This window comes from Vigna unguiculata, chromosome 1 (assembly GCF_004118075.2).
Source record: "Vigna unguiculata cultivar IT97K-499-35 chromosome 1, ASM411807v1, whole genome shotgun sequence".
Taxonomy (NCBI): Eukaryota; Viridiplantae; Streptophyta; class Magnoliopsida; order Fabales; family Fabaceae; genus Vigna; species Vigna unguiculata.
In genome coordinates, this window is record NC_040279.1 from 21595508 (window position 1) to 21667596 (window position 72089).

General features: G+C 34.8%; 4 protein-coding genes across 4 annotated transcripts in view; 3 read left to right on the forward strand and 1 right to left on the reverse strand.

Moving 5' to 3' along the window:
• The first annotated feature begins 7065 nt into the window (after nucleotides 1–7065).
• LOC114189636 lies at nucleotides 7066–8301 on the forward strand. The gene has a single exon (XM_028078263.1). The coding sequence runs from the start codon at nucleotides 7066–7068 to the stop codon at nucleotides 8299–8301; it is 1236 nt and encodes a 411-aa protein (XP_027934064.1).
• Nucleotides 8302–21283: 12982 nt separating this feature from the next.
• On the forward strand, nucleotides 21284–26907 carry LOC114163616 (B3 domain-containing transcription factor FUS3-like). The gene is made up of 6 exons (XM_028047922.1): nucleotides 21284–21979; nucleotides 25407–25496; nucleotides 25619–25719; nucleotides 25884–25930; nucleotides 26045–26121; nucleotides 26407–26907. Exons 1-6 carry the CDS (start codon nucleotides 21530–21532, stop codon nucleotides 26689–26691), a joined length of 1050 nt encoding a protein of 349 aa, XP_027903723.1. The 5' UTR covers nucleotides 21284–21529; the 3' UTR covers nucleotides 26692–26907.
• A 39634-nt stretch (nucleotides 26908–66541) lies between these two features.
• Nucleotides 66542–67834, forward strand: LOC114165294. The gene is made up of 2 exons (XM_028049947.1): nucleotides 66542–66691; nucleotides 66783–67834. Exon 2 carries the CDS (start codon nucleotides 67282–67284, stop codon nucleotides 67636–67638), a length of 357 nt encoding a protein of 118 aa, XP_027905748.1. The 5' UTR covers nucleotides 66542–66691; nucleotides 66783–67281; the 3' UTR covers nucleotides 67639–67834.
• Nucleotides 67835–69032: 1198 nt separating this feature from the next.
• LOC114189644 overlaps nucleotides 69033–72089 on the reverse strand; it is a 4621-nt gene continuing 1564 nt past the window's right edge. Inside the window, exons 2-3 of the mRNA XM_028078275.1 lie at nucleotides 69651–72089; nucleotides 69033–69587 (exon numbers count right to left, since the gene is read on the reverse strand). The exon at nucleotides 69651–72089 is cut by the window's right edge and continues 1360 nt beyond it. Of these exons, the coding sequence (XP_027934076.1) occupies nucleotides 69033–69587; nucleotides 69651–72089 (2994 nt within the window). The remainder of the gene's footprint in view (nucleotides 69588–69650) is intronic.

Sequence of the window (72089 nt, forward strand, 5' to 3'; positions counted from 1 at the left end):
ATACTTTTCGTTTAAATATTGTGTATATTATTAGTCTTTAATACATTATATATTTGACTTGATTGTTGTTTAGTATAATTAAATGTTTAAATATTGTGTATAAGCAGGTAAATTTATGTATTCAAATGTAGCCATAAAAGATATTGTTGCTGATTTTTTTTTTTTTGTCATTGATTTAGCCACTGATTTAGTCACCAAAATATATTCGTAGCTATACATTTCTAGTTTTTGCCACCGATTTAGCGACCAAAAAGAAATTTCATTAGAAAAAACACCGTTCATTATTAGTGATCGAAAAAAAAATGGTCGTTATTTTATCACATTTGTGACCGAATTAGCGACCAAACTAGTTTAAAATCATAGATATTTTTTTGTCATTAGCAACCAAAAAAAGGGTTGCTAAATTTTTAATAATAGCCACCGAATCAGCTACGAAATTTTTGGTTACTAAATTGGTCTCCAAAAGTTAAACGCGACCAATCCTTTTAGTGACCAATTAGCGACTATAATTTTAGTAGTTATTTAGCGACCAAATATCTATTTGATCGCTAAATGATTTGCGACTAGGGTTTTTGCCACTAGTTCTTTTTAGTCTCTATTTCGATCACTAAATGATTTACGAACGATTTTTTGTCATTTAACGACCAAAATAGATGGTCAATAAAACACATTTTTTTTTTGCAGTGTTTGTTGTTAGGATAATGTAATTTAGGTGTCAAAATAACCATGAGAAATGAGAACCAAAAATAAGATATCCCCTAAAGTAATGGTCCCTCTGAGCTTAACACTTCATCATTGAATTCATTAGATTGCTCATTATTTTTCTATTTTCTGCACTTTTAGTCTATTTCCTTTCACTTACCCTTTGGTTGTAATTATCCACATTAGAGTTGGTGAAGTTTTCAAGCATAGGAGGTGGCTTTAAAATCAAAGACATGCTTTAAAGGAATATTTACAAGGTATTCTACAACCTTGAACAACATGAATGTGAAAAATAGGTTAAGAAATGGAGATTGGAGTAGAGCTTTGAAGCATTTGGAAAGCTTCTCATAGAATATCCCAAAAGATGTTATATTGGGTTCATCAAATAATTTTGCAAAATACATTCACTGTAAAACTTTTTTTTTTTCTTACAAAGATAGCCAAAAATATATGCAATATGTAATAAAAGATAATAACAATACCATTTTTCTTTGCAAACTACGAAAGGTTATATTAATCAACAAATATTACAGATATTATCATTTTTATTTTTAGCTTATAACAACTGTTTGGGTTTATATTTTTTATAGGGTTGGATTATAATCATTTAAAAATTGTGGTTATATATATATATATATATATATATATATATATATATATATATATATATATATTACATCTTTTTACTTCAAAATTTTAAGGTAATAGGATTATGTACTTTTTATCTTATCTAATGTTTAACTTTGTCTTTTCTTTTTAATGTGAGACTTTGACTCATACTTACATTATTTTTGACACAATAGCATAAAGTCATTCCTAACTATTTGAGTGTACAACATCTCTCTAGGTTAAGTGCAGTATCCAAAATTAGCCTTTTTATACTTAGCTTTAAAATGTCTTTGTTGGCGAAATTTGCTCAACGCATTTGCTTTCAATAAGCGAAATTATGAAAAAATGAATTGGGAAGTTTTTCTACACAATTTGCTCAACCCTTTGAAGTTTTCTTAGCCATGTACCATATGCTAAGCCTTGTTTTCAAATTGGCTTAACCCTTTTAGTCTTATAAAAAAAAAAATCAAGTTTTTTTGTCTCCAGAACTAATCCTCTCAACCCTGTGTATTACTCTTAGCAAATATGGTTTGTTAAATATCCTAATTTCCAACCTTTCTCTTTGGGGTGAATCAATTCAGTAATTTGGGAATCGCTAAGTGAAATTAAGGTAGTGATAAGGTAACTTTTAGTAATACACTTTGTGAGTTGATATATATAAATATTTGTAAGTTGATTTCTTATAATTTAGCTAATAACTGGGAGATAGAAAAAGTTTATTTACCACACAAAGCATTATAAAGCATAACCAAGGTCGATTATCAGAGGATTGTATTTGATCTTTAATATTCTTTCCATACTACTTATTTTGGAAGTCTAAGGATTTAAAATGAATTGAAAATGAAAATAAATATTGAAATCATCAAACAAGAAGATGAAAGATCAATTCACATATTAAAGAATCAAACCATTCCTTTATCATAGTTCTTTAAAAATCTAGATCCAAATTTGAACAATTAATCTATTCAATTAGTAATATGAATCACTGTCAAAATATCATACGATATAATTTGTATTTAATTATCAAATCATTATTCAATTGATTCCCAATTAATTGAAAAATAAATAGTTTATTTTTTTCCCTTTTAGAACACATTTAGGCTATATTTACATGCATTGTAATATAAATTAATCATGAACCTAAATGTGAGCTCTAATTATATCCATAAGCTCAATTACAAAAATCTAAATCAAAAAAGAAAAAATGAATTCACATGAATTCTTTTACAAAACTTCAACAAATTTGTTTTAACTTAAAAAATAATAATAGAAGACTCCAAATCTATCAAATCCTATGTCTATTTTAAAGTCCCACAAATGTAGAATATGTAGAATATGATGCAGCTAATAAACAAAAAATAACATCTACATAAAAAGTTATGGCAAAAATAATCAATAAATGTCAAACTAGTTTAAAATACAAAATTAAAGTAAATATGTACATTGAATCTAATTATTACTTCTAAAAGAATTTTAAAACTAAAAATAAAGCATATTAGAAGTGTTTTTAATGTACAATAAAACTATAAATATATGTCATCTAATTTTTCCACACTTAAGTAGGGACGTCAACGAAGCGGGTAGAGTACAGGTAGTATCTCCTCTGTACCCTATTCGCTAGGTAAATATCCACCTATACCCATCTTCATATCCATGCGGATATCCGTTATACGGCTACTCACATATTTTTTTAATATCCACGGGTACCTGCGGGTATTTAAAAAAAATAATTTAAAATATTTAACAACATATTTTAATCGTAAATTCAAATAAAATACAATACATAACATTCATAAATCTCAAACAAAGTCCAAATAATTCATTTAAATAGTGTTGAATGACTTTACAAAGAAATGAATTTTTTTTAAAACCAATTGATAAAAAATAATCCATTCAAAATCAATGTATTAATATTTTAATCATGTTTCTTTAATTTATTTTTAATTTAAATTAGAGTATAACATGTACAAATATTCACGGGTACGGATACTATGATACACGTACCCGTCCCGTTAATATGCAGGTATAAAAAATATTCGTACATGTTACCCACGAATATCCATATGCAATATTCATTTTCTACCCGTTGCAGTTTTTATCTGCAAATACTTGCGGATATGGATTTTTTCGACATTCCTACATCTAGATGGAGTTCCAAGTAAAAGAAAAATATGGAAAGAAAATATGAACACTAAAGATAACACAAGAAAGTCAACTTTCCAATAGATCCTAATAGAAAAATTATATGAGAAAAATATAAAATGAATCATACATTTAAAATATTAAAGAATCAGGACGATAAAAAATCTATTCCAAAACATAAAAGTAAACAAGAATTACTATCAAATTAAGACATGTATCGTATATGATAAAATTCTCAAAGAATGTGTATCATTATTTTCTCTCGTTTATGATTGTGTATACACTCAAGTTCACAACATAAAAATTAAGCATTATCATAAGCTTAACAAGCTTTTCATTTGCTCTACGTGAAATATATGCAAATAAAATACTATTTCATCTTCCATACTTGAAATCTAGAAAATGCTCAATGAAAAGGTATTGGTAATATAAATAGCTACAAGGGAAGAAGATTAAAAGAAAAAAGATATTAATAAGTGCAAATTTATGATCTTAACCTTTAAGCTTGGATTATTAATTTATTTTTGTGCTTAAAATATTGTTTTAATGAGGTTTATTGAGCTTGTGATATAAAACATGTTAAAAATATTTTCTTTTGTTGCATAAATGATCTTTGAATGTTTTGATGTGTATTGATACATTTGTAACTAAATTAAGCTTATGAGAGGCGTGAAAATAAATTGATCATAACTTCATGAAACCTTCAAGATAATGTAAAAAATGAAAAATAATCAAAGTAACAAGAAATCATGTCAAAGTATCACATGAAAATGGCAAAAAAGAGCATGAAAAAGTGAAGAAAAGAGGACAGTAAAAAAATCTAACTCACCCAACGAACATTCTGGGCGCCTATAATACTTATTGAATGGTGAAGTGGCACCCAACACCATCCAACACAAGGAAGAAATTGGCTTAGCAAAATTGGAAGTATCCCCAACAAAAATCGAACTGTGAGATTTCTCCATATTTTCCACTACAAGAACTTTGATGATGCAATAATCTTTACGATAAGATATGATTTGGGCCAAATCTATCTTTTCAAATCTTTTCAAATGTGTCAAAATCTTTTCAAATCTTACAACAATAAAAAATATCATGGATATATTAGATTTATGAAAAGAATATTTGGTGGAGATTATATTAATAGAAAGAAGATTTAATCAACAAAAATTACAGAAAAGTGGTACGATTCATTTCTATACAAGGACGTCTTTGAACTATTTTTGGGGCCCAATTTCGGCCATGTCTTTTACCCTCCCCTCTCTATTCTTCTATTTTTTATGTTATTTTTATCCTTTATGGAGTGTTAAGCCATAAGGATTAACTTTGTTGTGATTTCTTAACTAGATTCTGAGGTTAAATAGAATAAATTGTTTGTTCTTTTGTTTATTATTGTGATTTATTGTTATCTATGTCTTTTATCTCCTAATCATGTATAAGTAATGATTTTAAATTGTAGTAAGTTAGCATGTTGTTAAATCTAGATAACATAACAACATATGAGTCAAAGGATTTTTAATTTTAATTGAGAAGTCACTTTGATTAAAGTTATAAACTTTCATGTGATTGAATGTGTTTTTGTCAATAATTGAGAAGTTACTTCGATTAAAGGTAAAGACTTTAATTGAAATTAACCAATAAATTACTTTGATTAATTTGTGCTTTACTTGATAAAAGAGGTAAAAAGAATATACATGATTATGTATATAAATATTTAATTGAGAAGTTACTTAGTTAAATTTCATATTGTTAATCTAAAAAAAATCAATTGAATAATAATCTTAGAAAACTAATGATGAATCCTTTTAGAAAAAGTAGTAGGAATCAACATATTTCATTGTCATTGTTTAAGTCTTTTATCTATTGTTTATCGGTTTGATTGCTATTTGATTTTATTTAATTCATTTGTAAAAAATTCATTCTTTTTATCTAATATAGCCTCACAATCATCTTGGCATATCATAAACATTTGCATTTTAATTCTTTTGGGCACATCTTTGTAGATTTGTAGGCATATAATCTTTTGCATTTTTTTACATCTCATTAACATTTGTTCATTTTGTAATTGCATTAGACATGTAGTTTTATATTTTATATTTTTATTTTTGCATGTTAATTTTAGTATAACTATTTATCTTGTTATAGGTGTGTGCTTGGCTTTAGTTTCAGACTAGTTCTTTATTTTATTTACCTTTCTCTTTTAATTGTATTTTATTTTCCTAAATCTTTAGGTAGGTTTATAAGAACTAATTTATTAACTTCGTTTTTTGCCACTTTATAAGTCATTAAGTTTTTATAGTTTAGTGGTGTTAACTTATAGTCTCAACAACAATGTTATCAAACATCTCATTTTAATTTGGCCATTTGTAAAAAAAAAAAAAATCTTTAATATGTTGCAAATAGGTATATGGCTTCAAAGATATAAAAAAAGATAGTTGTTTAATGTATGGTAATGGAAGTGTTGGGGAATCAACAAGATCATTAGTAGGGACATCACTAATTGTATCAACTCCCATGGAAACAAAACTTGCACATGTAAGTGAAATAGAAATTAGATGTATAATAAAATTAATCTCAGTATATATATAGATTAATCCCATGGAGCACTTTTTTGATATTTTGTTGAATTTGGGGCAAGCTTAATTGGAAATCAATATTTTTAAAAGAAATTTCTTCTTTTAAAAAATTGATTTGATTTGATTTTTGTTGAATAAGATTGATTTGTTTGGTGATGGGTTTTCTAATAAATCTAAATATTATAAATCTAAATATTTGTATTTGCCCCTTTGCTCCTTTACATTCCAAAGAAATTGGTTTTTTAAAAATTACCAAAATTCTAAAAGAGTTATTATTCAAGAAATCTATTACAATTTTCTTGAAAAGGTAAAACTAAATATCCCATTTTTTGATTGGTTTCATGCTTATACCATCAAAAACAATATAAAATATCCTTTCCAAGAAGAAATCATAGATTTCAAAACCACTAATATCATCACGATATGGCATCTCAAGGATGGAGAAAAGGTTCAAACCGAACTACCTCCAAAAATACAATACCAACTCCCTAACCTTAGGGATGATAAGGGAAATCCAGTAATAGCTGCACCCTTTAAAACCAAAGACTTAAATGAAGAACTTTCTTCAAAGGATATCAAAAGCCTTATGGAACAGGCCAATTATACAAACAAATATCTCCAAGTATTAGGAGAAAAAATAATCTCTCCAAAACTTGAACTTCTAAAAATAGGTAGTTCTTCAGGGCAAGCATCTACCTCAAAATAATTAGAAAAACCTTTGTTCAAACCTTTCAAAATAAGTCAGAAGGCTAAACAAAACCTATTAAAAGCTAAAGCCACTTCTGATCAAAATCATGGTGAATTATTAAATAAAATTAATAATTTACTAACGACAGTTGTTCTAGATACTCCTCAACCCACCGAAGAAACTTCTTCAAAACTCAAAATTAGACAACCTACAAAAACCATAGCCGTCCTAGAATAAAGCTCATATAATGAATCTGAACCTAATACTCCTTCACAAATCAATCCAATCTTAGTCATTGCAAACAAGCAATGGAAAAGTTTAACTAAACCAACAACCTTGGATCTTACTATGGAAGATACAAGCACAAAAACAAATGGATTCAACACCAACAATGTTTATGAATGGAACATTGATGGCAAATCTGAGTACAATATCATGCAAATGTTACAACACATGACCATGGTTTGTACGGCCTACCAAACAGCCCATGATTCCACAGAAGAAGCCATAGCCAGTATTATAGTATCTAGTTTTACCGGCCAATTAAAGGGTTGGTGGGATCAATATCTCACGGAAGCCCAAAAGTCTGATATCTTTTTAGCTGTCAAAATAGATGATAATGGTGATCCAATTTATAATAATGGTGAAACCATCCCAGATGCTGTCAACACTCTAGTGTTTACAATAGCCCAACACTTCATAGGAGATCCATCTTTATGGAAAGATAGGTCTGCTGAATTATTATCAAATCTCAGGTGTAAAACCTTAGGAGATTTCAAATGGTACAAAGGCACTTTCCTTATAAGAATTTACACTAGGGAAGATAGTCAACAACCTTTCTGGAAAGAAAAATTCTTAGCAGGACTTCCTAGATCATTAGGAGATAAGGTCAGGGAAAAAATCAGAAGTTTAACCCCTGATAATATCATTCCTTACGACCATTTGACTTATGGTCAACTTATCTCTTATGTGCAAAAAACAGCCTTAGAAATTTGTCAAAACGATAAACTCCAAAGACAACTTGCTAAGGAAAAATCTCAAAGTAGAAAAGAACTAGGAACGTTTTGTGAGCAATTTGGTATACCAGGATGCTCTACAAAGAAAACTAGGAAAGTTGTCAAACAAGAACAATTTCCAAGTACCAGACCTAAGAATAGTAGACCAAAATTTCGTAGGTCTAGAAAACCATTTCAATCTAAAAAAAGCAAAACACAAACTAGACCACCAACAACAAAAAGCATTATTTGCTACAATTATAGGAAACCAGGTCATACTAGTAAATACTGCAGACTCAAAAGAAAATTAAGCAACCTCAATCTAGAACCAGAATTGGAAGAAAAGATCAACAATTTTCTAGTTGAAACTTCCGAAGAAGAATCTGATCCAGAACTCTCTGAAGAAAATCTCAATGAAATTCAAGAGGATGAACAAGAATCATCCTCTGACAATGAAAACATTCCAACCGTGAATGTTTTAACAAAAGAGCAAGATCTTTTATTTGAAGTAATTAATTCCATTCCGGACCCCAATGAAAAAAGAACTTATTTGAATAAGCTCAAACAAACCCTAGAACAGACTTCCTAGGAAAAACTTACTAGTCACAAATAGATATGATCTTAAACCTATTTTCAAAAGGTTAGAAAAATCTGCCTCTAAACCAGTAACCATTCAGGATCTCCAGACGAAAATCCACAATATCAAAAAGGAGATCAAAGAAATAAAAGAACAACAAACAATTTGCAATGCAATATTATCCAATTTAGAGGAGAATTCTGATCAAGAAGAAATTCTTGAAACAGAAATACAAAACAAAGAAGAATTTGGAGACTTTCTGGGTCTTATTAGTCGTTTGACGATACAAAAATTCTTCATCAATATTAAGATAATAGTTGAAGACTTTGTCCTAGAAACTATTGCCCTATTTGACACAGGTGTAGATTCAAATTTTATCCTAGAAGGATTAATCCTAGGGATGTCAACGGGGCGGGTAGGGTACGGGTAATAGTTCCCCCGTACCCTACCTGCTGGAAAAATATTTGCCCCGTATCCGTACCCATATCCGTCGGGTATCCGTTATGCGGGTACCCGTCTATTTTTTTCATATCCGCGGGTATCCACGGGTATTCACGGGTATTTACAAAAATATTTTAAAAAATAAATATTTAACCATAATTAGTGCTTAGATCAACAAGTCTCCTTTCTCCGATTGATTCTTGAAAAACAAACAAATAAAAAATCACTACCAATTTATATTGTAGTTTATTTTTGAATAAAATATTAAAGAAATTACTAACTTCATCAATGTCCACCTCTTGCAACATTGTATAAAGTTTCATGCTGTCCAATTTTAATCTACAAAAGCCTTAAAACATAAGAAGTTCAGTAAAAATTTCTAACAATCACTTAATTAAAATATCTAAGTAAAAGTGTTAATTTCATTACCTTCCATGTTGGTCCATAACCAGTCTTAGAGACACATCAATACCTCCACAGTATATGGAAGTAATTTACTCATTTGTGGGGTAAGAATCTGACCACCATTATTGGATTAAGACTCATAATGTTGTTTACTAATATATATATATATATATATATATATGTATATATATATATGTATGTATATATATATATATATGTATATATATATATATATGTATGTATATATATATATATATATATATATATATATGTATATATACATACATATATATATATATATGTATGTATATATATATATACATACATATATATATATATATATATGTATATATACATATATATATATATATATGTATACATACATATATATATATAAGGTAAAGTTTAGCGGGTACGGGTATCCACGGGTACGGATACTATGATACCCGTACCCGTCCCGTTAACATGCGGATATCAAAAATACCCATACCGCGGGTAGCGGGTATCCATTTTTAATATCCATTTCCTACCCGTTGCGGGTTTTATCCGCGGATACCCGCGGGTACGGATTTTTTTGACATCCCTAATTAATCCCCACTAGGTACTTTGAAAAAACATCTGAAAGACTTAGCACATCTAATGGTTCTAAATTACAAATCAAGTACAAACTATCTAGTGCAATTATAGAAAACCAAGATTATCGGATAGGAACCCCATTTTTGTTAGTCAAAGACCTAAAAAATGAAGTTATTTTAGGGACACCCTTTTATTTACTCAAACATTAGAGAGAGAAGTTAGAGAGAAGGCCTCTGAGTTTGTAAGCTTTTTCTTTCTTCCTTTCTCCAAAATATGTTTGTACTTTTCAGAACAATAAAGGTTTCCAATGTTTTCCCTATTTTTCTCTCTCTCTCCCTCTAGCCAGTTCAGTGTGGACTACCGCCGTTCTGGTTTTCTTTTATTTTCATTAATCTGTTTTGATTTTATTTATATGCTTTTCTTCTCTCCCTCCGACTAGTATTGTGCGGTCTACCGTCGTGTAAATCTGGTCTTCTTTTACATTTCCGCATTATTTATTTTGCATCATTATCTTGCGTTACTATTCTGAATAGTACCTTACTTATCTTTGTGATCCTTTACATTTTTTCCCCTTTGCTCCTTTACATCCCCTCTGTTATCAGAGCCTGATGGGGAAGTAGGGTGATATTTATTAATCTTAGGTTAACATATATTACGATAAATCTGGTAATATGGATTTATTAATGTTTATTTTAATTTTGTATAAATCAAACTGGAGATCTAGTTCCTTTAGTCTAGATCTTGAGATGAATTATAGCAGTAAGTCCCGAGTCATGGGCAGTAAGCCTATCTTACCCATATTCGTCCTAAGATTTAGATCTAGCAACCAAGACTAAAAAAAAAGAGTTTTTGTAAAACCAGATTTATTGGATATATGGAAACTTGACATTGATAAATGATGCCTTATGAAACCAAATGACGGTGAGATACCAGATATCATACAAAATGAGTAGCCTCCTTTGATCTCTTTCCCGTCGTTTTTCTATTAAAAGTTTTGCCTCTTCCTCTTCTACCTCAAATAGGTCAAACCAAAACTTGCTCACTGAGCATAATCAAACACAGGAGGAAATCCCTCCAAGAAATAATATCTTGAAGAAGAAGTTTGCTTTGAAGATATTAACCAAGCAATAGATAACTGGGAAATACCGAAGATTCCACATGATGAGCTGTATATCCCAGAAGAAAACAAACATGTCCGAAATTCGGATTATATAATCAAAACAACAGAAAACAATATTCCGCTCGACCTTGAAGCCGGAGATGAATTTCATCTTCTCACAAAACAATCAGTGGTTGAACATGCCAGAAAATACAAATATTTACACATAGGATGTGTTCAAGTAGCAGTTAAACCTTTAGTTAGAGAAGGTCTTAACGCCTCAATCCTCATGTGCCTTAGAGATACTAGGCACAATGATTTTCATGATTCCTTAATAGGAACCATAGAAACAAGTCTTGGACATGGTCCTGTATATTTCAATTGTTTTCCCAACAAAGCAGTGAGTCTTTTGGATAGAAATATTCTAAACTCATTATTTCTAAACATTAGGCTTCATGGATTAAACATGAAGGAGGGATCTATTCCTGCAGCATTGCTATATAGAATTCAGTACAAGGTTATGAATACTTGTAACTCTAGAGTTCTGCTGAAAACAACCGATAGGGAAACTACCTTATTTGTCACTAACATGGCCAAAGCTAATGTCACAATTCCTAGACTCATCAAATGGGATGAAGTCGATTTACCCACTTCTTGGTTGTTAGATAGGGCTACTCCTAGTGCTCCAAGGCATACTCCTGAACTACAGGGAATAAGACAAACTGAGACAGGAAAAGTAGAAATCATATTTGACAGAAGAAATTCCTTTTTAATATTGGTAGTCTGTTTGGATGTTCTTTCTTTCCGAACTTATATTGCCATGAGAATACCCATTCTAAGGAAAATTCGGAATAGAACTTCAAATCTGCAGGAGTCATTGAATCCTAGTCGTATTTGGTTTTAAACAATTTAAATCCTTCTTTTGCTGGAGATGGAAGGATTTCTTCGATTGGTCCACAAAAGTCCCACCATTGGAGGAACCAATTTGGAAAATTATACTTGTTATTTCTTTTGAAATAAATTAACCATGAATGGCGATAGGTTTTATTTTGATACCAGAACACCCTGGTCCAGGCATTAATATAATCCCAATAGTTATACCCAATGGGGTCAAAATTTTCAGAAAATTTTTTAAAAACATTTGGGTTTTTGCCATATTGGCTAGGAGTTAAAACCTTTAAAATTTGAAATGTTGAATGAGTAAAATTTGAGGAATCTTTTGGATCCCTATAATGTTTGATTGCTACAGAATCTGTATCAACCAAAACAAACTCATAAAATTGTCTGGTTTTATTGCAAGCTGATGGTCTGAAATGAAAACCTTTAGGAAAAATTTTGGCAGTTATTTTGTTTGGGTTGTTATCCCAATACTCTGGTTCCAATTGGACAATTGACGAAAACTTGTTTTTTGCTATATAATGATTTTAATCTTTTGAAACAGGTTTTTGGGTTGATTGGGTTTGGAGTTCTTGACTCATTCTTGGGTTGCAGATTGTTTTGTGGTTTTTTAGGTTTTTAATAAGGAGAGCTAGGTCAAGATTCTCTCCTTCTTGTTCTTCATTTGAGACAATGTCTGCCCAAGTTTTCTTGGGAAGTGTAGTTAGTCCTTGATCTTGAAGAGCTAACAACGTTTGGATTGGGATGGCATAATCTAGTTTGGTTTGTTTGGCTGTTTGGTTTGAAGAGGTTGGTTGGGTTGATGACCCAATGACTTCTTTTGATTTTTTTTGGATTGATGACCCAGATTGGGTTGATGACCCAGTTTGTTTTGGGGTCTGTGACCCTGATGATTTATTTGGGCCAGATATGGCTAGTTTTATACCTCGGCTTCTTGCCGAAGCTAATACTGCCTTTTTAGGCATGTTCGTCAGCTACTTTTTCCCTGCAAGTATTCACGAGTGAGGTAATCAGGGAGAGAATTCGAGGTGCCTCTGAGATATTCTATTTCAAAATCAAAAACACTTAAAATTGCTTGCCATCTTGCAAAAATTTGTTTTGATGCTAAGTTTTTAACATCTTTTTGTAAAATGTCTTTTGCAAATTTACAATCAACACGAATTAAAAAAATTTGGTTAAGCAAATCAGATTAAAATTTTGAAACACAAAGAACAATTGCTAAAATTTCTTTCTTAACAGTCGAATAATTCTGCTGTGCAGGATTCCAATGTTTAGAAGTATAAGCAATTACTTGTTCTTTTTTATCAATCCTTTGTTTAAGAATACCTCCATATCCTAAATCAGAAGCATCTGTTTCAACAATTTTGAAAGCTTGGGGGATTGGTAAATAAAGACAAGGTAGTTCTTTAACCAAGGTTTTGACTTTTCGGACAGCTTGAGTATGTTCAACTGTCCAAGAGGGAGGAGTTTTCTTAAGACGATCATGCAAAGGTTTGATTATGTTATTGAGATTTGGAATAAAATCTCCTACATAATTAAGACAACCCAAGAACCTTTGGAGTTGGGTTTTATCAATTATCTGATCTGGAAATTTATCTGCAAATTCTATTGCCCTATCAATAGGAATAATTTTTCCTTGGAAAATCATGTGACCAAGAAAACGAATTTTTGTTTGGAAAAGGTTGATCTTTGATTTAGATACAGCTAAGCCATTATGTTGAATAATGTTAATAAAGATATTAACATGCTTAAAATGGTGATCTATGGATTGAGAAAATATTAACACATCATCAATGTAAACAATTGTGAAATTGGAGTACGAATTGAAGATATCATTCATTATTTTTTGAAATTCAGATGGTGCATTTTTAAGTCCAAATGGCATAACGTTCCACTCTATTGCCCAAAAGGAACAGTAAATGCAGTTTTGTCTCGATCTTTTTCTTGGATTTGTATTTGCCAAAATCCAGACTTCACGTCAAATTTAGAAAAGATTTTAGCATAATGGAGCCTATTAAGAAGATCTTTTTTGTTTGGAATAGGATATCTAATCCATTTTAGGGCTTGATTTAGGGGTTTATAGTTAATAACTAACCTTGGAGTACCCCTTTCTTGTTCAGCTTGTTTGTTGACATAAAAAGCTGCACAGGACCAAGGGCTCTTGCTTGGTCTTATGAGTTTTTTATTTAAAAGATCTTTGATCTCTGTTTGACAATGGAGAAGAAGTTCTTCATTCATTTGGATTGGTCTAGCTTTAGTTGGTATTTGAGTGTCTCTGAAATCTTGTTCATAGGATAAGTCAACTATATATTTTTTCCTAGACCAAAAGTTATTTGGTAGGTCAGAACAAATGGTTGACTCAATTGAATGGAGCACTCTTTTGATTTTTTGTTGAATTTGGGGCAAGCTTAATTGGGAATCAATATTTTTAAAAGAAATTTCTTCTTTTAAAAAATTGATTTGATTTGATTTTTGTTGAATAAGATTGATTTGTTTGATGATGGGTTTTCTAATAAATCTAAATATTATAGATTTACCATTATGCTTGGTCGAGATTCCTTCTTCAGATATCTCTAAAGGGAACAATGCTTTAATAAAGGGTGTCTCACAACATGGTCGAGCACTCCTTTTATAACCATAAATTTTACTGTTTCAACAGTACCGGTATCATGACTGTAATTGTGGTTACAGTGTCGGTTATTAATCTTCTGCCAGATTGATTTTGAAACAGTCATCTTCATTCTGAAATATGTCATCTGAAGAGGCTGCCGAAGCTGAAGAGCTTGGTAATGATTTCTTCGAGGAAGTTCCTTCATCCTCTTTCAATAGCTTGAGAATATTCTGCAGATTTTCTACAAAACTTTCTTTAGATTTTGAAACTGCTAAGGCAACAGTGATTTGTACTTTCTGGTTGAGGAATTGGGAAGTTTCTGGATCTACTAATTTCAGAAATTCTAAATTTGTTACAAACCATTTACGAACTTCTTCCGGACTTGCCTTGAAAGCATCAAATTGAGCCCACCACTTTACATAGGAATATATATATATATATGCTAGAATCACAAGTGCAAATTCTTACAATCCTTTAATGTGTACCATACCAAATGACGTGATACTTACATTGTTTGGAGAAGGAGCAACTCTTGTACAATTTCGTGCATATGCCTAGCTAATTGGCCAATTTGATTTTCTATTATTATATGACTAGCCTATATACTCTGTTGAAATGTCATTCACAGTCATTTGCCTCAGAAATTCTTTTAAAGATGATTGTTCAAAACAAAAACAAAGACGAGTAATATTTGCATCATTTTAGACAAGATGTTGTGACCCGTGAAAATATGTGTCATATAATAATGATTGAAAATATAAATCACTTTGCTTTGAACATTATTTTGTTGAACATATCTTCATATGCAATGCTTATTTAGAGACCAAAATTTTCTTGTATAGTTCCACTTTTATTTCATTTCCTTGCGTTTCTTTCTAATTGTATGAGTTTATTACATTTTTTTTTTGTATTTTTTGTCATTCTCTTCTCTTGAATCTGGGTGCAAGTTGTATAAAAAATTGTTTTTCTTGTCAATGAAAATATATATGATTTTGACGTGAAAATAAAAATTATTAATGGGGTGAAATTTTTCTTATTGTTGTTTTTATTTCTTAAAGATTATTGAGTTAGATTTTAATAACTACTTAGGTGAGTTGGGTGATATGATCGAAACTTTTAAGGATTCAAGTGATGTATTAATTTAAAATAAGGTACTAGGGTTTTGGTGAATCTATAAACTCATAAGAGGCTAGAGAATTTGTATTCCATTCATTCAATTTATATTCCATTCATTCAATTACACAAGAATTTGATCTTATTTATTAGTATAGAATTTTAGTCAAAAAAGAATTAAATAAGTTTTAATTAATAGAATACAAGAGAATGACAATACAAAAGTAATTATTACATGCATTGTCAACATAAGAACAACACTAATATCTAAATTAAGTTAATGAATACACTTAATTAATGTATAAATAACCTATGATTAACATAAAATTAACTCTTCAATCTTAGTTTAGTATACCAAAAATGTACGCCATTATGTTCTTCTTCTTTTTTTATCCCTCATGGTTTTAAGTTTTGTTTCTATCCCTACATGTGCTGACTAGTTTTGCAATATGTATATAAAAAACTTTATGTTTATTTCTTTCATATACAAAAACTCATAAGGTTAGTAATTATTCATGCATGATGAGTAAAGGAAAATAAATTATGGAAATAATATTATTATAGTAAATAAATTATTTAGTTACATTTCCATTTTTTCTATGACTATACAACCATTCAATGACCACTATTTGCTTCAAGTTTCCGCGTAGAATAGTTGACATTAATTGGATAGTAATTACTGCATTAAATAGTTTTTGGAAATTTCTTCACACATCATAGGAAGCCAGCCCAGCAAGCAAAGTCATTCAAATTATAAAGTTTGGAGAATACACTTTAAATCATTAAATAATTAGTAATTACAATTTTCAACTTAAAAGAGAATCACCCTGTGACCCTGACACCCTGTGTTCAATCTTACGCGTTATCCAATATTCTCCAATAATCTTTGTTTATATAGTTACCTTCCAATATTCTAATAACCTTCATTTTCATGTACATCGGTGACTTATCATAAAATAAAATCTGAAAAGACCAAAATAATATATACTCAAAATTTATAAATTTATATATGTTACAAAAAGTTATTATGAAACTTCTTCTTTACTTCTAATTGTTTGAATCTTTCCTATATGTAGTATCATGATTCAAAATATGTGAAAAAATAAAATTTGTCTTATTTTTATTTTCACAGATATCTATTTTTATATTCTTTATCTATATACCTGTCTAAAAAAGTTGAAGAATAAAATAATTTATCAAAATCTAATAAAAAATTAGGAGATGTAATTATTAAAAGAAAATTTTATGATAATCATATCATAATTAAAAAACAGGCATGAAAAAACATATAGTATATAAATTTTCTTTCTATATTCATAAAATAATAAATATACAACAAAAAAAATTCATGAGATAAAAATACTATTTATTAAACTAATATAGTTTTATTTAAATTTCAAGAGACAAAAGAATACCCTTTTATCTTTAATAATAGAATAAAACATATGAAAAAAATGTAGAGAGAATGAGTTTGTGTCTAACTTCCTAATTTCTTCATAACGAAAGAAAACTGAGAATCCGTGAGAAATTCAAAAGATGATGAGAAAGAACAAACATCATCTCAATAAATTTATTTATCTTTTATTGTATTTAATTTTATATTTTATTATTTATTAACGTGTTATAGTTTATTAAAAATAAATAAAAATCTATCTAATTTAATTTTTATAATACAATATAATTTTAAATTTTTTTAAAGATTTAGGAGGACCATGATTTGGAACAAGAAGGGTGTGCTTGTGTTTGCTTTCAAGAATGGATTTGAAGGAGAGTGAGTAAATGAATTGAATTTGAGGGGATAAAAAAAGAAAAATGAGATTGTTTGTTTCAATGGACGAAGGGAGGAGAGTAAGGAAATTTGAAGGTAAAGTTTCTGAAAGTTTGTCAAAATAATTGGATGGATGTGATAGATATAAAATAATATTTTAATAGATAAAATTATTAAATAACAGTTTTACTCCTATGATTAAAATTAGTACAAAATAAAATATAATAATTATTATTAGTTTTAGTATTATTATTATTACTATTAATATTATTAGTTTTAATATTAGTATTATGTTAGTAATGTTATTATTATTAATATAATTACTATTATTATTATTATTATTAATTATCCACAAAGTTTAGTAATAATAATAATTATTTTTGTAAATAATTTTAATTATTAATTTGTAGGTGTCATATTTAAGTAACAACTTTTTTATAACTATTTTGGTTTTTTTGCATAAGTACATAAGGTGAGAAAAAAAATTAATTCAAACAACATTAATTGAAAGTACTTTAATAGAATATAGGCATGCAATGCTGCAAAATCAAAAATTCCCTTAAATGAAGGTTAGTTTCAATTTAAAAATTCTAGACATTTAAGTAAAAGTATAAAATTTGTTAAGTTGGAATTGTAAAAAATAGATGGACATTTAAGTAGATGTGTATGCGTTGAGGAGTTTTTTCCTTCTCAAATCTATCTGCATAAATAATGTCTAATTTCGAGAAATAAACAAGTTTCATCCATCATAGTTCATCCTCTTGAATAATAAATTCTTATAAACAAATACGGTTTAAGATCCTCTCTAATAATTACGATGCACGTATTTTAGAGAATAAGGTTCGGAAATAATCATTAAATCACTTTTCAACTATTAGTTGACAATAAAAAAATATTTGTTTTTATCTATTATTTTTAAATTTTAAAATAACTTTCATTTTATTAATGATTTCCTGAATTTAATAAATCTAAAGAGAAAATATCATTTATGATAATGGAGAAAGAAAATATAATAGCACACAAATGTACATTGAATAAAAGACTGAAAAAAAATATAATAAATCACTTAAAACAAATTAAATGATTTTCCTTATTTGGAATAGAAAATTTAGTTATAAATAAAACACAGGGAGATTGTATGTGTAAAAAATTGAAATCTTTTAGAATCTAGCATTAATTTATCTTCACTAGTTTAAAGTTGGTGTAAGAAGAACTCATCTAACAGTTATAATATCTTACTTTAGAAAATATTGGAATGAATCTTGAGAGACAATTAGGAATATTTAGTTCGTTACTTTTTGCGTAAATTTTATAACTACAAGAGACATTAAATTTTAAAGAGAAAAACTAATACATTTTAAATAATTAAATAGTTAATAATTACAATTCTCAACTTAAACAATCACTTGTTCAATGTTAGGTGTCATCCAATATTCTTATAACTTTCATTTGCATAATTATTAGTGACAGATTGAGATCAAAATAATATACTCAAACTTTATATACGTTTCAAAGAGTTAATATCAAACTCCTTACTTACACCACCTGTAATTATTTGAATTTTAAAAATGTCAATGTCTCTCTAATTCAACAATTGAATCTTTAGCATTATATTTTATATGAAAAAATATAATCTGTGTTGTTATGAATATTTTTTTCTTTTATCATTTTTAACAAGTAAATTTATTCTTTTATTCTTTATCTATATACTTATTTAAAAAAAGTTTAAAAATAAAATTAATTTATCAAAATCTAATAAAAAATTAAGAGACGTAATTATTAAAATAAAAATTTTTGAAAATCAAATCACAATAAGGATTATGGAAGAAGTAAATAGTACATCACTTTTCTTCCTATATTCATCAAATAATAAATACACAAAAAACTCAATGAGATAAAAAAATATTATTTATTAAACTAATATTTCACTTAAACAAAAAGAGGGTTACCCATCTTATTTTCAATAATGAGATAAAATATATGAGAAATACAAAAAAATTGAGTTTGTGTCTAACTTTCTATTTCTTCACTAACAAAAGAAACCATGTGAGAATGAGAATTTGTGAAAAATTCAAAACATAATTATAGAGAACATAAAAATATTTCAATAAATTTATTAATCTTTTATTATACTTAATTTTATGTTTTATTACTTATTAATATTAAATATTATATTTTATTAAAGAAATACAAATTTACCTAATATTTTTTTTTCACTACAGTAATTAATGTCCTACATATATTTGTATAATTTTAAATAAATTTTTTAAAAGATTTAGGAAGCATGATCTCATTGGAAGACTAAGATCCCCTCTAATAATTGGGATGCACGCATTTGAGAGAATAGAGTTGAAAAATAATAATTGAGTCGAGTCAGTTTTCAACTATTAGTTGTCAATAAAAAATATTTGTTTTTATCTGTTATTTTTAAATTTTAATGATATCCTGAATGTAATAGACTTGAAGAGAAAAATATTATTTACAATGGCACACAAATGTACATTGAATAAACAACTGAAAAAAAAGAGTATAGTAAATAAATTGAAACAAATTAAATGATTTTCCTTACTTATATTTGGAAGAGGAAATTTAGTTAGAAGCAAACATAGGGAGAATATATGTGTTAAAACTTGAAATCATTAAAATCTAGCATTAATTTTTCGTAACTAATTTAAAATTGGTGCAAGAAGAAGTCATCTAACGGTCATAATTTATTACTTTACTTTAAAAAAATATGGGAATCTTGAGAGAGTTTTAGTTCACGATGTTGTGGATAGTGTGTATTCACAGGTATCCAAAATAAGTTTGTTTGTCACAGTGAGAAATTTTGTTGATAGCGGAAATGGTAGTAGGTATGTGGCGAAGGAAAAGTCAAACGAATGAGCGTTGCTGTTTCTTCTGCAGAATTGATGAGTGAAAATGGCCTTAAAAGAAGTTTGGGAAGGGATTTGGGGCAAGTGGGAAGAGATAAAAGCAGAAGGGTATTAATAAGAAAGCTTAGTCGGAGTTAATATTATCATTAATTGGTTTCTCAAAGAACCTTTGCATGGTGTCCAAGTGGAGTGCTGAGCGAGTTTGGGAATCCACATATGACCTCAGAAGTGAAGCAACTGTACAAGTAAAGGAACAGCAAAATCCGCAATTATACTCTGCTGCGCGCCCCACAGGCGCAAAAAATAAAAAACAATCACGTGGTTCATATCCCTTCCATCAGGCCATCTTCCATTCAAATCAAATCACCATGTGCTCACCTCGTCACACTCGCTGCCACTTGGCGCATTCTCAGTGAACCACTGCACGGTGCATTATATAAACGCACCCCACAGTATACCGTATACGACACTCGCTTCTGGTTTCATGCAATGCACCCTAGTTTTGAAGAAGGTGCTGCTACAGTGCTACTCTTCCTCCTTCCGAATAGAGTGAATGAATGAATGCGTGTGAGTGTGTATGTGATAATGCAATGGTGGTGGTGGGTGTGGTTGGTTTTATTGTATGATGAAAGAAAGAGAAAGAGATTTGAAGAAAGAGAAAGAGAAAGAGAAAATGAAAAACGCCATTGATTTCTGTTGTAAGTTTTCAGAACTTTTGCAACAGGTGGAGGGTGTTATCGAGCCCCATGTTTCCTGTGTCTTCACCATCCATCCGTCACTACATGCTTGGCCACTATCTAACCACCACCATCACCACCACAAGAGCACCAAACCCTAGGCGCAAACCAAACCCATCACCCTTAACCCTGGTTTGCACCACCCCCTATTCACACGCAGCCACATTGCCCTCATTAACTCTCCTCTCTCCCTCCACATTATTGTAAAACACCACAAAGCGCCAAAACCAAAACCATCCATGAATCCGCTCCTCACATTTGGTCACCACTCTGATTAACCCATCTACTCTACTCTACTCAAGAAAGAGAGTGTGAGAGTGTGAGAGAGAGTTCATTATATTATGGTAAAAGTAAAAGGAAGCAAGGGGAGAGGATGGGGTGAGGCGTGAATGCAGGATAAACAAATGTCATAAAAACCAGACCCTGTAATCACAAAAATCCTTGCTAAAAATAGAAAAACTCCAAAGAAAAAAAAATATAGAGAGAGGGGGAAGAGAAGAGTGAAAGAGAGTCCACCATTGATCTCTTTAACACCAAACCCCACACCCATTTCGTGATTGCCCAGCGTCGTCCATACCCGACCCTATCTATCTATATCTGCCTGCACACACTCAGACTGAGAGAAAGAGAGCCAACAACTACAGTCACAGAAAACCAAAAGCACTGTGTGTGTCTCTCTAAATCAACCAAAAAAAGAAAAAAAAAAAAAACCCTAAGCTAATGATGATGGATCAGCGACAGCGAGAGAAACTGCTTCACAAAACCGAGGCCTGTGCCTTCGTGGCAGGTGTTGCTGCCGAGCTTCGACTTGTCGCCGCCCAAGGAGACATCGCCAACACCAACAACGTTAACTCCACCACCACCATCGTATCTCAATCTCACGCCTCGCCTCGGATCCACGACGCCAACCACCTTGGCCTCGTCGCTGCGGTTACCAATCTTGGAACTGTTCACAGGAAGAAGAGGATGCCCAGGCAGCGAAGATCCACCGTCGCCACCTCCTCCACCACCCCCACCTTGTTTCTCCAGATGCACCACTCCGACAACGCTCTCCCCTCCAAGCACCACCACCCTAATTTACCATCTTCAACTCCTTCCGCCTCCTCGCACGTGCCACCCTCCTCTCTCCAGTCCGTTAAACACCCCACTCCTCCCCGGCTCGCCGCACGTGTGAGTCACCCCTTTTCTCCTTTTTCTTTTCTTTTTTTTCTCCAATTCTTCATTCTCAAGATCTCATCTTATCTTATATACATACCCCCATTCTCAATTGGGTCCTTGCTATGTCCTCGCGATATTGTCTTGCTCCTAATTTTTTTACCCCATTTTTGGATCTCATAAATTAAGTGTTTTTTTCTTTCGATTAAAATTGGAACTTCGTTTTAAGCTTTTTTTTCCCCCGATTTTTTCACCAATTATCTTCACTGAACTCCGATTCTAACTCTAAAACATTGAAAAACAATTGCATCGGAGTTTTATTCAACTTCTTGCTGATTTGTTTAGATCTTGGGTTTGTTTGTCTCGTGATTCCCTTTTGCCTATTTAAATGATATTTTTTGTGATAATCTTTTCCAATGCTAAATGCAAAGTTTGTGATAATCTTATATAAAATATTATATTATATTATTATGATTATTATTATGTATTATATTATATAATTATATATAGTTGAGATTGGTACTATTTCTTTGTTTGAAGAGAGCACAAATCATTTGTTTGATCTTCAATTTGGTAACTGAGACATGGGAAGGGAAGAGTGAGAATGAAGGGCAAAAGTGACACTGCAGTCAAGAAATGAACTGAGTTTTTTATATTAAAAAATCCCCACCCAAAAAGAGACCAAAAGGAAACAGAATATATTAGAATATATTAAGAATGAAGTTTAGAAAAGAATGTCTCAGAAGACAAGATAAAGAATAAAATGAGAGTGAAGACATATTTTTTGTTTTTTTTTTTTACTAAATTGAGTGGTGAAATGGAGTCTATAAACATAAGTGAAACTAGGGATTTTAATGGGTGGGTAGGGTCCCGTACCCTACTTTCTGGATAAATATTTGTCTCATATTTGTCCCGTACATGTCCTCATATCCGTACATGTATCCATTATGTGGGTATCTGGCTTGGATCAACAAATTCATTTTCTCTGATTGATTCCTAAAAAATAAAAAAATCACTAACAATTTATATTGTAGTTTATTTTGAATGAATTATTAAAAAAATTACTAACTTCAATGTTCACATTGAAGTTTCATATTGTCCAGTTTTAATCTAGAAGAGCATGAAAACATAAGAAGTTCATTCAGAATTTGTAACAATCACTTAACTAAAATATCTAAGTAAAACTGTTAATTTCATTACCTTCCATGTTGGTCCATAACTAGTCTTGGAGACATATCAATGCCTCCATAATATTTAGAAGTAATCTACTGCGATATGGAGTAAGAATCCGACCACCACTACTTGAATGAAGACTCATAAACAACAGTTGAGATGAGGATTGCTAGAATGTCTCTCTCCAGCATTTGCAAGGTTGGGTATTTTAACCCATTACTTTTCCACCATGCTAAGATATCAAATTGTGCATCTGGAAGTTTTGCCTCTTCTAAATAACGATCTAAATCTTGTAAAATTTGACCTTCAACTTTCTTTTCTTCCAAGAACACCTATGTTCACTACATTTAGGTTTGAACTTTGAGATGAAGCAGCCAATTCTTTACCATTGACTTTAATTACATACTCTTTTACCAAATCTTGACAAATAGATTTTACCCTCTCAATTTCATAATGAAAATTTTCTCCATAAATTTGAGGGAAAAAATAATCTAACTAGTCAATTTTATACCTGGGATCTAATACAATTCCTACACCCATCACCCTGACATTCCAATACTTATTGAATTTAGTAATCCTGGTTGCAGCCATTCTAAGAATAATGGAAATAGGACACGAAAGTCATTCAATTAAAGCCAATTTAATTTCACATATATTTGTGAAAACGACATTCATAATTGGATACAAAGTACCAAAGAATAAGTCTTCATAATGTCAATCCTTATCGTGTTTCGAGAAATCCCCTTGAATCAAGATTGCAAAGCAAGACAATATTCCTTAAAGCCCATGTGATCAATCATTGACATTGGATACTCATGTAGAACTATCATCTTAACAAGTGCATACCTTGTTTCTTGACTAAATACATAGTTGCCAACAACTATGGTTTCACTTACTATTTTTTCCTGTTTTAAGAAATGCTTGCTTGATGTCTGGAGTTGTTCAAAGTTTGCAACACCTAAAGTGGACCATTAAGTTGTTCTGGTATAAAAAATTCTATCAAAAGGTTATAAAAACAATTTATAAAGTGAGTATACATAAATTATACCTATAATTCATATTGACGAACCAAAATTGTGTTCCTTACTATTAAAATGATAAAAGTCATACATTAGGAATTTTTGATGCATACGAAACTCATGAAATAATAAAATAATAAACCAAAATGCTATTAAAATGATAAAAGAAATACGATAATCATTTTTAATTCATACAAAACTCATGAAATATTAAAATAATAAACAAGAAACTCAGTTAAATAAGACAACTCGTATGAAACCATATTTTTCAATTCTTAGAAGTTAATAAGCCTCAACTATCCTATGCCAAGTATTCTTATTTTGTTAACTCCATCTGGCAACACATATCATATCACATGTACAGATACTATGATACCTGTACCTGTCATGTTAATATGCGAGTATAAAAAATATTCATACCCATTATCTGTGGATATCTATTTTTAATATCACTTTCTATCCGTTACGAGTTTTATCTGCGAATATTCGTAAGTACAAATTTTTTTTATCTCCCAAGGTGAAATATTGGGCTAATAGCTATCTGAACATTTGCGTCAGATTATGTTACCAAAAAGATACAAACACACATAAAAAAGGAACACACTTTTATCACAAAGACGATGATGGATATATATATAAGTGCGGAATGAATAAGTTTCATAACCGGGAAGGGACCAAAATAAATAAATTTCATTCGTCTTATATGTTTATTTGACAAACATGTGTTGTATTATAAAAAATATTTATTGGACTATGTTTCTGTTTTTAGAAATTTTTGATATACATGTTGCAATGCTAGCTACAGTATATCCGTCTTCAACCTTCATCCCTTATTAATTGCAAGATTGCCAACAGAACAGTACATTGTTATTTGTCTCAATATTAATTAATACCCTTACTTGGAATACCAAATTCTTACTTTACATTGTGTACACAATTTTAAAAGTAAAGAAAGAAAAACTTATGATTAGTGGATATTGACGGCTCCATATTTGGGAAATTGTGTAGTTCAAGATATCCATATTAGGCATGCTGGACAATGTTTTGGGTACTCTGCCTTTCAGACTGTTAGCATATGGACTTGATGTACTTATACAGGACATGGTGTCTATGATGTCTTACTTACACAAGAATTGCATGTTCTTTCACAATTAATTATAGTTTTTTCCATCTTTTAGTGGCTTTTAGGTGAATGTCTATAGCTTTAACCTGAGATTAACAATGGTCTAATTTGGTTTGTGTGTTTCTAGGGAATCGATCAAAGAAACTTGAGGTTCCTTTTCAAAAAGGAGTTAAAGAACAGTGATGTTAGCTCCCTAAGGAGAATGGTGTTGCCCAAGGTTTGGTCTATGTTCATTAATATTGTCTTTACTTCATTATTGTCTCAACTTCTCTTCTAATTCCACCATGACCTTAGAATATTAATGACTAAAATAATTGGGAAAGAAATTGTCACTTGCAGAAAGCAGCAGAGACTTTCCTCCCACCACTGGAATCAAAAGAAGGAATTTTTATGGACATGGAAGACAAAGATGGTACTCGTGTGTGGAATTTCAAGTACAGGTCTGCAACATATACATATATAGAAATGTCAGAAAATAAACTAAAGACATTATTTTACGACATTGGTTCTAGTTGTTGAATATGTAATTTAAGGTTTTTTTTTAATTAATTGTTACTAACCATTCAAATTCATATTTCATTTTATTTGTATTTGAACAATGCAGGTTTTGGCCTAACAACAATAGCAGGATGTACGTGCTTGAAAATACCGGTAAAGTCTATTCATAGTAATTATTGTCTGACAAGTCCCAGAACAGATAAATTTTTGAATTTTATAGTAATGAAATAATAATAACAATAATATTTTTGTGTCTAATACTTTCAGGAGATTTTGTCCGCACACATGGCCTTCGATCCGGCGATACCATTATGATTTACCAACAGATTGAAAACAATAACTATGTACGTGCCGCCAAAAATATTTCTATATTATTCATTCTGCCACAGCATAAAATATACATATAAGGAACGAGAATCAAGTTCGTACTTAAAAGTACACACTGAAATACTTTAAATAGTATATTATGATATCTTTGACTCATTCGAAAAAAGTTATAATACTATTTTATTTATGCCATTAATTTTATTTAAATCTCTTTCCGAAGTTGATTCGTATGAAATTTTATAACTTTGTAATATTACCTATATTTCTTTTTCTTCTTAACCATATGCATTATATATATTCAGGTTATTGAGACGAGAAAAGCTTGGGAAGAAGATGAATCTGTGGGACAAAGTAATGAGACAGTGAACAAGATGTTCCCGAGTGACTTGGAGGTCAACAAACCAGGATGTTTCAACATAAGCTACCCTGCAGGGAATGATGCTGGCATGTCGTACATATATGAGACTACTATCTCAAATGACTCTCCACTTGACTTTCTGGGAGGATCAATGACGAACTTTTCAAGGATTGGACCGGTTGAAACCTTCGGTTCTGTTGAAAATTTGTCCCTTGATGACTTTTATTAAAGCACGGCACAACCACACAAAACAAACTAATTAACATGGTATTACTAAGACCAGTTAGAATATGTAAGGTACTAAAATGTTTTTTTTTTGTTGTTCATGAGTGAATATGGGAGGATTTTAGTTGAATAAAAGGGAGTCAGTGAGCATGTTTTGTGTTCCTCTCTCACGAACAAGTGAGATTGTATGTGATGTATTAATTTTTTATATTTATTTTTGTTCTGGTAAAAAAAGGTGTAAAATAATCTTTAACCGAAAACAAAAAAAGAAGTATTTTAATCTCAGCTAATGACTCACTTAGGCCAAAATATTTCGTCCCTTGTCACGTGTTCCACATCTAACAGATCTTTTCAAACCCACGACCAACACAATCATCTTCCCACTCTTCTTAGTTTGCTTTTTACCCAATACGAACCATAGTTCATAATTGTCCCAAGACTACCCAACTCGTCGGCTAACGTCGAGGAAGGCAATCTTTCAGAACACAATCGTACGAGCCACGATCTCGTACACTCCACTGGACTTTCAAAACCACCAGACTACATCCTCAAGTGGCTACGTATTACCACAATACAAGATGCAGCAGTAACTAGGCCCCCAATAAAGCATCGCATCAAGACCTCCATCCAAAACTGTGTAAAATCCTCCACGTAATCCAGCTAAACACCTGAAGCCTCTTGGCGCATCACATGCGTCGCTTGGCGTTGTCTGGTTCCAAATCGCCTGGCGATCTCCTTACGTCACTAGGCGCTACGCGCCTTCTAGTGCCTTTGCTAGTCTACTTTCACCTAGCAAGACCATCCCTTTTGCCAGGCGCCATGCAATTCTACTTGCCACTTCCACTATTTGGAGTCTCTATCGTCTAACGGCTCGTCCCGCATTGCCAGGCGCCATACTAGTATTTTGGCATTTTTGACAAGTTCTAAAGGACCTCAAGCACTGAACATTCAATTATAGCACCATAACAAGTATGCAATCATAATCACATGACTAGATCACAATTCACACATTCATGGTTTCATAACTGAGGGCATGTCTCTATTCAAATATGATGCAGTCCATCATACAATCATTATTTTACCATACAAACATACCACCTTTAACTTAAACCAATAGCGAAATTTGCACATAATGACAATCTCAAAACATGCACCAAACAATATCATAATCAAGGCGAAACTTTACTCTTACACGCATTTAATCTCAAACATCACATAATTATGTAATTATCTTACATGTTTTACTTTACCAAATAAGCATGCCAATACATTTTAAAGACTTCTAAACCAGCAATCATGAGTACAATATATCTCTAGCTGTAAACCTCCAAATCAAATATCCACCGTTCAAAGTAAAGAAAAACAAGTTATGAATCACCTGTCAAAATTTCAGTTAAATCGGACGGTTAACAAACTGGAAAATGCAGTTTTACAAAAACTGCGTAGACTAGGAAAATCGGTGGCGCCTAGTGCCCAACGCCCAGAAATCAAGGACCTAGCGCCTGGCGGTTCCTACTACGCCAACAAAAAAACATAAAACATTGTTTTCCATGAAAAGCACACTAGAATACATCGCCTGGCTGTAGCTCTTCACCGCCAGGCGGTTCTTAATAAAAACCTAGAAACTGGGTTGTTTTAACATGAGTCGTTTGACGACTTTGAAGGTCCACCAGGTGGTTTTTGGAAAATTTCCAGAAACGCGGTATAACTCAGAAAAATGCACAACTAGTCATCTAGGCTTACTATACAATGAACACTTATGTAAATAAATATTAAGCACGAGGTACAACTCCCCTAACTTGGATTTTGTACTTCCAATTGAAAAACTTGTAATCCTTGGTGATAGCAAAAAGCCCATTTCTTGACTCCTTCTCCTTTTCCACATATCCATAAGCTTTCAAAACCCCCCTTTGTAAGACCCTAGAAATGTAAATAATTAAATAAACAATTATTTAATAATACAGGTATTTGGAGCCTTTATGACATTAAATGCGAATTATTATGATCTGGAAGGGTATTATATCAAATGGTTGAGAGTACTTGATTGTGTGAGAGGACTTAGGTTCGAGTCGTATGTATGCCAATTGTATGTTATTTTAATATGTATACTATTTTAATGATATGATTGAATGTGAGTAGTGGTAATGTAATCCTAAAATTATAGGAATTATCATGAAAAATGAATTGGTTGAATTAGTTGTGCATTGACTTTGTGATTGAGTGGTTGTGGGTTCAAACCTTGTTAAGAACAAATTTAACTTCCTTTTTACCAAAATTTCTTTTGGCATGGAGATGAAAAGGCAGAGCAACCCTAGCTACCAAGAGTGACAACCTAGGGGGCTGAGAAAACACCTTGTTAATGACTAATGAATAGTCATTAAGCCTCCTTTATACAAATTTTCGTTTTAAAGAGTAAATAGGATTTATTACTCTAATAATTGGGTGAGAAGAGTGTGGATATTGTTGTTGTGAGTGCATCAGGAAAGGAAGTGATCAAAGCAACCAATAGCAGTATCAGTTCAAATGTTTCGGGGCATTTTTGTGGTGAAACAAAGGAGCACTTGCGGGGAGCACAAAATAAGCTTGGAGTCTTCAAATTTAGCAAGGATTAACAAGTAAGGGGAGCTTTTTTGGTGTGTTTCTATTGTATATAATATACACTGCATTGTGTGATCCCAATTGTATGAAAATTCCCACAGTCTGTGCCATTTTTCGCAAGTTTCTGGCTTTTCGCCCAGAAATCGCCTGGCAGGTATGAGTATACCGCCAGGCGACGCATCAGCTTTAACCCAGTTTTGGGTTCTATGTCATGAGCTACCTTGTGGCGAGACAAAACCGCCAGGCGATGTGCGTTGTCTATCACTGGTCCGCTGTGTTCTGTGAATTTTATGATTTGTTGAACTTCCAGTTGGTTTCCTATGTTTGTGTGATTGCATAATACCATGATACCTCTATTGTTTGGGGTGCTTGTAATTATAATTGGAATGTAGACATGGAGGGTTCGTATTAAGACCAAGAGGTTATTCAGAATCCTAGATTTAAGGGCGATTAAGATGTGATTGGAAGTGTATGATGCGTAAAGTATAATACTATTGAGAGTGAGTCTAGGAATCTGGATTGAAGAACAAACCAATTTGGGTGCCAAAATCAGCAGGTTTCGCTATTGATATAGCGCCTGGCAGCACGAATAGGTGCGCCAGGTGATAGGACCATTATGGGAGTCCCTACACTACGTGGCGCCTGGCGGCAAGGTATGCTTCGCTAGGTGATAGACTTTAAAACTGTAGGTCTGTCTAAAGCATGGCACCTAGAGGCGAGGAGGTTCCGCCAGGTGGTCTGCACAGGTTTCGCCTGGCGACGCTTAGGCTGCACCAAGCGATAGTGCTGCGGGTTTTAACTTATATGTGTTGTTTATACGCGTTGATGCGGACTTGGACTAGGAGATGTTGTGCCATGAACGGGTAGGTTCATGGATGGTCGTGAACACGTAATGATATGAGCGGGGAGGTTTATATCTTGTTATTCTCATGTGGGGATACGAGCGAGGTAGGTTCGTATGTTTCGTGCTCACACTTGAGAGATGCTGCATGCAGGGAGGTACGTAGCTGGTGGATCACGTGTGTTGGACTACGGGCGGGTAGGTTCGTAGAGCAGGTTTACGAGCAGGAAGGTTCGTAAGCAGTACTACAAGTGGGCAGGTTTGTGTGAGCATCATAAATCCCGAGTCCAAGGCTAACTATTTGTGTGAAATGAAGGTTGAAAAGCCTTGGGGATAAGGTCTTGGCTAAGAACTAACTAGGGTGAATCAGAAGGGTGTATTGCTTTTATTCTGTTACATTATATGTTACTTTTATTTATAAGCTCACCCTTTCTGTTTGTGATTGTCGATGATCGTATGATTCATTACACAGGAGTAGATGATGCTATAGGTGATGCTGCTGACGTATAACGACAGAGAGATGGCTAGCTTAGGGACTTGAGCTAGGGATTTTTTTACTATGTTTTCGTTGTTTTATCAGATTTTGGACTTGTAATAATATTATTATTTTACTTATGTTTAAATTATGGCGCATTGCAAAATATTTCAAATTTTCTCGTGTTTGGGAATAATAAAATTGCGACGTTTGAATTTCAATTCTTATTTATATAATTTAATTAAGTAATTTCTAGTAGGGATGTTACATTTGGTATCCGAGCAAACATTTTATGATTTTTGGGGAACTTTGGAAGTGAGCTTGCCGCCTTTTGTGTGTGAATCTATGTTGTGTTATTGATTGTTAGGAATTGATTGTTTTTATTATAATTTGAGTTGTTTAATGTTAACAGCCGAAAATGTGGTGTGTACAGGCAATGGCTAATCAGAGACGTAGAAACAATGCTGGGGCTGATGAGATTGCGAATGCAATCCATAGGATGGTGGACGTGGTGTAGCCTGTGGCAACACAGTCGAGGGCGATGATTCCACTAGTCAAACCGATGACGATAGAAGATTTCATGCGTCATAAGCCAGCAAAATTCACTAACAAGGCCACCCCGGATAAGGCAGACGCGTGGCTGCGAGAATGTGAGAAGATTTTTAGAGTGATCGAATGCACAAAGGCGTAGAAACTCACATTTGCCACCTTTTCGTTGGTGGCCGATGCAGAATACTGGTGGATGGGGATGCAACAACAGGTGCAGACCTGTGAAGAGGAGGTGAATTAGGTCAATTTCAGGAAGAGGTTCCTGGAGAAGTACTTTCCAGATAATGTTAGACATGAGCGTGAAATTGAGTTCCTCACTCTACAATAGGGGAACTTGTCAGTGCAGGCATATGTGGAGCGTTTTGAATATCTGGCGAGGTTTTACTCGTAAGAAGTCACAGAAGAATGGCGTTGTAGGAAGTTTGAAGGCGGCCAAAAGCATGAATTGAAACACTTCATTGTACCATTGAGGGTCTGGGAGTTTCCTGTCTTGATCGAGTAGGCCAAAAGTGTCGAGCAGCTGGAGATGGGGCCCAATAGGGTTAGTCGACCCCAAAAGACCAACACTCATGGCATACAACAGAAGAGGCCCTACAGTAGACCTTCGTAATCCTCGCAGAAATTACAATGCTATAATTGTGGAGGAGAGCACCTGAGGAGAGATTGTACGAAGTCGGCAAGCAGTGGTGGAGGTAGTGCTAGCACTCTCAAGTGCTATGCCTGTGATCAGCCGAGACACTTTGCTAACAGGTGTCCTAATAAGAAGACCACCCCTAGATCATGACATCAGCCATCTACGATAGAGAGACCGAGAGCAATGGGCCAGATATTCGTTATGACTAGTACTGAGGCCACCCGGTCAGGTAATCTTATTCTAGACTACTGCTTATTGTTTGGTAACTGTGTGCTAGTGTTGTTTGACTCAAGAGCTTCACACTCCTTCATATCCCACGATTGTGTGAAGAAGCTGGGATTGTTGACTCGTGACTTGGGATGCGAGTTAATAGTCTCGACTCAGCATCTGGATATGTTTAAACCAATTTTGCATGTGTTAGATGCTCGTTGGAAGTAGAGGGCCGAAGATTCAAGGTGAATCTTGTATGCTTGTCTCTGGAGGGATTTGATGTAATTTTGGGAATGGACAAACTGTCTATCAACCATGTGGTAATTGATTATGGACATCGTAGAGTCGTATTTCCAGAAATAGAAGGCATAGGGTTGATATCGACACAAGAGGCCATAAGTGAAGTAAATGAGCGGGCTACTTATTTCATGATAGTAGCTCATACTGAGAAGAAAAGCACGGAAGAGTAGATAGAAAGAATACCAATGGTGGACGAATATGCCGACGTGTTTCCAAATAAGATACCCGAGTTACTACCCAGCAGGGACATAGATTTCTACATTGATCTAATCCTTGGAGCAAGTCTAGTGTCGGCAGCACCTTACAGAATGACACCGACAGAACTAGCAGAGTTGAAAAAGCAGATCGAGGATTTGCTAGAGAAGAAATTTATCAGACCAAGTGCATCGCCATTAGGAGCTCCTGTGTTACTGGTGAAGAAGAAGGATGGGAGTTCTCGATTATGTGTAGACACCGACAGCTGAACAAACTTACGATAAAGAATAAGTATGCACTGTCGAGGATTGATGATTTGCTATACTAGTTGAGAGGAACATGTGTATTTTTACAAAATTGACTTGAGGTCTGGATACCATCAGATCTTGGTCAAGCCAGAGGATGTCTAGAAGACAACATTCCGATCAAGATATGGACATTACGAGTATGTAGTAATGCCATTTAGAGTAACTAATGCTTCAACAGTCTTCATGGATTACATGAACCGAATTTTCTGCCCCTATTTGGACAAGTTTGTGGTGGTGTTCATAGATGACATTCTCATCTACTCCAAGAATAGGGAGGAGCATACAAATCGTTTGAGAATGGTATTGGAAGTACTCCGAGAACATCAGCTCTATGGCAAACTCTCGAAGTGCAAGTTCTGGATAGAAGAGGTACAATTTCTGGGGCATGTTATATCTGCACAAGGGATTGCAGTAGACCCTAGCAAAATTGAGATAGTGTTAAAATGGGAAAGACCTCAGACTGTGACTGAAGTAAGAAGTTTCCTAGGGTTGGTAGGGTACTACAGGAGGTTTGTAGAGGGATTCTCTAAAATGGTGAGTCATTTGATTCAACTCACTAGAAAAGACCAACCCTTTTCCTGGACAGATAAATGTGAAGAGTGTTTTGAGGATATGAAGAGGAGATTGACTACAACTCCAGTACTAGTTATTCCAAACACCAGTATGAAATTTGAGGTGTACTACGATGCATCCTATTAGGGTTTGGGGTGTGTATTGATGCAAGAAAAGAGACCGGTAGCATATGCTTCACGTCAGGTGAAGATTCACGAAAAGAAATACCCCAACCATGATCTAGAGTTGGCTACGGTAGTGTTTGCTCTTAAGACATGGAGACACTACTTGTATGGCTCCCAATTCAAGGTTTTCAATGATCATAAAAGCCTAAAATACCTGTTTGATAAAAAGGAGTTGAATATGCGATAGCGACAATGGATGAAGTATCTCAAGGACTATGATTTCGAGTTACTTTACCATCCTAGTAAAGCAAACATAGTGGCAGATGCCTTGAGTCGAAAGAGGATGCATATGTCAGCATTGATGGTGAATGAGTTGGAGTTGATTGAGAAGCTCAGGGATATGAATCTGGGTATACAGCTAGGAGAGGATTCCATTAGATGTAGTGTACTGACGCTGATCAACAACATCTTGGGGGTGATCCGAGATGAGCAGAAGAATGATGCTGAGTTACAACAGTTTGTGAGTTGGTTGGTGTAAGACCCGTGGAATTTAATTAATTAATTAAATAATTAATTAATAAATGCGGGTGGGAAGATCATTTATGACATTAATTTCTGATTGGTATGACGTGAAAAAGTACTAGCTCAAGTGGTTGAGAGTACTTTATTTGTGTGAAAGGACTTGGGTTCAAGTCCTATGTATGCCAAATTATGTGTTATTTAATTATTATTCTTTTTAATAATATGATTGATCATGTTTCATATGATATAATATCTGAATAATATGAATGATCATGTTTGACATTAATTTGGCAATTGCATAGTTATGGGTTCAACCCGTGGAGAACCCAAATTAAACATTTTTTTTGCTATTTGTGGCTTTGGCTTGAATGTGAAGGGTTAACGTAAACCCTAGAGGAATTAGCAGCCAAGAGTGGCTGTAAAACAGTCCATAATGGGACAATGAATGGCCATTAACACTCAAATTAAGTTGCAGTTTCGTTTTTGATCTTCTCCCTAGCTTTAAGTCACCCTTTAAAAGGCAAAAGTGAGGTTTTGGAAAGGTTTTGCAAGGCTAAAATTGGTTTCAGAAACAGAGCACGAAAATTGTTGAGATTAGTGAGTTTTGAGTGAGGTTTGGGGCTTGATTGAGTGGAAGCCAAAAGGAAGGCCATTGGTGATTGTTGGGAGCTCTCAAGCAATCCATTTATAGGCAAAAAGGATCTAGGTTAGGGGAGCTGGAAAATCGTACTCATGTTATATTGTATAATTGCATGAACTGTATGTTGATTGTGTGTATTGGAATTGTATGAAATTGTACGTTTTTGGAATTTTTCCAGAAACCGCCTGGCAGGTCATGACTGGCCGTCAGGCGATTCATCCCTTCTATGCAAATTTCTGGTTCTGGAAGAAGAACCGCCTGGCGGTACACTCCCAACTGCCAGGCGATGCGTGATCAGTGCACAGTTTTACAATTTTGTTTGAACTGCCTGGCGGTGATGAATTTCCGCCAGGCGACACAAACCATTTTAGTTCGATTTTCATGATTTTGGGATGCTGGGGAGATTCTGGTCATGGGAAAAGTAAGGTTATTCATTGAAGGGTTGTTTGATGATTGAATTGTCGTCGAATTTCAGGGTATAGATAGTTTGCGTGAATGAAACAATGTTTTGGTTGAGCTTAGTGGAGGATTCTGATACTAATCGAATTAGGGTTGTCCTTGAAAGGGAAATTTTGTTGGGGATGATTGAGAGAATGATATAGGGACGGGATTCACAAGCAATGGAGTTGAGGAATAGTTGGAAAATCAGAAGTTTTGTGCAAGACCTAATGTTCGCAGGACTTGGGAATATGAGAGTTCCTGGAGAATGCAGGAATCGCCTGGCGGTTCGTAGGTTGTCGCTAGGCGCTGTATCAGAGTGGTAAGACTAAGCGTTTTGATGCATTGGGAAAGCCATGTGGGGTCAGATGTTGTATAATAGAGCGATGGAAATTGAGTGGAAGTGGTCTAAAACTGGAAACTGCTGTCAAAAGCTTATACAATATAGAATGTGGCATAAGAATGGTTAGGACTTGAGTGATTGTAAATGGTATTGTTGGAAGGATAGTTAATGATACAGTATTAGGAACACAATTGTAAAGGGTTGGTGAGATAAGTGTTAGATACTCCAGCGAATGTCTATGTGCAAGTCCTTAGGCAAATTTGGGTAGTTAGTCGTGGAATTGAACAAGGTATTGAGATATAGGGGATTTTATAAAAAAGAACTTTAATATCAGTAGCATTGGCTCTGAACTGTGAAGAGAATCCTATAACAGTAGTAATTGACTTGGCATAAACTCAAAGTAAGACGTCCATGAATATTATTAAGGTGAAAATAAGGAAGCTTGAATTGGAAATTGTGAGGGTAGTAGTAGAATAGGAAATGCTATCCAATTAAGGAGTGATGATTAAACCTCACAATTGTTAGTAACCATCAAAAGTTATAGGATACTAGGAAAATAATCAGAGGAAACTAATGTGAGAAGTGGTGCCAGACTGGAGCAGAAACAAGTAACGCACAACACTGTCATGGTACCTGGCGGTGAAACGTGAACCGCCAGGCGATAGCATTGGTTCAGTGTGGTCCTGAACGTGGTGGCGCCTGGCGGAGGGAAAGGTCCCGCCAGGCGACGACGGCAGAACAATAGCCCTGGAGTGCGTCCGCCTGGCGGTGTGGATTGTCCTGCCAGGCGATGTTTGTAGTATTGTTGGTTCTTAGGCGTTTGGCGCCTGGCGGTACGTGTCCCCCGCCAGGCGGTCTGGAAGCTGTAGCGCCTAGCGGTATGTGTCCCCGCTAGGCGATTTGACTGTTGTAAGTCCTAGTTGTTGGACTATTTAGGAGTGATCTACCAGGCTTGTAGTGTTGCTTCAAAGGCAAGATTGCTAGGTTCCTTGAGTTGAGCTCGGAACGTATCCCTTGAGTTGAGCTCGGGATAGGGGTTAAGCACATAGCATTCCTTGAGTTGAGCTCAGAATGACATCCCTCGAGTTAAGCTTGGGATGGCGGATGAACAAGAGGAACCCTTGAGTTGAGCTCAAGTTGGTGAGTGTTGTCAGTGTGAGTGTGCTGCTTGTGGCCAGTATGGATGGCCCTTCTCAGCAGATAGCCGACGAGTTTGATAGTCTTGGGACAATACGACTTATGTTGTATTTGGGAACTCCACCTGGCATTACGGTATGTGATCCATGGCAATGGTTTCCCGCACGTGCTCTATCGGTTGTGGCCGATAGGTTTGGTAGCATATTACCTTGAAGTAGTCGCTAAGAGAGGTAGAACACGACTGATCTGGTGGTGGCCAGGTGATGAAATTAAAAGAATGGAAACACACTGGGATGTTTGTGTGGTTTATATATATATATATATATATATATATATATATATTATATATATATATCTATTGTATGTGTGAATGCCGTTTTACATATATTACTTTTTAAGCTCACCCTATCTGCTTGTGTTTGGCGATGATCGTGTGTGCGGTACACGTGAATAAGGGATGTTGATGCAGGTGGTGTTGGTGATGCTTAGATACGGAGCGGGGGATAGCATGGGAGACTTTTTATGACTTTATGTTATTTATATTTTGAAAATAAAATATAAAATTTTATGAGAGCATTTTGGATTATTCAGCTTTTGTAATCTTGGATTTGGCTTTATCTATTGAATTTATAAAAGTTTAAATTTACCGCGCTTTTGAGAAATGAGGTTTATTCATAAATGCGACATATTATTGATTTTAATTATTTTATTTATTTAAATCAGTAATATCCTGACGGGATGTTACATTTGGTATCAGAGCTTTGTTTTCAAAATGATTTTTGGGGTCTAAGGGGAGTGAGCTCATCGTGTTACGGTTGCGTGACTAATTAATTGTATTGTTTTACTAGTTTAGATGTGAAATTCTAAATTGAGTTGTGTAATTTAACCAGCTGTAAAAATGTGGCGTGCCCAGGCCATGGCTAACAGGAGGAGGAGAAACACTGCGGGAGCTGATGAGATCGCTCAGGCTATTCATCGCATGGTGGACGCGATGCAGCCTATTGCCGCTCAGCCCAGAGCCGTGGTGGCATCGGTTTGCCCCGTGACGATGGAGGATTTTATGAGGCATAAGCCCTCAAAATTCTCTGGTAAATCCACCCCTAATGAGGCAAATGCATGACTGAGAGAGTGCGAGAAGATTTGTAGGGTGATAGACTACACTGATGCTCAAAGATTATCATTTGTCACTTTCCTCCTAGTGGTAGATGCTGAGTATTGGTGGATGGGCATGCAGTAGCTGATGCGGACACGGGCCAAGGATATCACTTGGACTTCTTTCAGGACCAAATTCTTGGAGAAGTACTTCCCGAATTTGGCAAAACATGAGAGGGAAGCTGAATTCCTCACTTTCCAACAGGGGAACCTGATTGTGCAGGCATACACAAACAAGTTTGAATATGTAGCTAGATTTTATTCACCTGCAGTCACTGAGGAGTGGAGGTGCATGAAATACGAGGGCGGGCTGAAACATGAGTTGCGCTGATTCATAGTACCACTCTGCATCAGGGAGTTTCCGATCTTGGTGGAGCAGGCCAAGGCGGTCGAGCAGCTTGAGACTCGACCACAGAGGACCACGACAGACCCTCGCCCAACATCAGCTTTAACCCAGTATTGGGTTCTATGTCATGAGCTGCCTGGCAGTGAGACAAAACTGCCAGGTGATGCGCGTTGTCTATCACTAGTTTGCTGTGTTCTGTGAATTTTATGATTTGTTGAACTTCCAGTTGGTTTCCTATGTTTGTGTGATTGCATAATACAATGATATCTCTATTGTTTGGGGTGCTTGCGATTATAATTGGAATGTGGACATGGAGGGTTCGTATTAATACCAAAAGGTTATTCTGAATCCTGGATTTAGGGGCGATTAAGATGTGATTGGAAGTGTATGATGCGTAAAGTATAATACTATTGAAAGTGAATCTAGCAATCTAGATTGAAGAACCAACCAATTTGGGTGCCAAAAACCCACAAGTTTCGATATTAATATAGGGCTTGGCGGCACGGGAAGGTGCGCCAGGCGATAGGACCATTAGGGGAGTCCCTGCACTACGTTGCGCCTGACGGCAAGGTATGCTCTGTCAAGAGATAGACCTTAAAATTATAGGCCTGTCTGTAGCGTGGCGCCTGGCGACAGGGAGGTTCCGCCAAGCAGTCTGCACAGGTTTCGCCTGGCGGCGCTTAGGCTACGCCATGCGATAGTGCTGTCGGGTTTTAACTTATGTGTGTTGTTTGAACGTGTTGATGCGGACTTGGATCAGGAGATGTTGTGCCATGAGCGGGTAAGTTGATGGATGGTGGTGAACACGTGATGATATGAGCGGGGAGATTCGTATCCTGTTACTCTCGTGTGGGGATACGAGCGAGGTAGGTTCATACCTTCTGTGCTCACACTTGAGAGATGTTGCGTGCGGGGAGGTACGTAGCTGGTGGATCACATGTGTTGGACTACGAGCGGGCAGGTCCGTTGGAGCAGGACTACGAGCGGGGATTTTTGTAGAGCAAGACTACGGTCGGGAAGGTTCGTAGAGACAGGACCACGAGCGGGCATGCTCGTGTGAGCATCATAAATCTTGAGTCGAAATTTGGAGGGAAATCTTGGTTTCAATTTGGAGGGGGACGAAATTGCGTAATTTTTACAAAAATTGGGACTAAATTGAGACAAAAAATAAAATGAGGGACCAAATTAAGAATGAGAAAATGACAACTCCCAAATAGTGACACATGGCACTGTCACTGCCACGTGGCACTATGTCCACTTGACACGTGGCAAAATTTTAATTTTTTAAAAAATTTAAAAAAGATTAATAAAAAATAAAAAAAAATTCAAAAAATCCAGAAGCTGACACGTGGCACCCCATTTAACACCGTTACTTCACCCCTAACGGAAAGGACTTGATTGGGTCAAATTTCCCAAAATAGGGACCAGATTGAGATAAAAAATAATTGAAGGACCAAATTCAAATTTTGCTATGAAAATGGGGACTAAAAGTATAATTTAACCTTAATTTAATTAAGTAATTTCGAGTAGGGATATTACACTCTTAGCTCTCTTTTTCAGTGCAGCTTGGTTAAGATTATAAAAAAGGAGTCTATCTCACCCTTAACTCACTATTATTCTAACCCAATAACCCAATTTTTAATAACTTTAATGAGTAAAACGAATTTTGTATTAAAATTTGAACTTAATGATCATTCAATGGCTGGTGTATGGTGGTTTTCCAACCCCTTCCAGTTCAATCAAATTAACATTTTTCCAACCCCTTCCCGCCCTCTTACGGCTAGGGTTTTATGCTCCTTCATATTCATGCCAAAAAGAAATTTGACAACCACACCATTATCAAGTCAGTGCACAACCATTCAATCAAATTAACACATAATTAACATCCATAAGACTCGAACCCAAGTCCTTCCAACATGATTAAGTACTCATAACCACTTAAGCTAGTACCATTCCATGTCGTAAACCCGAGCATTAAATGTCATAAAAGTTCTCACTACCCCATATATTAAATAATTATTTATTTAATTACTTAATTTTCTTGGGTCTAACACCTCCCCTTCACACCGAGATACACGAAGAGCTGTCAGAACCTGAAATTGAGCCTTTAATGAGGAAATCCAAACTTTCTCGAGGTAAGAAAATTGCGGACACTATTTCCCAACCCTCCACCTCCCAATTCTAAACTCGTCTCCTCTAACAATAAACCGTGGATGATACCGAGCTAAGCTTTTGGAACCCTAAGTTCCCTCATTCTTTTCATGGTCGTAAAGATAATTTCTTTCGTTAAGATGTTTTCCTACTATAGTCCTAAGATGTCAAAACCGTCCATGAGAATCTCCTAGTAGGTCTTCACAGGGCTGAGGCTTCAACTTTTGCACTGTTGGACCAATTTACTAATCTCTTTGTCTCGAAGAACAGAAAGACAAAGATTTAGAGCAGAAAAACAAGTCTCTAGAGACCACCCTTGCTGAAATATCTCGGTTTAAAACCGAGGTTGGCGAGCTAAAAGATTTCTGTGACCAAATAAAGCAAAAAGATGACCAACTGCTTGCTCTTAGCAACAAACTAAAGGACTTGGAGACCAAGAAGGAAGCCTGGATTGCCAAGGAGCAAGATTTGCTCAATGATTCTAAACTCCTAAAGGACCATATTGGATCTTCCTTTAACATGGGATTCCTGCTAGCTATTGATCAAGTACACGTGTGTCAATACCCAATTTCATCCAGGTGAATAAATTTATTTTCAAAAAAAAAAAAAATGTGAAACATTATTTTCTTCAAAGATTTTCAAACTTTAGTTTTAGAAAAAAAAAGAGATGAAAAAAAAGAAAAAAGAAGGAAGAACTCAATTTGTTTTTAATTATCACACTCCTTTCCATGAGCCCAACAAACTTAACATAATATTTTCTACCCTTTGTTCCTGATAGAGACATTAATGATATGATTCTAATAATTAGAAGCAATATCTCTTTGTATGCTTAGAATCAATATTATTAATTGGGATTGATTTTTGTGCTCTGATTTGTTAATGTTTAGAATCAATATTTCCGATCTTGATTGATATTGTGCTTTTATTTGCTATGATTTGATTTCCATAATGTGTTGTTATCATGACCAATTTTTTCCTCATTGTTCATTACAATTAAGGGTAGGATTGCAATTTATGAATATAAATAGACAGTTTGTTCCATGAAAAGAACTGAAAAAAAATATTCTCTACACTTCTCTAATTCTTTCCCATCATCACTTCCACACACATATCTCCTTTTTTATCTTTCTTTAAAAAAAACATATTGGAGGAGGTAGGAAGATAAGAAGAAGAGAGAAGATATTATAATGTAAGGAACAAAAGAAGGAGATTGATAAAGATGAAGAGGAACTAGAAAGTTTAAAAGGTATGTCAGTGCCAAATTTTTTCATTTATTCATTCCCAAATTTTCACTATATTTCGTTTTAATATTATACGTTTTTTTTCACCTACTTTTTGGTTTTTTTATCTTATTCTAAAAATCATAACAAAAAATAGTTTTCCTCGTTTCTTTAGTGTTTGTCCAACACCAATTTTCAAAATTCTTTTTTCTTCAATAAATATAAAAAAATATAAAAAACTAAAATAAAAAAATATTTTCTTTCTTTAATTTTTAGTGTCTGTTCGACCGCTCATGTCGCATGACAACCATTTCCAAATAATTAGAATTTCCAAAAACAAACATAAAAAAAAGTTTTCAAAATTATAAAAAAATCAAATCAAAAAGTTTCTCAAAAAGTTTTTCATAAAGAACTACGTAACCCTGATTCTCCATTCACATGGAGATGCATAAGAGCGAGGATTAATCCTCGTCGGGCCCAAAAAAACAAAAAAATTATTTTTGTTTCTTTTGAAAATTCATTTATTATTACTTTCGGGGAAAATAAATATTTTGAAAAACCACATCCTTTTTGCATGTTTAATTAAAGGTACCATCATAAGACGAGCGTTGTGGGGTGCTATTACCTTCCCCACACGTAACTGACTCCCAGACCCAAAATCTATTTTTTTGCAGACCTTGTCTTATATTTCTGGTTTTTCCAAACTCTGTTTTTTTACAAATCTTATTTTTTGGTTCGTCGTCCCGTCACGATTTCGGTTGCGACAAATGGCGACTCCACTATGGATGCTAGAGAGTCTGGCCATTTATTTGGATGTGCATAATTGATGTGGTTTTTCTTAATATTTTTTTCTTCCCCCTTTTCTTTCATATTTTTATCTCTTTTTATATTTAGTTTAATTGTATGTGTATATTCTTCTTTATTTTGGTATTTGGAATGATTGTTAGTTTGGGGGTTTGGGTATACATTGTATTCTCCCTTCACACACACATTTTGTTCATTACATGAGTAGGGCCCTATACCCAGATCCGAGTTGCTTAGAATTAGAGGGGATTGTGTAGTAGTGCCACAATGGATGCACTTCCTAAGTGGTCATTGTGAGAACCCCAGCTAGAGTTTTTTTGCTTCATTGGTACTCCCACTTCTTGTTGTTTACCAACTGTCGAGGGAAATGCCATGAAGTGGGATATAACTCTAGTGACCTTGATCTTTAGGTATTAGGGAACTGTCCTTGTGAGCACATATACTTTGCCTTAGAGCTTTAAGCATGGAACCTATGTTAAGGTACTAAAAGGAGACTATTTGCATCATTTACCCTCACATTTTCTTGTATACATCACAATCACATTTCATTATAACACAATCACATCATTATAAAAAAAAAGAAAAAATGCCTCCTTAGGCATAAACATACATTTCATTGGCATATCATGTGAATAAGTTCCAGCGAGGCACAACCATGCATTGCATTCTCATTTGGTGGTCATTCTCGGTACCCTGTCCATAGCTTCAAACACATAGCACGCATATGCATAATTTAAAAATAAAATAAAAAAGACTGCACTACAATGAATTCAAACTCTTTTCCACTTTCCTTATCACCAAATTCTTAGAATCTTTCTTATGAAAAATGAGAATATAATAAAACATTCTTTGGTCAAATTAGTGGATTGAATAAAGAAATAAAATTTTGTTTGATATCATTTCTTTTGAAGCATCCATCTAGTCTTGCATACATGAAATTGCTCAAATTCATCTCCCTTTCCATCTTTCTTCCACTATAAACCTTATTTTCATTTCCATGGAGGATTATCATAAAGGGGACACATACCTTAAAATGATTACAAGAAACTCTCAGAAAAAAAAACAAAAAATGAAGAATAATCAACTAGGCGGAAAACTTTGAAGTGAAAAAAGAGAACAAAACAGGGGATATCCTGTCACATGAACTAAACTCGTTTCCTCTGAATTAAAGCTTTTTTCGAGAAAAACAACCATGATTTGGAATTATGTGTGACCATGTTTCTTTATCCAAACAAAAAAACAAAAGTAATTATCCTTTGCTACATAATTTGAGCCTTCCAAAAAAATTTCTTTCAAATTACCCTAAATAAGGGTCACCCTCACACTAAGGGTTGACATAATGTTTGCATTTGTTTCATCTGAATGGTAGTTCACCAATACAAAAATATATAAAAAAAAGAAAAAAAAGAAATGGTTATATCAAGAAAAGAAAAGAAAAAAAAAAGCAAAAGGTGAATAAGAAGAAGTCAAACAAATTCTAAATGAAACATTATTCAAAGATCCTTGTTTGAAACAACCCTCACATCACTTGTTTGGGCCTTTACTATCATTTACTTCCCTACCCCTAGCCAGCCACAATACAAGCCTAATAAAAGTCCACACAAATCAAAGATTGATTGTTATCTTTTGAAGGTTTTAATTTAGAGGAAAATTTTGATTTGCTAACAAGTTTGTTCTAAAAAAAAAGAGATATAAAAGATTAAAAAAGTGTGTTCAAAGATTTGCTTTTAAACACTGGGGCAATTTTTTTTTGGGTGACATATTTCCAAAGCTTTAAAATTAGCATGGGCAATCAGACAATTAAGTTAAATTTGGGCTGTCCCCTTTCAATTCATTCTTCATGAAATTCCATTTTCTTCTCCTACAATATCCCTACTCTAAGCTTAAACCTTGACCAACCTTAAAATAGTCCATCTTTATCAATCTCAAACCCAAACTAGGGTAGTCACTTTGATTGTAATTCATATATTGCTATCATTCATTCTGAATTGGGGCATTTATTTACAATGAAGACTGTGATTGATCACATTAGGGACAATTTGTGAAGACCCCATCATTTTTTAATCTTTTCAATTGGGAAAGTCAAACACGCTTTTATACCCTAAGACCATCCTAGGCTCTCACACTAGGGGCAAAGTTTTAAAGTCCCCATCATTTTCTTCATACCATCAATAACTAGGGAAAACCCAAACACATTTTGTGCCCCAAGACCAATTCAAATTGGGGCAACTTCTTAGTTAATCTTCATCACCTCATCGAAGCCTTTTCAAGCCCTTGGCAATTTCATGGATGTCATTCAAATAGTGTTTCAAAAGAAATGATTAAAAAAAGTGTTCGTTAGTAAACTGATTAAACCAAAGAAATGATTTGAAAAAGTAAAAAAATATCAAAGTAGAATGGTTCCATGAATTCGAAATAACAATGAAATGGGAAAGAATTCAAATTTGTTTTAAAAAAAATGCAAAAGAAAAATTCATACATAAGGTATTTGATATATCATATCAAGTCATGCATACATGAGTCATTCATATTTGTTAATAAAATATTTTCCACCTTTCCAATCAAACCCTTCTTCACTCATATGAATGGTTATTGAATCCTTTCGTTTTAGAAGGAAGAAATTAAAAAAAAAAATACATGTAAGACTCGTAGAATTTAATTAATTAATTAAATAATTAATTAATAAATACGGGTGGGGTAATAATTATGACATTAAATTATGGTTGGTATGATGTGGAAAAGTGCTAGCTCATGTGGTTGAGAGCACTTTGATTGTGCGAGAGGACTTGGGTTCGAGTCCTATGTATGCTAACTTTTGATGTTATGGTTTTATTATTTAAATCTATGAAAACATGTTCTTGTATATTATGATAATTGAATTGTGATTCCTAGTAAGAAATATGAATTGGTTAAGTGGTTTGATATAGACTTGGTGATTACATGGTTGTGGGTTCAAGCCTTGGAGAACTTACATTAAACTTTATATTTTTGGCATTTTTGGTTTTGACGTGAATATGGAAAGGTGGGAAGGAAACCTAAGTGAGCGGGCAGCCAAAGGAGGCTGGAAGGGCAGCCATAGGGAGGGATTGAATGGCACATTATGTCTTATTCAATGCCATTTTCGTTTTGGTAATTAATCACTTAGTTTAGGCACACTTTAAAAAGGAAAATTAGGTTAAGGGCTAAGGTTTGACAAGCTGGGAAACTATACCTAAAGAGAAAGCGAAAATCTGAGAGAGTGTGAGAGGTTAGGGTGTGATTTTGCGTTGCTGAATAGTGAGGAAGCAAGGAAGGGGGGTGATCAAGGGGGAATCTTACAAATTGTCAAGCTTAAGCGAAGGAGAACCAGGTTAGGGGAGCTGGAATCCGTGATTTTATACGTATGATTAATAATGTGTATCTATATGATATATTGATTGTATTTGCACTGTCCAATCCTTGAAAACTCTGCGTTTCTGGAATTTTCCAGAAACCGCCTGGCGGGCGATGAACTACCGCCAGGTGACTCATACACTTGCATGTGTTCTGGGTTCCTGGAAGAGGAACCGCCTGGCGGCACACTCACGGCCGCCAGGCGACGCAAAGCGTTTGGCTATTTCTGGATTTGCTGATGCAGCGCCTGGCGGGACTGGTTGGACTGCCAGGCGGCGTGGGGTGATTTGACCTATTTTGGGGTTCCTGGAGTTCTGGGCTAAATTTAATCGGGGCATAATTCAGGGGTGAATTGTACAGAGTGATATTGGTAACCAATAGTAGGTACGGTCATCTAACTAACGGAGTAAATGAATGGAACAGTGGGTGTAAGCCTAAGGTTGCAGGTGTGTTAACCTTGATTGCTCGTTGAACTGATTGAACGGGAATTGGATATAGAAATAGGGATCAATGTAATTAAAATATGGGGCAGTTGTGATTGTGTGAGAACTGGATGGCATTGAAGCGGAAATTCACAAAGATGGAGAAATGGTGGGGTTTTGAGTGCGGGGAAAATCTGGAAAATACCCAGATGGTAAGCACCGTTTTGAGTGTGGGGTTTATGGTCCTCTTCATTCATATGAATGACCAATATACCCTAAGCCCAGTTTCCAATCTGGTCCTTATTTTGAAAAACCACATTCGTTTTGCATGTTTAGTTAAAGGTACCGTCACAGGATGGGCACTGTGGGGTGCTAATACCTTCCCCACACGTAACCGACTCCTAGACCCAAAATCTGTTTTTTTTTTGTAGACCTTGTCTTGTCTTTTTGGTTTTCTCGTAGTTTTCCAGAATAAACTATGGTGGCGACTTCAAACTCTATTTTTTTACAAATTTTATTTTTTGGCTCGTCGTCCCATCACGATTTTGGTTCCGGCAACGTGCTTCTCCCCGACGCTGATTTATCTCATGCCGATGTCTCGGAAACTGTTGTGGATGACCAGCTGATTGAAATTGATGACTAAGATCTTTGATGTTTTTATCTTTCTTCATCTTTTGTATTTGTATTTTGAACATCTTTTGCTTTCCCTTTTCATGACTACACACCAGGTCTTATTATGCTAAGTTATCTTTATTTAGTCAACTGCCTCGTCCAAAATTGCCCATTATTTTTTACTTACCAATACCACTCTCCGCTTTTACCAAACAAAATACTAGTTGTCTTCGAGCTCTCGGTCCTTTAACTTTGAGCTCTTAGTCTATACAAAATCGAGCACTCTGTCCTATAAAATCAAATAAAATCTTTTAACACTTGCAAATTAACATAATTAGTGAAATATCGTGTTCTCCATTCTATATATTCAAATAAAATCTTTTAACATCTGCAAATGAACATAATTGGTGAAATACCGAGCTCTCAGTTCTACATAATCAAATAAATTCTTTTAACACCTGTATATAAACATAATCAGTGAAATACCGAGCTCTACATTCTACATAATCAAATTAAATCTTTTAACACCTACAAATGACCGAGCTCTCAATTCTATATAATCAAATAAAATCATTTAACACCTACAAAGGAACATAGTCGGTAAAATATCGAGCTCTCAATTCTACATAATCAAATAAAATCTTTTAACACTTGTAAATAAACATAATAAGAGAAGTCGGCTAAAAGCCGAGACTTCTACATTATACATTAACTTAACTCTTGACTTTTACCAAATAAGTGAAACCTAAACTAACCTCGAGCTCTCTGCCACTCGAGCTCTCAGTCTTTGTCAATTCAACATCAAAGCAACAAGAATCTCGGCTTGAAACCGAGATTATAATAACTCCAGAACAAAAGAAAATAATAACACTCGTACATGAATTTAGTCTCGTAGTCAACAATAGGGAACTGATCTTCTTCATACTGGTTGCACCAATTATCCTAATAACCAGCATAAAGCATCAAGCAACATGACCTAGCATCAAGCAACATGGCCTGGCATCGAGCATCGTGGCTCCATTTTTTTCCTCAAGCATAAGGGCCCGAAATTATCATCCAGCGTCGTGGCTCGGATTTGTCTTCGAGCATCGGGACCCAGAATTATCATTAAGCGTCGTGGCTCAAATTTGTCTTCGAACATCGGGGCCCGAAATTATCATCGAGCATTGTGACTCGGATTTGTCTTCAAGCATTGGGACCCAAAATTATCATCAAGCGTCGTGGCTCAGATTTGTTTTCGAGCATCGGGGCCCAGAATTATCATTGAGCGTCGTGGCTCAGATTTGTCTTCGAGCATCGGGGCCCGAAATTAATAAAAATGACTTGAATTAATTAAAAAAATATTCACAACAAACAAAACAAACGAAAACAATTGTCAAAAATAACTAAAATAAAAACATAAATTTGCAGCATTCTAGGTCCTAGGAATTTCCTTTCCATCCAATGTCTCATGTATGGTTGACTGAGGCGTGGTGTGATACGACAATATTACCCGGTGAATTTCATTTGGCCAATCTCATTTAGCTGTCATTAGTCTATGTTTCAAACCTCGTAGTATGACTTTGTTGGCTGCTTCAGCCATCCATTTATTTAAGGATGCTCCATAGAAGAAAAAACCTACCTAATTCACACTTCACGACATAATTGTCATACCTGTGAACATACGAATTGGGTGCCATTATCTGAAATGAGGCATTATGGAACTCCAAACCTACATATGATATTTTTCCAAATGAACTCCTTAACCTTATTCTCGGTTATCACAGCCACAGGCTCCGCCTCAATCCACTTCGTGAAATACTCAACGACCATTATTAGAAATTTAAGCTGCTGGACTGCGCGTGAAAAGGGTCACAGTATATCTATTCCCCACGTATGAAATGATCACGGTGCATTGATTGAATGTAGAACCTCAGGTGGTGCTTTGACCCAATCGGCGTGTTTTTGACACTGCTCACATTTCCTTACATACTCCACACAGTCAGTTCACATAGTTGGTTAGAAAAATCTTGCTCTCATGACTTGTAACATCAATGTTCTCCCTCTAACATGACTCCCACATATGCCCTCATGTAACTTGACCATGATTCACATTGCTTCATCTTTATCCACACAGATCAACAAAGGACGAGAATATCCATATCAAAACAAGTTGCCATCCATTAATACATATTTACTGGAACTTTTCGTAACTCCACTTGCTTCCTCATCATCCCCAGGTAGTTGTCCATCTGCAATGTACTTTTTTGTAGGAGTCATCCAATTCTCCTTTGGGTTTACTTGTATCGCCATGATTTGATGACTTTCCCCTATCTCTACCCACGAAGATACTAATGTTTCTCGAATCACCGATTTGTGTTGCCTAGGCTTCGTATAACTGGCCAATTTGATAACAAATCTGCTCAACAATTTTGGTCCCTGAGAACGTGTATAAACTCAAAAGAAATAAAATTCTTGGCTAAAGTCTGAACGAATACCAAATACTTAGCTAATGATGGATCTCGAGCTTGAAACTTCCCTTTTACCTGACCAGCCACCAATGCTGAATCACTCTTAACTAACAACTTTGTGGCTTTCATCTCCTTTGCTAGTAACGTCTCGACTATTAATGCTTCGTACTCTGCTTGATTATTATTAGCCTTGAATGTAAACCTCAAAGATTGTTCAATCAACACTCCATTTGGCCCTTCCAAGACAACGCCAGTTCCGCTCCCCTTTAAATTAGAGACTTCATCCACAGACAGAACCCACTATAATATATCTTCATGCTTAGATTTTGCAGGAGTGGTAAGTTCCACCAAAAAATCTTATATTACATATGCTTTAATCGGGCCTCTAGTATCATACTGGATATTATACTATGACAACTCCACTGCCCATTTCACTAACCTGCCTGATATATCAGATTTTTGTAATCAATGCTTTATAGGAAAGTTTGTCATTATCCTTATAACATGATTGTGAAAATAATGTCTCAGTCGCTGAGTCGTCACCACAACGGCTAATGAACCCTTTTCCAGCATAAGATACCGTATTTCTGCTTCATGTAACACTTTGCTCACAAAATACATAGGCTTTGGATCTTCCTTCCATTGTTGTACCAACACCAAACTAACTGCTTGATCGGTTACCAAAATATATAACGTCAAGATATTATTCTTCTCTGGCCTGTGTAAGACCCGAGAAATTTAAATAATTAAAGAAATAATTATTTAATAAATGCGCGTAGTAAGAGCCTTTATGGCATTTAATGCGAATTATTATGATGTGGAAAGGTACTAGCTCAAATGGTTGAGAGTACTTGGTTGGGTTGAGAGGACTTGGGTTCAAGTCTATGTATGCCAATTGTATGATATTTTAAAATGTGCATTATGTTAATGTTATGATTGAATGTGAGTAGTGATAATGTAATCCTAAAATTATAGGAATTATCATGAAACATGTATTGGTTGAATTGGTTGTGCACTTGCTTTGTGATTGAATGGTTGTGTGTTCAAACCTTGCTAAGAACAAATTAAACTTTCTTTTTTGTCAAATTTTCTTTTGGTAGTAATATGAAAAGGTAGAGAAACCCTAGCTACAAGATGGGAAGCCTAGAGCCACTAATGGTCTTTGAATGGCCATTAACTCCACATTCAAAGCCATTTTCGTTTTCATCTCATTAACAAGCATTAAGGCTTAGTTAATGGTCTAATTAAGTTAATTTTTGGAGAAGAAAGAGAGGAAAAGCGAGGGAACAAAAAGGGCACACGAATTTGGAACTGAGAGAGAGAGAGAGAGTCTGAAGGTGATTTTGAGGGGAATTGAGCAGAGCATCAAGTGCATTGGGAGAAGTCCAAGGCTGGACTAGTGGTGGCACAAGAGAGGTCCTAATTCTTCCAAGTGAGCAAGAATTATCTAGGTAAGGGGAGCTAACTTGGTATCGTTTATGTGAATATGTGATTGTATTTTTATCTTGTAATGTCAAGATATGTTTGATTGAGAAAAATATTGGGATTTTGGGGATTTTGACGGGTTGGTGTTCAATGAATTTAACAAAGTGTTTGATTGGATTCATGGATGTATTGTTGTTGAATTGTAAGAGGCTTTTAACATTTTTTTATTTCTTTGATTTAATATATCTCAAGATTTTAAGATTATTAAATTCTTGGTGTAGACTTGGAGGGGTATTGTGGTTTTTATTTTTGGATTAAAGTTGAAGTTTTGGTTTAGTAGCAGTAAGTGCATGTTTGTTTTTTTATACATAATCGCAAGTTCAATGTAGTATATGAGGTTTAAAGAGTTTTGGAAATGGTGGTTGGTGGTGTGACTATGTTCTTGGAAATTATGGTTGGTGGATTGAGATTCTATGACTATTTTATAGATTTGTTGGTATTAAAAGGCTTTGTAAGTTAGAGTTGTTACTATGAACATTTGAGGTGTGAAGCAAAGAAAGCAAATTGGGATTAGAGGTTTTGGTGCTTAAGGGTAAATGAAATGGATTCTCATAACGGTTTAATTGAGTGTAAGTTGTATATGCAACTTTACCCTTGTAGTTGTTTAGTTAGTTGATTGAATATTGATGCAGTGATGTTAAATGCACCTCGAATGAAAAATTGAAAGGTATGGTTTGAAATTTTGTGAATGGTTAACTGGGAATTAGCGAGGTACAATGTTATTTTGTGTATTTCCAAGTTAGGAGTTTAAAGATTCATAAAAATGTGATGTTTCACGTTGTTTTTTGGATTCTGGAATCGTCGATGGTCGCTGGGCTAGTGACTTAGTCGCTGGACGACTACATCTTTTTCTGATCTGCGCATTTGTAGTAAAATTTACTTTCCCGCCTCGTTAACCATTGGATTATACTCAAATTTGGACAATTGGTCCATAACATGTCATTCTTGGTTTTGACCGGTCGGATCGTTGATTTGAGGTCTGTAGTTTGGAAAATATGGCATCCATTACTGAAAATATGGCATCCATAAATCATGCGTGGTGTTTGATTGTATGGCATTGTAGGTACTTAAGTGTTGGCACTCACCCATTTAGAATGATTACTATTTTGTGATGCAGGTATCCCATGCTATGCTGAATCAAATGTCTAGAATACATGGACCTATGCATAAGAGTTATAGGTAATTGAATCGATTGTGGTATTTCTGGGTAGTTAGCATCATGTCCTGATATGTGAGGGTGTAGTAATGCCTTTGGTAGTATTCTAGATTAAGGAGCGACCTAACTTGGATGCCAAAACTAGAAGAACAATGCTACTGGTATGGCGCCTCGCGACTTACGAGTGTCCGCCAGGCGATAGGACCAACAGGGGGTGTCTCTGCACTGTGTGGCGCCTGACAGCAAGGTGTGCTCCACTAGGCGATAAACCTTAAAATAGTGCGTCTGGATGGAGCCTGGCGATGAGGCTGTTCCGTCAGGCGGTCTGCACAGGTTTCGCCTGGCGGCGCTTAGGCTGCGCAAGGCGATAGTGCTGCGGGTTTGACTTATGTGTGTTGTTTGGACGCAACTATGCGGACTTGGATCAGGAGATGTTGTGCCATGAACGGGTAGGTTCATGGATGGTGGTGAGCACGTGATGATATGAGCGGGGAGGTTTATATCTTGTTACTCTCGTGTGGGGATACGAGCGAGGTAGGTTCGTATGTTCCGTGCTCACACTTGAGAGATTCAGCGTGCGGGAAGGTGTGTAGGTGGTGGATCACGTGTGTTGGACTACGGGCGGACAAGTCCATAGAGCAGGACTACAAGCAGGGAGGTTCGTAGGGCAGGACTACGAGCGGGGAGGTTCGTAGAGCAGGACCATGAGCGGGCAAGTTCGTGCGAGCAATATAAATCCTGAGTCCAAGGCTAACTATTTGTGTGATTGAAGGTTGAAAAGTCTTGGGGTTAAGGTCTTGGCCAAGAACTATCTAGACTAAATTAGTTGGATAATTGATATTGTTAATGTATGTGTTATTTTCATTATGAGCTCACCCTTTCTGTTTGTGTTTGGCGATGATCGTGTGATTCGTTACACGGAAGCAGATGATATCACAGGTGATGATGGTGATGCATAGAGACGGAGAGAGGGCTAGCTTAGGGACTTGAGCTAGGAAATAAATTATGTTTTCTTCTGTTTTGTCGGATTTTAGAAATTGTAATAAGATTATTACTTTAGCTTTAAATCGAATTTTGGCATATTGAATAATGTTTTAAATTTCCCGCGTTTTGGGAAATGACATTTTAATAAATGAGGTTTATTTATTAATTCATTATTTTATTATTTTAAATCTGTAATATCTGGTCGAGATGTTGTAGCCTGCACAGCACCTACGATTTGCTCAAATACTCTTTTAACTGTTGAAAAGCTTCCTCACACTGAGTGGTCCATTGAAACTTATCATTCTTTCGTAGGCATTGAAAATGAGGTAATCCTTTGTCTCCACTTTTTGCCAAAAATAAGGAAAGGGCTGTCATCCTCCCTATTAATCGTTGAACTTCCTTAAAATTAGCCGGGCTTCTCATATTAATGATGGCTTTACACTTGTCGGGATTAACCAAGATCCTATCCATCAACCTCTAATAAGTTGCACTTGCATTTTTCAAACCGAAGGACATTACTTTGTAATAATAATTTGAGGTTTCCCCCATGAAGATTGTTTTCTCTTTGTCCATATGATGCATCTTTATTTGATTGTAACCCGAGTAAGCATCCAGAAAACTCAGCAAAGCACATCCTGATGCAATATCTACTAATGCATCTATGCTAGGTAAAAGGTATGAGTCTTTGGTACATGCTTTATTCAAATCAGTGAAATCAACACACATCCTCCATTTACCGTTTGACTTCTAAACCATAACCATGTTTGCTAGCCATGTTTGATACTGAATTTCCTTATATATGCTGCATCTAGAAGTTTCTTTACTTCATTCGCAACATCTTGAGCTTTTTCTCCCCCCAATTGCCTTCGTCTCTAAACTTTTTCCTTGGCTTCCGAGTTCATATTGAGTTTATGACACAAGTAATCGGGGCTTATTCCTACCATATCTGCTGTCATCCAAGCGAATGAAGAAAGATTTGCTTGCAAGACTTGTAAATTTGTGCTTCTATATCCGAACTCAAGTCTCCTCCTATTTTAAGTTTTCGTCCATTAAGGACTACTTCCTTTACCTCCCCCACAGGTTGGGGTCTTTGCTTCAGGTGCACTATTATGGGATCTAACTTAGTATCAATAGCTCCTTTAGTAGATGTCACATAGTATGTGTGCTTTCGACGAGTTCTGAGACTGTCTTCGTAACACTTCCGAGCTATCTCCTAGTTTACTGTCATTGTGACCACCTTTCCTTTGTTAGTAGGGAACTTCATTTTCAAATGAGTGGTTGAGACTACTGCTCCTAATTTTTTTATGGAGACTCTGCCTACCAGCAAATTATATGATGATGGAGCATTAACAACTATGTACCGCACCATGATAGTTTTTGCAACGTTATCATCCCTAAATGTTATGCGCAAATCCGCATAGCCCCTCACCTCTACTTGTTCTCCGAAAAAATTTACCAATTCCTCATCAAAGGGTTGTAACTGATCCATCAGAATCTACAACCCTATAAAGGTTTCCCAAAACATAACTTCGGCTGAACTGCCCTGATTTATCAATACTTTGTGCACATTCCTACGCATCATGATAACTGACAACATTGTTGGATCATCTTCATGTAGAACGAGTCTCATCAAGTCTTCATTGGAAAAGACAATGTCTGGAGTCTTTATACATCGTTCTATCTTGGTTGTTGTCATGATGCTTCTTACATATCTCTTCCAGGATGAGTGTGTCAGACCTCCTCCTGAAAAACCCTTGCAATTGTGTTAAAATCCCCTAAGATAGGAACCTCATGGGGCTTGGTTACCGAGGGTTGTTCTGTTTGTTTCCCATCCTTTATAATCCTGACATATTTCTTCAACAAACTCCTAATCGATAGTGCAGCCAGTTGATTAGCCAATGTATGACAATTGTCGGTATCATGCCCCGCTTCCTGATGAAACTTGCACCAGGCATTCAGCTGTAGACCGAGGACTCTGCTGGTAATATTGGGATGACGTAAGTGCTTAAATACCTCATCACCTTTTAGTATTTCAGATAAAGTAGTGTTGAAACTCGACAGCCACGTATGGATGAATTTCCTATCCGATCTCCCCCTGAGAGGTGTCCTTTCTCATCGGAATGGCTTGACTTCCTTGTCGATTTTTGAAATGGTTGTCAACCTCTTGTCCCCTGTTCTTTTGTGCTTCATAGTGTCCTCGGTTTCTATTTCAAATACTGATTTTTGCCTTATTTCAATTAAGGTCTTGGGAGGAAACCGATATAATGATTCACTGAAAGAACTATCATGAAGTCCCTTCACGAAGGCTTTCACCAAAAAAGCCTCATTAGGATCCATTATCTTCATGCTTACATTGCTGAAGCGATTGAGAAATTGCTTCAGAGATTCGTCTACATTCTACCTTACATCGAACATGTCGACCATCTCTAAAATCTTTGCTATGTTAGCTGAGAACCTCTTTAAGATGGCTCGTGAGAAATTATAAAATGACTTGATTAAAGCATTGGGCAATGTGTTGATCCACTCCAAGGTTATCTTCGTCAGTGTCCCAACGAACATTTTGCAGCGCACAACATCTGTTCCTCTTGATATTAGCATTCGTGCTTGAAAAGACTTTAGATGCAATTCTGGATCTGAGGTTCCCGTAAAAGGAGTAATCTTTGGTATCACAAAATTTTGGGGGATCGACTCGTCCATGATTTCCTTGGAAAGCGGATGTGTTTCGATGACATCGACATTATTCAGAGTAGAGTGTCTATATCCTCCTTGGGCGATTTGCTGTTGCATGTCCTCATTTGCTTTTGTAGTTGCTCTTGTTGACGAATGGCTTCTTCCAACTGATGATGGGTATCCTCAGCCTCTGTCCGAAGTCTCTCTCTCTCTTTGAGTGTCTTCTCCCTCAACAATTGTAGGTCATCTTCTACTTTCTTGCGGGATTCCTCTCGCTCTTCTTCGAGGTGTGCCTGGTCAGCCTCAGCTTTCAATTTGATTTCTTCATTCTGCCGCTGCAACTCTAAGATGCTCTGCATAATCTACTGACGTGTAGGTCCCTATCGAGCTGCATTTTGGTTCATTTTTTTCTTCTTGCTGACGTACTTCTTTGTTTAGATTTGGTGGAGTTGGGATCGAGTTTTACCGGACCCCACGGTGGGCGCCAATGTTCCGGTCAGAAAAAGGTGTAAAATAACCTTCAATCGAAAACAAGAAGAAAGAAGTATTTTTAACCTCAGCTAATGACTCACTTAGGCCAAAATAATTTCGTCCCTTGACCGTGGGAGTAACATTCTTATTTATAAGGTTTAAAATTGGTTACAACTGTTACATATATACATAATCAAATACCTATAAAATATTCCTACTAATACTTCCAAAAGATAACCTAATGAATAACAACTGAAACGCTTCCTATAAATTCTTCTTAAATAATAACTAAGATATCTTCTTTATAAAATCTAAACTAAGATATTCCCTTTACATAATATACGATTCTTCCAGCGTCGATCTTGGAGCGACATCCTTACCAATTATGTCAACAACTTTGATTTATCATTATTATGACCTCGATTTTCTGGCGATGCAACTCTACATTTCTACATATCATCAATCTTGCATTGACTTTACGACGACACAACCCTATATCTCTACATGTCATCAATCTTGCCTCGACTTTATGACGATATAACTCTACCTCTCTGCATGTCATCAGTCTTGTCTCGGCTTTATGATGACATAACTCTACATCTCTGCATATCACCGTGATGTTTCTGGACCGGTACAATTCCGTACATATATATATATATATATATATATATATATATATATATATATAAATTATCTTAAAAAATTTATAATTGCTGTAAAAAGTTAGTTATGCTGCTATCAGATGTCTCTTATTTTAGTTTCTGGGAAATTATCGGTTCTTCAATGGCGCAATCAAGAGACTACCGTAACAAACAGAAGAAAGATTTCAAGTAAGGAACATTGTATTATTACATGTTGTTGATGAAGTGAAGTAGCATGTTTCAAATCTCATACCCGTTACTCTGTTGTTAGTTGTTGAAGGGTCTCGGTGAGTATATTAACTAGAAACTCAATTCAAATTTTTCTAAAATTCTTGTCAATAGCAATAAGTTGTAGCAAGATGGAAAAAAATATAGTTATCCATTCAACCAACATAAAAGAGCTTATCCATTCAATAAAAATAATACTTTTATGAGTCATAATTCTTAAACCAATCCTCTATCAAATAAAAGCTTAATACATTCAATAAAGTTTGCACACACAATAAGATATAACATATCATACACAACATTTTAACAATGAAAAATGATAGTCAGATTTTCACTAACTATTTAACAATTCTTTTTTAAGGCAATATATGATCATTGAAAAAATATAATATTTGTGAAGAAAAAGAAATCAGGAACAAAATAATAAATGCAAGATCTACATAAAAATTGTATGAGTGTTAAAATATCATTGTTATTTAACATTTTATATTTATGACAACCGTAGAACAATAAAGAATGAATTTTTGGTTTGTTTGAGTAGTATAGATAATTACGTTTTCAATTGTTAGTTAACATTTTAAGACTGCATACTAATTGAATAGGCAATTATTCTTTTTAGTTTAATGTTTTATAAAATAATTATAAATCATTGCATTTAAAACTATTTGTATGTCGTTTAACACCAACAAATTCAAACGTTGAAAATAAAAAATTATTTTCATATTTATTTTTTTATTTTAATGATAATCTTATTTTTAATATTTATTTTATTAATTAAAGTTTAGAAATAAAAAATAATACGAACATATTTGTTTTCCTCTTTCTATTGTTATTTTTGAATGTTTTTTATAGTTAAAGTAAATATTCATTTAAGTCTGCATTTATTTCAGTTCGCATCCCATTTAAATCAACATTTAGAAAGGAAAAATTTTCAGAACAATGATTTTATTTTCAGAAAAAAAAATCTCATAAAAGTCATTTGACTTTATATTTTTTTACATATATGAATAAAATAAAATAAAAATTTTCTCTTGTAATATATTTCTTATGTTTATCATATATTTTATATCTTCCATATTTTTATAAATCTTATAAATTTTCAACACTCATATATGATTCATAATCCATATTCTAATATAACTAGTAAAATTTTATAACTCTGTATCCCGATTAAATCCGCATTAAATGCTTAAGATAAAAATACGGACTTAAGCGAATGTTTACTGTAACTACTTAAATACCAAAGTTAATATAACGAAAGTCTGGCATATATATTTGTACTTAATTTCAAACTTAACTTCAAATATTTTAAGATATAAAATACAATTAATAATACAAAATATAAAATAGTAGATATTAAAAATTGTAACTAAAATAAGTAATATATAACTAAAATAAATAAACATGTCATTTAAGCATGGTTGTATATTTCATTGGATATCAGAATGTACATTTGTTTCTGGTTAAATTCGTATGCATGATTATCTTAGAAGGATTTGATTATTCTCTGCAGTAACTATTCATCGATAGTATCAATAGGAAGTTTGAGATTTATTTGCAATATCTCTGTTAAGAACTTTAATATTAGAATAAATATATTTTTGGTTTTTTAATTTTGAGTGAAAATGAAAATTAGTTATTTTTTAAATTTTGAATCAATTTAGTCTCAATTTAAAAAATTTGTGAATGATAAAGTGGATTAGGCGTAACGTTGAGTTCATCAACCTGACAATTGAGGGAGGCCAGGATAGGTTTTTGTACCCGCCAACTCGTAGTTTCATATTGTGATGTCTTTTACTATTCAATCTCATATATTTTTTTATTGTCAAAATATGGAGGTGAAGATTTGGTACAAGTATCTTTCACTAGAAAGAACAAAATGTATATCTTAGCCATTAAAAAATTATTCTCAAACAATAACCAGGCCACACAAAATCTAAGCCAACTCATTTCATCATAAGACCACACTGTAGAAAGAAAAAAAATGAAAAATTGGTGGGCCAGTCCACTAGTTGTCTTAAAGACAAGGTAGGTTACACTTTTCAACCCGTTTTCCTTAGTCGGCTTGGCTCGTCCTGACTTGAGTTTAACATATCACTCCGTCTTATCACATTAATTACTTTTCACAAACATTAAATATAGCAATAAAACAATAAGACACAATCTTATCAATGCAAACATGATAAATTGAATCTTAGAATTCCTCATATTCCTAATGGTAATAATGTTGTACCAAATATTTCAACAATTATGCATTTTCCTTTTTATTATTTCCTCAAACATGTCATATACCTTCCTTATTTACAATTCAACCTATTTTTTTTTCTAAATTAAATCAAGTTTTGATTTGCTCAGTGATTTTTTCTAACGGTGGTTGTTTTCGACAAAGTCTTATTTGCAATTCTAATTGAACTAAGATTTGTTTTGTATATTCAGGTGATACCTATATATATATATATATATATATATATATATATATATATATATATATATATATATATCTTCTTCAAGAATTCCATGTAGAAAGTATTTTTCACATCAAATTGTAGCAGATTCTAGTCATGGTTTGCTGCCAAGGATAATATAACTTTGGTCGTGTTCATTTTTTCAATTGAGGTCAAAGTCGTCAAATAATCTACTCCAAATGTTTGAGTGAATCATTTTTCCACCAACAATGGTTCCTCTTAATAGTTCTATCAACCTTGTATTTTACTGTATAAAATCATTTGTTCTAAAAGAAGTCCATTTTATCATTCAGTAACTCCTTTTTTTTTTGGGTAACACAAAAAGAAATTCTTTTAACGTCTAGTATTTTCGGCCTTTGACGTTAGACCAAACTTCGACGTCATATCGAGAGATGTCAAATTGACATCAGTGTTCAAAACGGACGTCCAAGGACATCAATTGTGGTACATTTCGACATCCTTTGACGTTAGTTAGTACATCGACAAACGTCAAAAATTGCTCTTTTTCTTACAAAAAAATGTTTGTATTTACGGTCTTTCCAAACCTATAAAGCAGAAAATATTCCAGCATAGTTCATAAAAACCCCTTCAAACAAAATTCCTAAAATCCCTAAAAAATTTTGCCAAGATAGATAAAATATGGGGAAAGAAAACCAAAATCACATGCAAACCAAGCCATATCCAAACTTCAACGAAGATAAACCAAACTATTCAATGTTTGGTACATATTCAAACCTTGAACGAAGTTAGAGAGTGAACTAAGCACCTCAAGCCTCGTCACTGTCGCGGAGGAGTTATCGCCAATAATGGAGAATAGAGGACTCGAGCACTGCTTAAAGGGGTTCAAAACAATCCCTAAACGAAAATAATTGATGAAAACGAAAAAGAATCATGCCCAAGGAAACGAAGACACATGCATTTGCGTTAAATGAACCACAACTTACCTTAATTGGTGGTTCCACAAGTCGTCGTAGTAGTTGGAGAGGCTTGGAAGAGAAAGAGCGAAGAAATAGTGCATGGAAATGACCTTCGTGCTAGGTTTTGGTAACATTTTAAAGCAATCTAACATCGGATAAGCGGGGCGTTGACTTCCTTTGACTTCAATTGCAATTGGGGTCGACATCCTTCAACTTTAGTTGTAGTAGAGTTGACATCCTTTGACTTAGTTGCATCAAGGCCTACATCCTTCAACTTCGGTTGTAGCAAGGGTCAACGTCAAATTGCAATTAAACGTCTAATTCGTGAGGGAACAACATCAAACTTGTCATTTTATTTACAAAAATGGCACTGATCATTTCTTACATTGGCTTTTTCTTGGATAGACGTTGGTTTGGAGACGTTATAACCCCTTTTGTGTTAGTGGTATAAGCACAAGAGGGTTCATGAATTATCCCTTCATTTTGAAAAAAAAAAAAAAGAGTCTAATGTATGATTGAAATAATCTTTAGCCTCATCAAACCTAAATTTCTTAGTAACCATCTCAAATTGATTTTTGATTAGTGCCACAAATTTCATAACAACAAAACTAACCTCAAAACAACAAAACTTACCCTTGTATAATCATCAATAAAAGTAAGGATTAAATACACATTTGGTCCCTATTTTCATCGCTTTTTGTTTAATTTAGTCCTCATTTTGGTTTAGTGTTCAATTAAGTTCTAATTTTCGTCAATTTTTGGTCAATTTGGTCCTTTTTGCTAATGGTGTTTAAATAGCTAATGATAGTGAACAGTTTATGCCACGTGTCAGCTCCTCTCTTTTTTTAATTTTTAATTTTTTTTAATTTTTTTATTAAATTTTTCGTAAAAAGTTTTGAATTTTCAAAAAAATTAACACGTGTCAAGTTACCATTGCGACACGTGTCAATGTTAGTGTCACGTGTCATTTTATAGTTGTGTTATTTTCTTTTATTCAATTTAGTCCCTATATTCGTTATTTTTGTTTTATTCAATCCATATATTTGTTATTTTTGTTCAATTTAGTCCTAAGGTTAAAATTAAGTAATTTTGTCACTTTCAAATTGAGACCAAATTTAATTCTTTTATAGATAACCAATATTTTTTTTTCTAAAATTGACATTTTTATTAATTATTTTTAAATTTAATTATAAATTGAATATAATTTTTAAATTCAATTGTTAAATATAATACAAATATTTAAAATATTATTACAATATAATTATTAATTTTTTTCTTCTAATAATTATATTCTAAAATACTAATATTTTTAAAATTAGCATTTCAATATAAAATATTTTAGATTTTATTATCTAAAACACAACAAAAATATTAATTGTTTTAGATTTAAATATTAGTATATTTTTCTAAAACATTTAATAATTATATTCTAATAACATTTTAAATAATTATATTCTATTTAAAAATTGAAACTAAGAATTATATTTAATTTTTAATTATACTTAATAATTTATAATTAAATTTCAAAAACAATTAATAAAAATGTCAATTTTGATAAAAATATTCGTATAACATTTATAAAAATATAAATTTAGTTCAATTTAGAAGAATAAAATTTCTCAATTTTAAGAAAAAGTGGGACTAAATTGAACAAAAATAATGAATATATGGATTGAATTTAAAAAAAAATAATGAATATAGAGACTAAATTGAACAAAAGGAAATAATACAACCACAAACTGACACGTGACACTAACATTGACACGTGGCACAATGGTGACTTGACACGTGGACAATTTTTTTTAAAAACTTACAAAAAGAAAAAAATTAAAAAACTAAGAGGTAACACATGGCATACACAGTTAACTATTTAAACACCGTTAGCAAAAATGATCAAATTGACAAAAAAGTGATGAAAATTAGGACCTAATTGAACATTGAACTAAAATGAGGACAAAATTGAACAAAAACGGGAAAAATATGGACCAAATATGTATTTAAGCTTAAAAGTAATAAACCAGTTAGCTCCTGGAATATTTTAAACATTAGAAGGACCTCACACATCAATTTTAACTAGATAAAAAGGATTAGAACTTATTTTATTGCAAAAAGGAGGAAACATAACACGTTTATGTTTTTCCAATTCACAGATCTCACAATAAAGATTATGCATAATCAAATTCAAATTCTTAAACAAAAAACAAAACAAAAAGTTTTATAATAGAAAATGAGGGATGTCCAAGACCACAATGATACAACTAAATTTTTTCTTGGTCGATTATTGAGGATTATGTCATCAAAGAGTGGCACATAATAGGTTGATTTAAGTCTCCCAAATAGAAAAGACTATTTCACTCTCAAGGATGTCTAATCGTCCTCCTAAATTTCTTGTCATACAATATACAAGAATTATTGTAAAAATGACATCACAAGAGAGGTCATTAGTAAGCTTTTTATTGAATATCATATTTGTGGACAATTTAGGAACATGTATTTCATTTTTTAGGAGTATGGTTGGGTTTACTTGTATACCTCTTTGGCCCGCTACAGTTGTCATGTTTCCATTAGCTATGAAATTTTTTTATTACTAGGACATGGAAAATATGTGGAAAAGAATTTAGCAAAAGGTGTCATATGATTAGTGGCTCTAGAGTCTAAAATCAATTATTGATATTTGAGACATTAAATCCAACAAAAAATGATAACTTACCCAAATATGTCAATGAATACATACTGATTGGTTTTTTCATGTTACTAAGGAATGATCTTACTCTTTCTAACTCCTCATTGTTGAGTTGTGGGACATACCCTTCTTGATTTTCAGGAACAACAACAACATGAGCATATTAACCTCGTTTCTTTGGAGGACCACCTTTGTATCCTCACTCTTTTCTTTAGGGGTTTTCGTGCAACTTCAATCATTTAGCTCTTTTCCATTCAACTAAGAGGATGAATGCACAATATGTAGCTTTTCTCTAGCCTAAGGCTTGTCTCCATTTTTAATTTTAGCCATCACAAAAAAAATGATACACACTTGGTTTAGGATAAAAATACAGCAATGAAAGTTGCAATTATGTACGATAATGGAGGCCGAAACACACAATAGAGTTCAGAGGTTGAGTGACAAGCAATGAAGGTTGCTATTAGGTTAGACAACAATTAAGGCTGCTTAATTTTACACGGTCAGAGGCTCCCAATGATCAGGAGCTTTGATAACATCTCAAGAACAAAAATGTGATAGTAACACAATCTTTATGATTGGAGATCCCATGAATAAGATTCATACGGGTCAAAACAAGTCACTTGTTAATTCTACTAACACTAAAATTTATTTTAAACCAATTATTGATAGGATAAATTTTGTAATTAAAATTCTATATGGTGTAAGAATTTTAATCTAACAAACTTTTATTGATTTTCATATCTCTTATGTAACACTTCGTTAGGATGCTACCTAAACACTTAGGAATTTTCGCAATTTTCTGAACATATTTATTTCTCACTATATAAAAATATGTGGAATGTAAAACTTTCGTCTACTACATCAAATAAATGTTCCCACTTTAAAATTTATTCAATAATAAAAATATATAAAAATAAAATTCAATAATTTAAGTTGTTCCAAGATACATCCAAAATAAAAATCCTTTTTCCCAATGCAAACCTCGGCTCCTCACTTTGTGCATCCAAAACATCATCTGCAACCTCATCTGCTTTTGTATAACACAATGCATACAATCATCACAAGTGGAAACCACAACCACAAACATGCAAGGGTGAGTTAACTTAACAAAGCGTCATAATTAACATAAGTTATATAAAGAATAAAATTATCACACCACACCACACACAAGCCTTTATTATTAAATCATTAATTTCATCCAGTATCATATAGTAAATAACAATAATTATTGTATCATCCAACGACAACAAATCCACGTGTAGTCTTAACTCAAGAGTTTGAATCATCAACATAACCTTTGTACGTAGCTTACCATCCAAATCAGCTTACCTCTAGAGCCAAACCATTTCTTCCTTCCTGCTTCCCAGGAATCTTTAGATAGCTAAGAAAGTTTAACCAAGAAAATAAGTTAACATGATCATAATTTTTGTCTGGTGTATATCCATATACTTAAAACAAATTTAGGCCAATTAACTAATACTTTTGAATTATTGTTTAATATTTTCTGTAAAATCTCCTCCATGATGAGTTCCTCATAGTAACTTAGATTTTCTATGACAGATTTTTACGGCATCATCATAAAAAAAATGTATCTTTTATATGATTCTTGCAATTGATGTCCAAATACTTGAATGTGTTTGTCTCGTGTATAATGATAAGCTTTCGGAATAAACTATAATGGTGATTCAAAACCCATTAATAAAAAAACTCATATTTTTTGTCAATTTTATTTTGAAATTTTTTTGTAGGATATACTTATAAATTTTGTTATAAAAAAATTACAGGAAATTGCTGTCAATTTTTTTGCAAAATATTTTGTATAAAACAATTTTCGCAACAAATTTATTGGGAAATACTTGCGAATTTTATAATTTTGTAGGAAATAATTACCCACGAAGGAATTATCTGCCAATTAAAATTTTTAGAAAAAATAGCAAAAAAAAGTCTTTCCCTGCAAATTTTTTTAAACAAATTTGCAAGAAAATTTCCATGTAATATGAAAATTTTTAGTAGTGACTTTCTGTTTTCTTAAAATATATTTTTTAGTTTACAGTCCCCTCACAAATTCGGTTACGACATTCAAGTATGTTTTGATATATATATATATATATATATATATATATATATATATATATATATATATATATATATATATATATATATGTTCCGGTCTGCGAAATTATCAACTGACCAGAACGTTTCTTCTTCTCTCTCTGTCTCCCTTTTCTCTCTCAAATCACCTCCTTTTTTCCTTCTTTTCTATCTCCTTCTTCTGTTTTTCTTAGTCCCCTATTTATCAGATCTTTTCTGTTATTATATCTCCTGGATTCCAGCTAACCAACTCACCACTTCTTCCACTATATCTCCTCCGATATCCTCGCGTAGTGGTGTTCCTAAAAAGAAAGGAATACTCGCTTGTTAGTTACTTAAAAAATCGCGGTGAGCGACATTCTCTCAATTTATAAAGATGCCGAGCTCCCCAATGTGGCCGATGTGTCCGATTCTTCCGAGCTTGACAAGCCTTCATCCGGGAGAGTACACAGCCCTCCAACTTTTCATTATGTTTTGCATAGTGAGAAGTTGTCACATCTTCCATTCCTAATCAAATGACGTGACATTTCTGACTTTGTTTATTGCGCCCACCTACCCTTACACGTGTCAGTTTATCGAACCGACAATGGCTTTTTGAAATCTAACGGATGTAATTTGAAACAGATGTAACCGTTTTGTCTCCTAAAACCTCTTTTGCTTCCTTCCTTATCTATTCACGACCATTTTCAGTGATTTTCGTCTGGCGCTTCTCTCGCGACTTTTGCTCATTGTGTTTTTATTCTCCCTGTCCGCGATTCCGGTGAAGGTGTGTTTTTCGCTTATCCCTTCTGGATTTGTTTGTTAATGACGACATTATCGTGTGTCCACTCTTTCTATTTCTTTAAACCTTTATGTTTGATAAACCCTAATTTGATTTCAATTGTTACCGGATTCCATAGATTGCCTTTATATCTCTTTCAAAAAAATCTTTCTATATAAAAAAGGAAGGACGAAAACTCCAATTTCTAAAGAAAACGGGTATATTTGGGATTCATATTCGTCGTCTTTTTGTCTATTTCCAAGAGGTTTCTAGGGTTTATGCTTTAAAAATGCTTAAAAGTTTTTGTTTTTGACCTTAGTAGATTCAAAGATGACTTCCTATGATTCTTAATACCCTTGGGCTCCGTTAAATCTAAAGAGAGAGTGTACTGGTTTCTGCACTGAAAGACGAATCCAAACCCTTAGAGAGAAACAAGCTTTATGTAAGGATGATGAAAACGACGTAATTGTGGGATTATGTGAATTAGATGAACCCGTGTGCAGGGATGGCACTCTCCCGCCTTTGCAGACTTTCACCTTTGTTTATGTAACCTTATTTGAAAGGCTCGGTTTCAGACTCCCTTTCAGCGACTTCGAAAAAGGATTATTATCCGCGTTAAACGTGGCGCCTGCTCAATTACATCCCAATAATTGGGCTTTCGTCCGAGCTTTTCATATCTTGTGTAATGGCCTTGGGATCCGACCTACACCGAACATGTTTCTGTATTTCTTTAAGCTAAAAAATAGCTCGAAGTTATTGTGGACCTCTCTGAATGGAGTAAGTGGCCGAGCTCTTTTTGCATTATACCAATCTTCCTAAAAAGGCTTTAAAGGGGCTTTTATAAAAATCTTGGCACCTTCCCACAACCCAACTTTATTAGAAGGGTTCCCTCTGTACTGGACAAAAAATCCCTCTCCAAAGATCACACGTCAACTTGAAGACTTAAACCCGGTTGATCGAAAGGCCTGTGAGGAGTTGATGGGTCTAGAAGTCATTTTCGACATTCGAAAGATCTTAGAGCTTGAGTACCGGGAAGTAGATTTAAGAGTTTTCATTGGTATTAATCTGACTTTAACAAAGTTTTATTGCTTATTTTGGTGAAATTTTGTGCCTTTAACTCTTGAATTTTGATCTTTCTAAATTCGCAGAAAGGCAGATGGCTCTCTCTCAAAAGGACCTTCTGCGTCGTATCAAAAAAAAACAAATATTAAGATCGGGGCGAGCTCCCCAGTCCAGGGTTCATCCTCTCGCAAGGAGTCGGATAGCGGACCCGGAATCACTATACGAGAGCCAACTTCAAAAAAGAGGAAGTTGGTAGTCGGGGGAAATCAACCTCCTATATCGGAGACGTCGGACTCTATTGACTCTCTGCCTGATATAATGGAGATCCGCAAAGCGACAGTGACGAGTTCAAGGAAAAGCTTCTAGGATGAGGATTTCGAGCACATAGCTCACGGACGTGCTCACAACTTTTCAGCTGCTGATGATGTTATCCTCTCAAAACAAGTTTCCAACTCGACCCGAGAAGGACTGCTTCGTAATTTGCATCAGGCTGAGGCGTCTTCGCTGTTCTTGGTCAATCGTTTAGAGGCATTGGAGTTAAAAGAAGCTAGCTTGATACGTGAAGTTGAGGCTTCTAAGAAAGAGATGGCGAAACTCCGATTAGACGCCGCCGAGCTCGTCAAGATCCGTCAAGTCTTGAAAGACAAAGAAATTGAACTCGGTGACAAAGAAACTGAGTTGACAAATCTGAGGGTTAAGGTCGATGAGCTGACTCCGAAGATGGAAGCTTATGAAACTCAGGTTCAAGGATTGGTGGAAAAATGCAAGAAACTGGAAAATGAAAAGGAAGAAATGGCCGACCAGTTATGCACCACTTTGAATCAAGGGTTTCAACTGGCTTTGAACCAAGTCAAAATACTCTGCCCCGAGGCTGATATTTCAGGTGCTGATATTACCAAGGAGGTGGTGGATGGCCAACTCGTTGAGATAACTGATGATTAATATGTCTGTAACAGTTTAAGATTTCCTAGTTTTAGAACGATTTTGAATTTTTGTGAACATTGGCGTAAATTTGTCTTGTTTTGTTTTTTAGTTTGGGATTTAGGGAACGCCCGAAGAAATGTTTAACTTTAAGGCATGCTGACTCATGAATCCTTATAAATGGGGTTTTGAATTGCTAAATAGAGTGATACGTGAATTTGGACCACTTTTTCTGGGAACGAAAGTATAACAGAAAGTAATATGGTGTGAGATGTTTGTGGAATAATAAATGAAAAGGTAAGAGGAATCATAGATGTATCAAATTAATCCATACTTGTATAAACTCAGAAAAAATACATATATCAATTTGGAACGCCGCAGACATATATATAACTTTTAAGAAGAAATAATAAGCCTATAAGCTAGGACCATGTTGAAACCGAGGTTTAATTGAAAGAAGTACCTTGGACATTTTGAGCAGATCACCCTGCATCTTCAAATATGCACTCAATTGTATGGTCTTCCGAGTTGGATTAATCTCAGCGTACTGAAACTTCAGCGATTCAGCCCTTATCGTGTTGAGGTTTATCGGTGGAGTCGGACCGATTAAGCCCTCAGCGTACCGAGGTTTTAGGGATGTATTCGGATCGATTTAGCCCTCAGCGTATTGAGGTTTTACGATGGAATCGGTCCGATTAAGCCCTCAGCGTACTGAGGTTTTAGCGTTTTATTCGGACCGATTTAGCCCTCAGCGTACTGAGGTTTTAACGATGGAGTCGGTCCGATTAAGCCCTCAGCGTACTGAGGTTTTAGCGATGTAGTCGGACCGATTGAGCCCTCAGCGTACTGAGGTTTTAGCGATTTATTCGGACCGATTGAGCCCTCAGCGTACTGAGGTTTAACGATGGAGTCGGTCCGATCAAGCCCTCAGCGTACTGAGGTTTTAGCGATATAGTCGGACCGATTGAGCCCTCAGCGTACTGAGGTTTAACGATGGAGTCGGTCCGATCAAGCCCTCAGCGTACTGAGGTTTTAGCGATGTAGTCGGACCGATTGAGCCCTCAGCGTACTGAGGTTTTAGCGATTTATTCGGACCGATTGAGCCCTCAGCGTACTGAGGTTTAACGATAGAGTCGGTCCGATCAAGCCCTCAGCGTACTGAGGTTTTAGCGATTTATTCGGACCGATTGAGCCCTCAGCGTACTGAGGTTTAACGATGGAGTCGGTCCGATTTGGCCCTCAGCGTACTGAGGTTTTTGGTAAAGGATTTTAGAACACACTATGTGAATAACTCCCACCTCGTTAAAAAACCCTGTTGTGTAACAGGGAAAAAGAGTGTGAGGTTTTATTATCTCAAACAGGAGGAAACTGTGTCCACAATTAACAAAAATATGGGAAGAAAGAAAATAGAGTACTTAACTAAAATAGAAACGCAGATTTGCGGCATTCCATGTCCTGGGTATGGAGGTTCTGTCTAAAGTTTCCATTCTGTATGCCCCTCCAGGAAGCACTTCCTTAATCCGAAAAGGACCGACCCATTTGGGTGACAGTTTGTTCTCCATCTCAGTCAGATGTGCCCTTCTCAACACCAAATCTCCGACCTTGAAGTCGCGTGGAACGACCTTAGTTTGATACCTTCGTTCAACTCTCCGCTTTGTGGCCTCCCCGGTGATTCGCGCTAATTCCCGCATTTCGTCTAGGACATCCAGGTTGACTCGGATTCCTACGCTGTTTTCCTCCCAGGTCATTTTGGCTCTACTATTGGTAGGATTGTTGATTTCAACGGGTAGCAGAGCATCCGTTCCGTAAACCAAATTAAAGGGAGTTTCATGGGTGGTTGACTGAGGTGTAGTGTGATACGCCCACAAGACTCTCGGAATCTCATCCGGCCATGAAGTTTTGGAAGCGAGCACTCTACATTTAAGTGCTTTTAAGATGACCTTGTTTGCTGCCTCTGCCTGGCCATTTGTCTACGGATGTTCAATGGAAGAAAAACATTGGGTGATTCCTAATTGCTTACATGTGTGTTGAACTTGCGTGCTGGTGAACTGGGTGCCATTGTCAGATATGAGTCTGCAAGGAACGCCGAACCGACAGATTATGTTCTTCCATAAGAATTTTTCGACTTTTGATGCGGTGATGGAAGCGACTGGCTCTGCTTCGATCCACTTCGTTAGGTACTCCACTGCCACGATAAGGTATTTCAATTGTCGAATAGCCGTTGGGAAGGGACCCAAAATATCTATTCCCCAGGTATGAAAAGGCCAAGGTGGATGTATAGAGTGTAATCCTTCAGGAGGAGCACGATAGAGATTTCCGTGTCTTTGGCATTGGTCGCATCGTTTGGCATGTTCTAGGCAATCTTTCTTCATTGTGGGCCAAAAATACCCTGCTCTTAGAACCCTTAATAACAAAGTCCGACCTCCAATATGATTTCCACTGATTCCTTCATGCAGCTCGGACATGATTCTTTCAGACTCTTTTTCCTCAATACAGGTCAATAAAGGCCTCGAAAATCCAAAACGAAATAGATGTCCATCTATTAAGGTAAACCGTGCTGAACATTTCTTGAGACGTTGTGCCTCAACAGCATCTGTTGGCAAAATTCCATCAGCTAAGAAGGCTTTGATGGGAGTCATCCAAGATTGTGAAGGGGAAACACTGCCCAATGTCATTACTTCGAAGCCACTAGACGAATTAACCCTAGGGGTCGTTAGGGTTTCTTTTATCACTGACCTTTGTTGACCTGGTTTGGTATAGCTGGCCAGCTTGGATAGGAGATCGGCCCGACTGTTTTCTTCTCGCGGGACATGAGTTAATCTGAAGGTATGGAAAGCGGCAGCCAACGATTTTACGTAATCTAAATACTTGGCTAGCTGGGGATCTTTAGCAGTGAATTCGCCATTGACTTGGCCTGTAACCAACAAAGAGTCGCTCCGAGCCGCCAGTTGAGTTGCTCCTATTTCCTTTGCTAATAACATACCAGCGATCAAAGCCTCATATTCAGCCTGGTTGTTGCTAGCTTTGAAAGAAAATTTTAGAGATTGTTCTATGAGGATCCCACCTGGACCCTCTAGTACCACGCCTGCCCCACTGCCTTGCTGATTAGATGCGCCGTCAACAGATAGTATCCACTCAGATGCCTCGTTATTCTGTCTAGTGAGGTCGGATGTACTTGAGACTGGTAAGGTGAGCTCGGCGATGAAGTCGGATAAAGCCTGTGCTTGAATAGGTCCTCGGGGTTCATAGGATACATCATATTCCGCCAATTCGATTGCCCACTTAACAAGTCGCCCTGTCATGTCTGGTCGCTTGAGTATTTGTTTCACTGGTAAGTCGGTTCTTACTTGAACGCTGAAACTTTGAAAATAGGGTCTGAGTTTCCTGGCTGAGATGACGACTGCCAAAGCGGCTTTTTCAAGGGTTGGGTACCCTCTTTCTGCTCCGTGTAATAATTTGCTGACAAAATATATTGGATGCTGTTTTCCCTCTTTTTCTTGAACCAAAACCGAGCTGATGGCGTACTCGGTTACGGTGATGTATAATTGCAGAGGATGTCCTTTCTCTGGCTTACAGAGCACTGGGGGTTGACTTAAATACTTTTTCAACTGAAGGAAAGATTCTTCACACTCTGAGGTCCACTGGAATTTCTCATTCTTCTTTAAACATTGAAAATATGGGTGTCCTTTGTCACCACTTCTTGCAAGGAATCTGGAGAGTGCCGCCATCCGGCCTGTCAGCTGTTGGACCTCCTTCATACTACTTGGGCTCCTCATGTTGATGATGGCTTGACATTTGTCTGGGTTTGCTTCTATACCTCGTTCAGTTATCATAAATCCCAAAAATTTTCCGGCTCTGACTCCGAATACGCATTTTTCAGGATTTAACTTCAACTGATATTTGTTGATCGTATCAAAAAGCTCTTGCAAATCGAGGGCATGGGTCTCAATCCCGGCAGAAGTCACCACCATATCATCGACATATGCCTCGACATTCCTACCTAACATAGGTTGAAGAATCTTATCCATCATCCTCTGATATGTTGCTCCTGCATTTTTAAGGCCGAAAGGCATTACTTTGTAACAGAAGTTCGCCTTGATGCCCATGAATGCGGTCTTGTCCTCATCGGAAGGATGCATTCGGATCTGATTATAGCCCGAATATGCGTCCATAAAACTTAACAATCCGCATCCTGAGACCCGGTCTACGAGTATGTCGATATTGGGCAGCGGATAAGAATCCTTTGGACAGGCCAAGTTTAAATCGGTGAAATCAACACACATTCTCCATTTCCCATTAGCCTTTTTCACCATCACTACATTAGCGAGCCAATCTGGGTATTGAATTTCTCGGATATGCCCAACCTCTCTTAGTTTCCTTATTTCTTCAGATGCAGCCTGAGCTTTTTCGTCATTGAGTCTGCGTCGTCTCTGAATTCGCGGCTTTATTTGGGGATTTATATTCAACCTGTG

What these genes read in the sequence shown, in the direction of transcription:
- LOC114189636 (XM_028078263.1), top strand. Translation starts at nt 7,066, where the DNA reads ATGGAAGATACAAGCACAAAAACAAATGGATTCAACACCAACAATGTT.
- LOC114163616 (XM_028047922.1), top strand. Translation starts at nt 21,530, where the DNA reads ATGATGATGGATCAGCGACAGCGAGAGAAACTGCTTCACAAAACCGAG. An exon ending in GTGTGGAATTTCAAGTACAG is followed by an intron (nt 25,720 to 25,883) that starts GTCTGCAACATA and finishes TGAACAATGCAG; the next exon opens with GTTTTGGCCTAACAACAATA. An exon ending in GTACGTGCTTGAAAATACCG is followed by an intron (nt 25,931 to 26,044) that starts GTAAAGTCTATT and finishes TAATACTTTCAG; the next exon opens with GAGATTTTGTCCGCACACAT.
- LOC114165294 (XM_028049947.1), top strand. Translation starts at nt 67,282, where the DNA reads ATGGCGAAACTCCGATTAGACGCCGCCGAGCTCGTCAAGATCCGTCAA.